Genomic DNA, 72089 nt, shown 5'->3' with positions numbered 1-72089 from the left:
ATGCAAACAAAAAAATGACGATGGCGCGGCAAGGATGGCGGAGGGTAGGGTTTTGAACCTGCAACCCCACTTTGCAGCCTCTGATTATCGGAAAATCTGAGCCAAAACTTCGTTTTTTTCGAGAAATCCACTCGTTCTTTTGATTTTTGTTTGTTTGGGTTTTTATTTTTTTGAGGCGTCGATGATGATAGCAATCTATCTGAGACACCTACCGAGTAGCGATTTGTTGGGTGCGTTCGTTTTGTGTAAAAAACTTTTTTAACGTAAACCGTAAAAAAAAGTTTTTGTAAAATTTCTGGGTGCGTTCGTTTTTGCGTAAGAAAGTTTTTGTAAAAAAAAGTTAAACCGTAAATTTTTTAACGTAAGCCGTTAATTTTTTAACGTAAAACGTAAAACATAAAAAGTTTTACGTAAAACGTAAAAAGTTTTGCGATTTTCTGGGATCGTTGGTTTTTACGTAAAAAAGTTTTTGTAAAATTTCTGGGTGCGTTCGTTTTTGCGTAAGAAAGTTTTTGTAAAAAAAAAAAGTTAAACCGTAAATTTTTTAAAGTAAGCCGTTAATTTTTTAACGTAAAACGTAAAACATAAAAAGTTTTACGTAAAACGTAAAAAGTTTTGCGATTTTCTGGGTGCGTTGGTTTTTACGTAAAAAAGTTTTTGTAAAAAAAAAAAGGTTAAACCGTAAACTTTTAACGTAAACCGTAAACTTTTTAACGTAAAAAGTTTCACGTAAAACGTAAAACGTAAAAAGTTTTTCGTAAAACGTAAAAAGTTTTACGTAAAACGTTAAACGTAAAAAGTTTAACGTAAAACGTAAAAATTTTAACGTAAAACGTAATACGTAAAAAGTTTTACGTAAAACGTAAAACGTAAAACGTAAAATGTAAGAATTGTAACGTAAAACGTAAAAAGTTTAACGTAAAACTTAAAACGTAAAAAGTTTACAAAAAGGGCGCGTTAAAAAAAGTGAAAAAAAACGGCGCGTTAAAACGGCGTCTAAAAAGCGTGTAAAAAATCGGCGCGTTTAAAAAAACGACGCTTGAAAAAACGGCGCGTAAAAACGCGTAAAAAACGGCGCGTTAAAAAACTTCGGAAAAACGGCGCGTAAAAAACGTGTAAAAACGGCGCGTTAAAAAAACGCCGATTGAGGAAAACGACGCCTTAAAAGAACGGCGCTTTAAAAAACGGCGTGTAAAAACGGCGCGTAAAAAACGGCGCGTTAAAAAACGGCGTTAAAAACGGCGCGTCAAAAAAAACGTAAAACGTAAAAAGTTTTAACGTAAAACTTAAATTGTAAAAAGTATAAAAATCTTTTAAAAAAATCTGAATTTAAAAATGTTTTTAATAAAGAAATTATGTTTAAAAAATAAAAGTAATAAAAAGTAATTAATGAATAGGACAAAAAGGCAATTAAATATAACATATATAAAAAGACAAAAAAAGTAATTTTACTTAAATACCTTTTTCAATTAAAATATTAAAGACATAATAAGACAAAAAATACTTAATATTATTTTTAAATACTTTTAATCTCATCCATCCATCATCTTGATCTAATGGCTAGAAAGTGGTTCGCGCAGTTCTTACAACTGGAGGTGGTTTTCATTTTAGCGGTCCCCTATATATATATATATATATATAGGAATAATGGATTTTAATACTCCAAACTTTTAGTCATTGGCCGGAAACGGTCCCAAGTAAAAAAATAACCGGTGGTAGTCTCATATTTTCGTATATTGTAAAACAATGGACTTTTACTAAAAAAAACCTTAATTTCTTTTTGTCTCCTTATCCTTTTCGGCAACTTTTCGTATAATGTAAACCAATGGACCTTTACTAAATCGAAAAAGATAAAGAGACAAAAAGAAATTAAGGTTTTTTTTAGTAAAAGTCCATTTGTTCACAATATTTGAAAAGTTGGGACCACCAGCAGTTATTTTTTAAGTTGGGACCGTTGCTGGCCAACAACTAAAAGTTTGGATTATTAAAATCCATTATTCCATATATATATATATATATATATATAGGGGACCGCTAGAATGAGAACCACCTCGAGTTGTAAGAACCGCGAGAACCACACCGCACGGGGCGAGGTGGACCAATTTTTTTTTCAAAAACGTAGATGCATGTATTATAAACACATGCGTAAAAAAATTTAAAAAAAATGCCGTGCGTGTAGTTTTTTACACCACAAGTTTGTGGTTTACGAGTTCCGTAAATTTACGGAACTCGTAAACCACAAACTTGTGGTGTAAAAAACTACTCGCACGACATTTTTTAAAAATATTTTTTTACGAATGTGTTTATAATACATGCATCTACGTTTTTGAAAAAAAAAATTGGTCCACCTCGACCCGGATCAAGTAGTTCTCGCGGTTCTTACAACTCGAGGTGGTTCTCATTCTAGCAGCCCCCTATATCTATATCTATATATATATATATATATATATATATATATATATATAGAAAGTATAATGTACTTCAGGGCTTAACCTACATTAACATACATGACAAAAAATATAACGTGCGTTATTATCATAGAACGTGCGTGATTATAGTCCCATGCGTGATTATGTGGTCCCATGCGTGATTATGTGGTCCCATGCGTGATTATACCCCTGATCCAACGGTTACCATTGTCTCCTATGTGATGTATGATAAGGCTTTTTGTATGTTAACCTTACTCTAAATATATATATATATATATATAGGGTAGGGCTAGATAGAAAACCCTATATATATAAAAAACCCGAGAAAACCCAAGCTCCCGACATTTTTTTTTTTTGAAAAAAATAACACATGTAATATACATGTTTTTAAGACTTTTGGGCCAAAAAAATCAAAAAAGCGCCGAAGGGATATTTTAAAAAAAAAAACAAGTTTCAGCAATTTTCAGCGAAATTATGTCTTTTTTGCTTAACACGTGTTAGGAGCTGAAATTTGTTTATTTTTTTTAAAAAAATCCCTTCGGCGCTTTTTTATTTTTTTTGGCCCAAAACACTCTAAAACATGTATATTACATGTGTAATTTTTTTCAAAAAAAAAAATGTCGGGAGGTTGGGTAAAAATGGCTTCCCATTTGGGTTTCCAGAGTTTTCTAAGAATTTTAGGGTTTTTTATCTAGCATTATCCTATATATATATATATATATATATATATATATATATATATATATATATATATATAGGGGGCTGCTAGAATGAGAACCACCCCGAGTTGTAAGAACCGCGAGAACTACACCCCACGGAGCGCCGTTCGCCGCGATTTTTTTTTACAAGTAGATGTGTGCATTATAAACACGGCCGTAAAAAATCACGGCGAACGGCGCTCCGTGGGGTGTACTTTTTTACACCTCAAGTTTGGTGTTTTTTAATTTTTTTTTCTTTTTTCTTTTTTTTTTTCACCAAACTTGAGGTGTAAAAAAGTACACCCCACGGAGCGCCGTTCGCCGTGCTTTTTTACGGCCGTGTTTATAATGCACACATCTACTTGTAAAAAAAAATCGCGGCGAACGGCGCTCCGTGGGGTGTAGTTCTCGCGGTTCTTACAACTCGAGGTGGTTCTCATTCTAGCGGCTCCCTATATATATATATAGGGGGAGGATCATTTGAGAAGAAAATTTTATTGAGAAGAAAAAGAATAAAAGGGTATAATTGTAAAACATTAAATAGTTTTTTTCTCATCTCATTTATTATTATGTTTGACTAATTAATTAGTCATTAAGACTATAATCCTCCACACTAAACATTTTTGCCTACACACATCAAAAGTTATCCTACACATTTCGAAATTTATTCTACACATATTGAAATTTATCCTACACAACTCGTAATTTATCCTACACGCCTCGTATTTATCCTACACTATAAATGAAATTTTATTTTTATTTTTTGTGAAAAATATATATCTTAAAAATAAGTTACAAATTTAATATAGTTAATTATTAAAGATGAAACTACCAATTAATGATGTATGTAAGTTTACTAATATACCCTTATAGTTACATTAAGTACAAATATTAAATGAAGTCTAATGAAGCATTTCTATCGGTTGAAATTTCTTCTTTTTTCTTCTTACAAAGAATTTCTTCTCATTTGAACCCTCCACTATATATATATATATATATATATATATATATATATATATATATATATATATATATATATATATATATATGGGTAAAGGGTACTATACAAATTCCCTTATCGTACATTACATACGCTATAATCTCAGCCATCAGATCATCTTCCAGCAATGAAAATCGTATGTTGTTTTTTTTTGTAATAATTTCGCATGTGATAATTTTGATAAAATAGCAGGTTTTTTTTTTGTAACAATTTCGCATGTGGTAATTCAATTTCGCATGTGATAATTTTGATGAAATAGCAGGTTGTTTTTTTGTAACAATTTCGCATGTGATAATTCAATTTTGCATGTGATAATTTTGATGAAATAGCATGTTGTTTTTTGTAACAATTTCGCATGTGGTAATTTTGATGAAATCGCATGTTAAAAAACCAACATGCGAAATTGTTACAAAAAAACAACATGCGATTTTCAATGCGGGAAGATGATCTGACGGCTGAGATTGTAGCGTACGTAATGTACGATAAGCGCATTTGTACGATAACCAGCCCCTATATATATAGGGGAAGGATAAATAAAAAACCCACTCCAGTTAACTAAACCCTGAAAACCCAATAACAACCATTGATCATACTTGATGGATGGCTATGATTCACTTTTGCCCATAAGTTGCTTTTGTGTACTTTTGTCTCAATTTTATAATATATTTCATGTCGTGAAGGGTAATCTTGGAATATTAATTCAATTTCTCTTACAAAAGTCTGCATGTTGAAAGACTACTTTTCTTCTCTTACAAGAGTCTGCAAGTTGTAAGACTACTTTTCAATCTATTTTTGTACGTATATTTTTATAATATATTTTTGGACGTATATTTTTTTTTGGTTTTGTTACATGTGTATATGACAATCTATTTTTGTAATATATTTTTTTTTTTGGTTTTGTTACATGTGTTACATAGAAACGTAACATATAACCTGGAAAAAATGTAACAACACACTTTATTTTTACAGTAATTTAAAAAAAGTGTAACAATGCACTTTATTTTCTTTAACGTGCATTATTTCTGTAACACAAAAAATGTAACAGGCATTTTTTCTTTGACTGTTACATTTTTTATGTAACAAAAAAAAATGTAACAGACATTTTTGATTTGATTGTTACAAAAAATGTAGCGGGCATTATTTATGTAATACGAAAAAAACGTAATTGGCATTATTTATGTAACACAAAAAATGTAAGATGTTTTTTTTCTTCGATTGTTACATTTCTAACACCCGGTTACACAGTGTTACATAAAAAAATGCCTAGATCTTGGAGTTTCATAACTAAGACGCATAAAATTGTTATGAGAATTGTTACATCAAAAATATAACATGCATATAAAAACATAACTTTATTAACAAGAATCCAACAACAACAGATTTTTTAGATTAAATCATCATAACAATAAACAAGAAAGTAACTTAGATTTTAATCCAATACATAAGAACTTAAATCAAATTGTTTCCATTTGTTCAGATATGAAAAAAAAAAATCAAATTGTTTATATAAGAACAAATTTTACACAAAAAAAATTGAAAAAATCAGTAATAAAAAACAACATATCCAGAAAACAAGAACTAAAAAACATTCATCTTCTTGAACAAAAAAATGAAAAAAGTTGCAGATCTACAAATCACAAAAAATGAAGATCTATAAAACACAAAAAAATGCAAATCTGAAAAAAAAAACCCCCTGAAAACAAACATACTTATGGATCTGGATGATCTTTTAGATCTGGAACATCATGTTCAACATCGAACATCTTTTGGGTCATCTTCAACATCGAATCGTTATATGGAATATCATCTTCAACATCGAACATCTTCAACCGGATCTGGAGCATCTTTTGGATCTGGTAACATCTTGGAACTGGAACGTCTTTTTGGATTTCGGATATGAACCAGATCTGAGTCTGATGTTGTATGGAACACCGGTTCGATCTTCTGATCTTTCTCCGATCTTCACTGCCTCTCTCACCGATCCTTATTGTCTCTCTCTCTCCGATCTTCTCTCTCTGACCATCTATCTCTCTAGATTTTTGGGAAGTAAAATATGTTCTTCATTTGAGAAATGCTTCATAAGACACAAAAAGACTCTGTTTGGGAGAAATGAGATGTGAGAGATTTGATTTTTGATCTTGTTTCATCTATATTGGAACAAGAGAGAGAGGATGATTTATGTAAGGATTCTTTCTTTCACTCTTCTCTCTGGTTCGATTAAATGATGTGAGATGATGAGGGATATGTATTAATGAGAGAAAAGGAAGGTTGTGAGAGGAAGATGTGAGAGAAAAGGCAAACTTTCTTTAGTTCCACAAGTACAACTTTAATTAATTAAATGGTGACAAGAAGAAGCAAGTATGAGAAGTCTGCATGTGTAGACACATCACCAACCCATCACCATAATGTCAAAAATGTAAGATAGAAAAAGACGATCATGCCCTTACTCCTTTCAATCTAAATTTAAACGTGGATCAATCCTAGCCACATGTTAGAGTTTTCAGGGTTTAGTCAACTGGAGTGAGTTTTCTCATTATAATTAGCCTATATATATATATAGGTAGAGGATCCTGTAAAAAAAAGGCCTAAAGTGTGAGAAGGGTAAGAAAGAATCTCAGCCATTTGATCTTTTGATCTAATGGTTGAGATCAATAGGGACCAAATTGTAAAATATTTTCATTAATTTGAACTGATTTGAAATATCTAGGGGCAATATAGTCTTTTAAACCCACTAGAAATTAGGTAATGCACATGTAACTTCCCACCGTCTTTTTTAAACGTCAATAACTTTTTATACGTAACTTTAAAAGAAATTACACCATAATAACGAGCGTTTTTTATCTTTAATATGAGTACCATATTGCTATACTTATATAGAGAAAAAAATATGTTTCGATCAGATGTTTAGTCAACGAATGGTGTTATATACTTCCTGAATGGTGTTATATACTTGCTGAATGATGAATGGTGTTATATACTTGCTGAATGGTGTTATATTCTTACTTAATGGTGTTATATACTTGCTGAATGATGTTATATACTTTCTATAATTAAGGTGGTGATTATGTGAAGTTTTTAATTAATTGAATTAATGATAAAATTACTTGTTTACCCTTTTCAATTAATTTGGATCTAATGGCTGAGATTCTTTCTTACCTTTCTCACACTTTTGGTCTTTTTTACAATAACCTTACTATATATATATATATATATATATATATATATATATATATATATATATATATATATATATATATATATATATATATTTGTCAGAATATATATTTATGTCCATACTTGTCCATAAATTGTCCAAGTCCAAAATTTGTTAAGGAATATATTTATATAAATATATTTTCTTGTATTTGTCCATATACCCTTTCATGGGTTATTTTGTATGAGTATTCTTGGGTATTTGTTATGCATTTTTATGTGCATTTTGTTGGTGATACTCCTTGGGAGTATTTAGTGTATTTTCATAATCCTAATACACTACTACATATAATACACATAATATACATTTAGCACAAAAATTGGTGATCACTAAATATATATATTTTCGTAAAAATATACGTACTTAATATTGATTTTAACTTGAAGAAATCCTTATTTCTTAGCTTGTAATTTTTGTACAAAAATTAGGAAACCTTGATAAATATTTTTAGGTGAATTTTTTGGGAGTAAGTTTCACCAAAACTTATATTTTTCTAAGTGTCAAAATTTTATAAAAATCTTGACATAGTTTCCCCTAAAAATAGAGGTTTCCCATGTTTTCAAAACATGTGTTTATTTTCTTTTTATCACCAAAAACAATTTCCAACAATTTTCACAAGTAACATACACTAATTACATCATGTAAAACCTTATGGTGAACTTGATTTTTGTTAAAAATGTGTAGTCTCTTAGATCTACAATTTACTTACAAGAATCTTTTGAAATCAAGTGTTCTTGTAAATTTTAAACAAACTTTTTATGAAACTTTTAAGTTACAAACTAAACCATTCATGAGTTTTAGGGTTTCAAAGTCTTGAAAAAACATGTTCTAAAACTATTCTATGCTCATTTAAAAGATCTTTATGTTTAAAATCATGTTTCATCATGGATCTTTCAAGATCAATGCTTTACATGCTTGAATCTTTCATAAATCAACTTCTTGACGAACCTCTTATAAACTTTTCATAGAGTTTAGTTTCAAAAGTTAACTTTACATAAACTTAGTTACTTCAAGAACACAAGATCATGCTTTAAAAATCATTTTTCAAGTTAACATAATGGTCTTTCAAGTTCATCTTCAAGTTTAACCATGGATCTTTCAAGATCCATGCTTAAACTTGTTAGATCTAAGCTTCTAACAAGCTTTAACAGGATAGATCTAAACATAAACACAAGATTTAACAACAACAACTTCATCACAAAAACCAAACATCACTTAAAACCACTTGTTTTTCTTTAGATTATGTTAGATCTTCACATCTTCATCTTTTAAAGTTTAGTTTCTTAGATGGTGTAACTTGTACATGACACTAATATGAAGTAAAATGGAGTTTAGCAAGCTTACTACTAGCTCTAATGGCTAGGGAAGTGGCTCAACAAAGAAGATGATGAAGAATGATGAAAGTGAGAGGTTAAAATCTCCACAAGGTGGTCCTTTCACTTCTTGTGCTCCAAACCTTCTTAGATCATCCTTGTTGTAACACCCCGTGTTACGAAAGTCAAAGTCAAGATTGAAGTCAAAGGAAGAAAAGATTGCTATTTACGATCTGTCATTCCTTGCTTTATTATTGATTTGACTTCTTTGACTTGTAATTAACCTTTTTTATTTAATCGCTCTAGTTGTATTATGTGGAGTATCTATTAATAATCAAGGTTTAATCGAGGTTTTGTCGCATGTTTTATCGCTTTATCGCTAATCGCATCGCAATCGCATTCGCGCCTTGATTGATAGATTCTGAATATTGTTTTACGTGTGTGTGTTACCTATGTGTTACTTGTGCATGTTTACTTTATGTATGTGGTGATTAATCGAAACGCAATCGTAACTCTATCGCAACACAACTTAATCGCAAACGCTAAACGCAAGTTATTTATAGTGATTGTATGTTAGATATAGTAGTTAGGTTATTTGTGTAACTAATGGGAAATTCTATCGTATCGCTCGCTCGAAACGCATCGCAACGCTCAACACGCGAATCGATATGACAAAACTCAACACGCCGGACACTTGGATCGAATGGCCAAACGATCGAGTGGCCATCCGATTGGATTGCCATCTGATCGAGGCACCATCCGATCGGTGGCCAATCCGACCCTTGTGCACTTTCCTCTTTTGGAAACCCTATAAATACCCTCCTGTCACATCATTTGTGATGTGACAGCTCCTCCACTCGACCAGCCGCACTCAAGCCTTTTTTCTCTCGATTTCTCGCGATTCTTGTAAGTTTTCAACCTAAATCTTGTACTTTTATGATCTACACGCACTTCTTCATCATTTTCTCTTTTGAATCTTAACTTTTAACCGTGAAATCAGCGGATTTGAGGTGTTCTAGGATGATGTCATCATGGAGTTCTTATGAACTTCAAGCTTTGGCCTCATTCCACCAAGAACAACTCAGATCTGAAGGATTTCCACATGATTAAACAATGTTTTCGCATAGATCTACACATTTCCATGGTTAAAAGGAATGAAAGATGGTTTTCTAACTTTCTTTCAACTCTTTTACACTCAATGCACTCAAAACCGATAGAATCGGAACTCGTTCTGATCTTCTACTCCTTCTTAGTGATGTGTTGGTTCAAGATCTGGGTTCTATCAAAGAGACTACCGATTTTGAGTTAAACATGAACAACCGTCTTGAACAGTTAACTGATCGGACTAGGGTGATTCCTGTTCGATCGGATCACCTCATGATGGGGTTTTTGTTGTTTAGCACGTTATCACACCGTCTCGATCAAAACTGCAAAACTTTTCAAAATAATCAAGTACCAAGACGATCAGGTCGTTGGGACGGATTGTCGTCCGATCGGATTGCCCTCCGATCGGATTGCCATCCGATCGAACAACTATCCGATCAGAAGGTACTTAAGGTTCAACGCTTAAACTTTTATTCAACTTTTCAGAGGTTTGAACGTCAAACGGATTGTCGTCCGATCGGATAACCATCCGATAGAACGACCACCCGACCATGTGACATTTGGAACTTCGACACTTAATCATTTTTCATAAATTTTAAAGATCATCAGTAGATAACGGATTGCCAATCGATCGGATTGCTATCCGATCGAGTGACCATCCTGATGTGAACTTGTTCTCACTAAGTGTCCTGCCAATCGGATCGCTATCCGATTGAACGAGCGTTCGATCGATCGACCTAAAGGGTAGAGATACTTCTCTGTTTTAGAAATGCTACAACAAAAACTTTAAAGCCATCATACACAAACACATCCTTGCCAAACAAATGTCAATCCAGTCGAATGGCCATCCGATCGGATGACCATCCGATCGGGTTGCCACTTGACACTTAACCACTTTGCACCGTTTAACGTGCTACTGATCGCTTATGCTATTGTTAACTGTTCAGGCTAATCTCTCAGCGCTCTCTTCAATCCAAGACAGTGTTTACTTGTTAAACGCTATCTGTGAGTATACTCGAACCCTTTTTGCTTTACAAACTTTTGGGTGTTACATACGTTACCTATTCAAATCACAATCGACACACAACGCAAACACTATTTATACGCTGACCGTTATTGCATGCTACGTGTTATTCGATGAATGCTTGTATGTTATGTTAACACAGTGATTGTTGCCTGACACCTTAGCAACGATAGTACTATAGTTTGGACTCCGCACCTGTCGTGGACAGGGGTTGTTAAGGGCTTTACTTCACGTGTCCCAGTAGGGATATGTGTTGCGTATTCTGATGTGTGCGAGGTGTTATATATATTACATATATATTTTAAGCCCTTTTTACACTTTTAGCCAAGTTTTAAATTAATAAAACACGATATTTACTAACACTAAACACACATATGGGCAAGTGCACCCATCGTGGACGTAGTATAGTGTTGGTAAGATACCGAGGTCGTCCAAGGACACAAGAGCTTTTAGTACCGGTTTATCCTCAACGTCTAATCAAGTCAAAATGTTAGAAAAGATTTTTAAACTAAGAAAGTAAAACTATCTAAAATGGTGAAAAAAAAATAAAATAAAACCAGATAAACAAAATGAATCACTTGGATCCGACTCATGTGTTAGTGTAACCTTTGATTATTTTCGCACTTTTGCACTTATTTAAGAGATTATCTTAGTTATTGTAGTAGGCCCCTCTTTTGAAGGCGACGTTACCCTCAACCTAGTAGTTTGAGTCAGCAAGGATACAATCCTAAAGGGTCGGATTGTCACGGCCCTCGACCCTGGTTTGACCTGGTTCAAGAGCCGCGAGGCAGGAATCCCGTGGTATTTATTTTAGGTGACAGCGGAAGTCTTTTAATATAGGATCTTTTAATATTAAAAATGCCCGTTTAATATATTACATAAAGTTTTAGGGATAAAATCCCATAATTTACAATAAGATGATTTCACAAGGAAATCTTTATTTCTCCAAAACATGTTTCTTTATTTATTCACATTGAGCCACTTCTCTGAGCTTGTAGTGCTTCACGGCACTTTTCTTGGATCACAACAGATCACCTGAAACATGTTTGAAAAAGGTTTTGTCAGCGGGGAAATACTGAGTGAATCATTCATTTTACAGAAAATCATACGGTTGTTATAATTTACAGTATTAAGAGCGATTACAATGTTTCAGATATCAAACCAACTACCCATGGTATTTGTCACTCGGCCACCTATTGGCTATCTCATTGTCCAATAGGGTCTGTGACTATGGTCATATCACCCCTTGGCTATCTCGTAGTCCAATGGTGATGGATTAACAAGTAATGTATACAAAACCCCACATACCAGCTGTAATTTGGTGATTACAAAGACTTAATCCCTGTAATTATAACTTTGAAAATAATTTGGAGTTTTGTAAAACAGTTGATGAAAAGAGAATGACTCACATTGCATATTTAACGAGCAAAGTATAAGCCTACTGATTAGCCTCGATTAACCTAATTTAACATAATGCACACACAAACGGGTTAGTAACTAATACAGCAGTTACGACAATTCACGAGATTAAACCCTCACAACGATTAATACGGTGCAATACTCAATAATTCAACGGATTCACGACGAATAACAGAGCATAGTCCGAATTCGAATAGCACTCAAATATTCAAGTCGAAATCACGACGAATAATCAAAGTACAAGCTCAATTTGAGCAGCACACAAACAATCGTTGGATAGTTATAATCGATCGAACGTTGAATCGTAATAGCGATCGAGTTATTACCCTAATTGCGGCAGCACTTTGTGAATCGTGTGTGTTTTGGAACCGATTTTGCTATAACTCGACGTTCACAGTGAATTTCTACGTCGTTTCAACTTCCAGTTTCAAGTCCCAAGGTCGGCTATTTATAGTAATTTTTGGGACATGCTTACGGACCGTAAGCCACTTCCCTTACGGTCCGTAAGGGAAGCAGTCTATTTATAGGCTAGCCAGGTTCGGGACTAGCTATGCTGAATTGACAGTTTTCATTTTCCAAAATTTGACAACGAGATTTTGTTGATAATTATTACTAGGGTTTAACCCCCCTGAGTTTTAGGGGCCCTGGTCCTGATTCCAATTGTTCTGGAAATTTTAGGGTTTATGCAGAATCACTTGGGTGTCTCAATTAGGGTTTCCTTTTTGATTAATTATCAACCTAAGTATTACTTTTAGTGAGAGTTGTTACATCCTCCCCACCTTAAGAAAAATCTCGTCCTCGAGATTTACTGGAATAAATGAGGATATTTGCGCTTCATTTCTGACTCTAGCTCCCAAGTGTATTCTGGTCCTCTCTTTGAATTCCATTTGACTTTGACCAGCACTAGTCGTTTGTGCTTGAGAAACTTGACTTTTCTATCTTCGATCTGTAGTGGTTTTTCTATGAATTTTAGTTTTTCGTTTACCTCTACATCTTGAAGAGGTACTACCAGGGATTCGTCTGATAAACATTTCTTGAGATTGGATACATGAAATACATCGTGTACTCCAGCTAGTTCTTCTGGTAGTTGTAAGCGATAAGCAACTGGTCCTATTCGTTGTATCACTGGGAATGGTCCGACATACCTTGGACTCAGTTTTCCTTTCTTACCAAATCGTACTACTCCTTTCCAAGGGGAAACTTTCAATAGTACTTTGTCTCCTACTTGAAACTCTAATGGTTTACGACGGTTGTCTGCATAGCTTTTTTGACGATCTCGAGCCGTTTTCAGTCTTTCCTTGATCTGAGTTATCTTGTCAGTAGTTTCTTGTACGATTTCTGGACCTGATAGTTGATTTTCTCCTATTTCTGCCCAACATACTGGAGTTCTGCACTTGCGTCCATACAGTGCCTCGAATGGAGCAGTTTCAATGCTTGAATGATAACTATTGTTATAGGAGAATTCAATTAAAGGTAAGTGGTTATCCCAATTACCACCAAAATCTATTACACATGCTCGGAGCATGTCTTCCAAAGTTTGTATCGTCCTTTCACTTTGTCCGTCTGTTTGTGGATGATATGCAGTACTTAGATTTAGTCGGGTTCCCATTGCTTTCTGGAAACTAGTCCAGAAATGGGAAGTGAAACGACTATCCCTATCTGATACAATGGAGAGCGGAACTCCATGTAAAGATACTACTTCGTCTACATACAACTTTGCTAACCTTTCCATGCTAAAGGTTTCTTTCATTGGTAGAAAGTGAGCTGATTTGGTTAATCGATCCACAATTACCCAAATCGCATCATTACCTTTTCTGGTTCTGGGTAACTTAGTAACAAAATCCATTGTTATGAGTTCCCATTTCCATACAGGCATTTCCAATTGTTGTAGTAGTCCTGAAGGTTTCTGATGTTCGGCTTTAACTTGGGAACAGGTCAAACACTTAGATACGTATTCGGCTATATCCTTTTTCATACCTATCCACCAGAAATTCTTCCTTAAATCTTGGTACATCTTATTATTTCCTGGATGTACAGTATACCTAGATTTATGAGATTCTTCTAAAATTTTATTTCTTAATTCTCCCTGTTTAGGTACCCAAATTCGTTTCTTGTGGAATTTCCAAATTCCATCATTTCCTTGTTCCAATTCTTTTATGTAACCTTTCATTCCTTCAGCATCATCCTTGATTGCTGTTTTCTGAATTTCCTTCAATTGCTCCATTAAATCCACTTGTAGATTTAATCTAAGAGCACGGACTTGCTTTTGCTTCTCGTGATACTTACGACTTAAGGCATCTGCGACTACGTTTGCCTTTCCTTTGTGATATTGAATATCACAGTCGTAATCACTTAGGATTTCCATCCATCTTCTTTGTCTCATATTTAACTCTTTTTGCCCAAATATGTACCTTAAGCTTTTATGATCTGTATAAACAGTAAACTTACTTCCATACAGATAATGTCTCCAGATCTTAAGGGCAAAAATTATGGCTCCTAATTCTAAGTCATGAGTCGTATAATTCTCTTCATGCTTTTTCAATTGTCTTGAGACATATGCAATTACCTTCTTGCGTTGCATTAACACACATCCAAATCCTAACTTTGAGGCATCACAATATACTTCAAAATCTTCTGTTCCTTCGGGTAAAGCTAAAATTGGAGCATTCGTCAATCGGTGCTTTAAAATCTTAAAAGCTTCTTCTTGTCTAGGTCCCCATTCAAACTTAACGGCTTTACAGGTCAACTTAGTCAAGGGTACAGCTATCTTAGAGAAATCCTTAATAAATCTTCGGTAGTATCCAGCTAAGCCTAGAAAATTTCTAATTTCCATAGCTGTTTGTGGGACCTTCCATTTAGTGATTGCTTCTATTTTAGCAGGATCTACATGAATTCCTTCGTGATTTACCACATGACCTAAGAATTGCACTTCTTGCAGCCAAAATTCACACTTCGAGAATTTGGCATAGAGCTTTTCTTTTCTTAACAAGGTTAAGAGTACATGTAGGTGCTTGCAATGTTCCTTCTGGCTTTTGGAGTAAATAAGTATATCGTCAATGAAAACGATCACAAATTTATCCAAGTATGGTTTACAGATCCTATTCATCATGTCCATGAATGCTGCGGGTGCATTTGTTAATCCAAAGGGCATGACTGTAAACTCATAATGACCATACCTAGTTCTGAAAGCAGTTTTAGGTATGTCCTCCTCTTGTACTTTCAGTTGGTGATATCCAGATCTTAAGTCTATTTTGGAAAAATATCTAGCGCCTTGAAGTTGATCAAAAAGATCATCAATCCTAGGTAATGGGTATCGATTCTTAATTGTAACCTTATTTAATTCTCTATAATCGATACACATTCTCATCGATCCATCCTTCTTTTTCACAAACAACACTGGTGCTCCCCAAGGGGATGAACTAGGTTGTATAAATCCTTTGCTTAGTAATTCATCTAATTGCTTTTTCAATTCTAGCATTTCGGTGGGTGCTAAGCGATAAGGTGCCTTGGCTATTGGTGTAGTACCCGGAATTAAATGAATTCTAAACTCTACCTCTCTATCGGGTGGTAACCCAGGTAATTCTTCTGGAAAAACATCTGGGTACTCTGAAACTACAGGGATATCCTGGAGTTCCTTACTTTTAGTGTTAATGATTACAGAAATCATATACACCATTTCTTGTTTTCTCGAATAGCTAGCCAATTTCATTACTGAGATGAATTTCAGTGGCTTTCGAGGTCTATCTCCTGTAATAAAAATCACCTCTCCTGTGGGGGTACGAATTTCTACAGAATTCTTATCACAGAGGATTCGAGCATGGTTGGCTACTAACCAATCCATTCCTAATACCACATCGAATCCGGCTAATTTCATAGGTAACAGATTTGCGGAAAATTTATGGCCTAATAGTTCTATCTTTCCTTCTTGCAAAACTTTATCTATGTTAACAGAATTCCCTTCTGCGGTTTCAACTGTAAAGATCTGCCTAAGGGTAGTTAATGGTAAATTAAGAGCTTGGCAGAATGAAGTATTAATAAAACTTTGGTTTGCACCAGAGTCAAATAATACTTTTGCAAATACGTCGTGAACTAAGAACGTACCGGCTATCACATCTGGGATGAGTTCGGCTTCTTGAGTGGTCAGCTGGAATGCTCGTGCATTCTTCTTAGTAGTTCCATCGGTCGTTTTAGCTCTGTTGTCTGTTGATTTAACCAGCTTAGGACATTCTGGTCTAAAATGTCCGGTTTCTCCGCAGTTATAGCAGATTCTGGTCTTTTTCCTACAATCTTCTTCTCGATGTCCCACCATTTTGCAAAACTTACAAGTCATACCGCATCTTCCATAATGATTCTTTTTGCAATTTCTGCAAAAAGGCGGATTTGCGGATTGCCTTATTCCTCTCTTTTTGAATTTATTATTATTATTACCCACACGAAATCCTTGGGTAATCTTTTGAGCTAATTCCTTCTTTCGATCTTCTTCTTTTGTGCGCACTAGTTCATCTGTTAGAGTATTAGCTAACTCTACCGCATCGTCAATAGTGCGAGGTCTCGCAGCTTTAACAATGTTACGGATTTCACTAATTAGTCCCCAAATGTAACGGGAAATGAGTACCGGTTCCGGTGAAGCCAGGGTAGGTACCACTCTCGCATATTCGAAGAATGTCGAAGTATATCCCCGACAATCTACGCCTATCATACGATGATTCAGGAACTTGTTTGCCATTTGTTCCTTTTCGTATTCGGGACAGAATTTTCTTTCTACAAGACTCTTAAATTCTTCCCAGTTCATTGCATAGGCCACCCTTCTTCCTTTTGCTTGCAATACAGTGTTCCACCACTCCAACGCCCCTTCTTTAAACAAATTCGACGCATACATAACTTGATCTTCTTCGGCACATTTACTTATTGCAATTACTGCTTCGGTTTTCTCTAACCAACGCAGTACTGCAGTTGCTCCTTCGTTGCCTGCAAATTCAGCAGGTTTGCAAGCAAGAAATTCCTTGTAAGTGCAACCAGGCGTTGCAGCTTTCATTTTCTTAGGAGGTGGAGCCTGTCGTGGATTATTATTGTCATGATTACCGCCTCCATTTACACTATGACTAAAATTGTCTTCCTGAGTACGTTTACTAGGAATGATTTGTTGCGATTCAACAGGTTTCTGAGCAGCAGCCATGATTGCTAGAATAGCATTGGCTATCCCCTGAGTAATGATATTTTCAATATCTTGTCTAGTTATATACTGGTTTTCCTAATTTTGCTCAGATTGATTCTCTTCATTAACTGGTTCATTACTAGCGTTTTCCATCTGATAATTAGTATAAGTGTAAATTTTAGTGTCAAATAATTGCTAGTTAGATATAACAAAGTAGTTACACATAAACACATAAAACCTTACAACACATATGTATAACCAAAATTGTCGATGTCTCGACTTCTACTTTGTTTGATAGATTATATAGGCGTCAATACACACTATCTTTCTTACAATGTTTTATTTCCCATTTTACAGAGTTAGATTTCACTATTACTATTATTATACAAACAGACTTTCCAACCCCACTATTTTTTTTTATCAACTTGGCAGTTCAGTAGTGACGCTCCCTCTCGTCATACTTCCAAGAGATTTGTTCCCCTATTTCCCGGATCCTATTCCCTGTACCTATCAGTTCTTCACCAAACTGATGAAGTTCGGCCAGGTTTTCATAGCTCATTGGCGGGTTGGGGATAGGTTCTGGATCAAATTGAGGAAGTAAAGTATAGGGACTATTGATCATATTTTGGAATTGCCAGTCATTTGTCCACCATTCTTCCATTTGGCCTAGAGGTCGTGTGTGGATGAGTGGGTCTGGAATAGCTGGTTCTAGGTTTATTGGGAATTGGGCTGTGGCAGGGTAAGAGTAGAGATTATTGTTAATAGGTTCTATGACATCACAATTCGCCAGTAGACGGTCTATTTCGTCTTGGAATGTGATCTCCTCAGGTTGCTTAGAGCTCTCTCCGATTTCTATTCCCTTTTGCTTAATATCTTCCCTTATTTCTATTTCTGCTTGTTTGGAACTCTCCCCAGTTTCTATTTCTTTTCCTTTGCTCACAGGATTTTCTATTTTAGGAAGTCTCCTAGTGGCTGGCTTCCTCCTGCGTACTTTTCTCCATCCTACATATCTTCTTCTCTTTTTTAGGTTTGGCTTTTTCCAGCGGTGGAGCTTGGAATTCCAGGGGTTCCTCTATGTCAGCAATGTAACCAGTAAAGTCATGGGAGACTTCAATTGGTACTGGGTAGAGGTTGAGATTCTGGAATGCTTCCGATATCTCATTCATGCTGGATAGCATATATGCAAAATGCACAAAAATGTTAAGTTAAAACTTTGGAACAAAGTTTAACAAATAAACATTGAAGTTTTATTGCATACTAATTTGTACAAAGACAACAGGAAAGAGAACACACTAGGATTGATTTATTTATTTACGGGGTAGCAGTTTTCTACTAGTTCAGGTTTATTGGTAATTTTAAAGGTTTGCGTTTTCTGCTACGGTAGCTAACATGTAAAGATTTGCCCATTTTTCATCTAATTCGTCCTCCCAAGGTGGACTAGTAACAGATTCCTGGATTTCTGGATTAAACCTCACTTTCTTGGTTTGGAGTTTCTTTATTTTCTCCTGACCCTTCCTAAGAATTGAATTTCTTTTCTCTGGGGTAAGAGGATTTTCATAATTTGCTTTACGAACAAAAATTCCTTCTTTTAGATCTGCTGGGGGTTTGGAGAAAGAGGTTCCTTTTTCTGTGGGTGTAGTGTCTAATTTGTGGTAGATAGCAGAAAGCTTTTGTTTACCCATACTGTAGCTAACAAATAAATCAGTTAATAAAACACATAATTACAGATTGGCAATTAGTAAAATCAAGTATTTTGTTAAATACTTAATTTATAGGCTTAAATCAGTGGCTCGATCAGTGGCTCTGATACCACCTTTTCCTGTCACGACCCTCGACCCTGGTTTGACCTGGTTCAAGAGCCGCGAGGCAGGAATCCCGTGGTATTTATTTTAGGTGACAACGGAAGTCTTTTAATATAGGATCTTTTAATATTAAAAATGCCCGTTTAATATATTACATAAAGTTTTAGGGATAAAATCCCATAATTTACAATAAGATGATTTCACAAGGAAATCTTTATTTCTCCAAAACATGTTTCTTTATTTATTCACATTGAGCCACTTCTCTGAGCTTGTAGTGCTTCACCGCACTTTTCTTGGATCACAACAGATCACCTGAAACATGTTTGAAAAAGGTTTTGTCAGCGGGAAAATACTGAGTGAATCATTCATTTTACAGAAAATCATACGGTTGTTATAATTTACAGTATTAAGAGCGATTACAATGTTTCAGATATCAAACCAACTACCCATGGTATTTGTCACTCGACCACCTATTGGCTATCTCATTGTCCAATAGGGTCTGTGACTATGGTCATATCACCCCTTGGCTATCTCGTAGTCCAATGGTGATGGATTAACAAGTAATGTATACAAAACCCCACATACCAGCTGTAATTTGGTGATTACAAAGACTTAATCCCTGTAATTATAACTTTGAAATAATTTGGAGTTTTGTAAAACAGTTGATGAAAAGAGAATGACTCACATTGCAGATTTAACGAGCAAAGTATAAGCCTACTGATTAGCCTCGATTAACCTAATTTAACATAATGCACACACAAACGGGTTAGTAACTAATACAGCAGTTACGACAATTCACGAGATTAAACCCTCACAACGATCAATACGGTGCAATACTCAATAATTCAACGGATTCACGACGAATAACAGAGCATAGTCCGAATTCGAACAACACTCAAATATTCAAGTCGAAATCACGACGAATAATCAAAGTACAAGCTCAATTTGAGCAGCACACAAACAATCGTTGGATAGTTATAATCGATCGGACGTTGAATCGTAATAGCGATCGAGTTATTACCCTGATTGCGGCAGCACTTCGTGAATCGTGTGTGTTTTGGAACCGATTTTGCTATAACTCGACGTTCACAGTGAATTTCTACGTCGTTTCAACTTCCAGTTTCAAGTCCCAAGGTCGGCTATTTATAGTAATTTTTGGGACATGCTTACGGACCGTAAGCCACTTCCCTTACGGTCCGTAAGGGAAGCAGTCTATTTATAGGCTAGCCAGGTTCGGGACTAGCTATGCTGAATTGACAGTTTTCATTTTCCAAAATTTGACAACGAGATTTTGTTGATAATTATCACTAGGGTTTAACCCCCCTGAGTTTTAGGGGCCCTGGTCCTGATTCCAATTGCTCTGGAAATTTTAGGGTTTATGCAGAATCACTTGGGTGTCTCAATTAGGGTTTCCTTTTTGATTAATTATCAACCTAAGTATTACTTTTAGTGAGAGTTGTTACACGGATTATTGAAAGATAATTAATTAAGTTATTAAGGCATAATGTGGTAGGCCCCTCTTTTGATGGCGACGTTACCCTCAGCTAAGTAGTCTGAGTCAGCAGGGATACAGTCCTAAGTAGCTGGGTTAAAGTTTTAATAGTAGTTTAACTTATGAGGGGGTCAAAGAGTTTGGACCCCCGCCATCCAATACCTTTGGGTATTGAAGGAGGTCCTGCTAAATTTGACCCTGGTCCTTTGCAGGATCTATACACTGAACAATGGCAAGACTCTTACCAAACCGTTCCCTTAACCCTCGACCAGGTAGCCAACATACCTCCATATAGACCGTGGAGATATGAATGGTGAAAATCTTTTATTTTATATAGACATTAAAATAATGCCAAGACACCACGGGCAAACGATAAGGAAGAATCACCTTCAACATAAGAAACTAGTAATTAAAGTCATTAATACAAAACCAATTAAAAAGTGCAAAAGATTAAAAATAAAAAGTATTACACTAAACACCTGTCTTCACCAAGTGATGTAAGAGACTTAGGCAAACATGGCCTTTGGTTGTCAAGAACTCTTATGATCAATCTTGGATCCCGAGACGACTCACACACTCTATGATGGACAATGGATGATGGTGGTGGATGATGGTGTTATGGTGGTGGTGGTGGGTGGTGGGTGAAGTGTGAGAGAGGTGGTGTGCCAAGGGATGAGTTGCAAGAGCTCCAAACACTCCTATTTATAGGCTGAACAGAAGCTCGGGCACGGCCCCGTGTCCATTCGAATCTCTCTCTTCATTAATTGCAATTCGCAATTACAATAAATGCGCCTGCAGGAAGCTGACCACGCCCTCGTGTCCGCTGAGCACGGCCCCGTGGTGGGCAGTAGAAGCTTCTACATGTTTGTCTTTTGTGCCAGGGCTGACCATCCTGGACACGGCCCCGTGCTCGCTGAGCACGGCCCGTGTTGAGCTGGACACGCCCCGTGTTGAGCTGGATACGCCCCGTGCTGAGCTGGGCACAGCCCCGTGCTCAGCTGGGCACAACCCCATGCTCAGCTTTCTTCTTGTTTTTGCTTTGGGAAGATGTTGTCGAGGGGTCAGGCATGCCACGTTTATTCCCTTTCTTTGTATTTATGTTAGATTTGGTTGTATATTTGTTCCTTTTGTTCAATTAAGCTCATTTGATCCTGAAAATACAAAAGGAAGACAAAAGAACACTTTTTCTAACATTAGTACTAAAAAAGGGTTAGTTTTATGCCTCATTTGATGTAATTTATATGTTGCATTTTACACACATCATATTCTACAACTCGCATTCACGTCTGTGCATATTTCTCTGTCGATAACCTACTTGCCTTCACTTTGTACATGTTACATGCTGGTTATGCGTAAACAATTTCGAACTCTATTACTATTATCAAACTTGTATGCTTACCTTTACACTATGTGTATTGACCTCTATTTTAACGTATGTGACAGGTGCCTAGGATGCTGTGCTTTACCTGCTTTTGTGGAATCAAGTAGGATGGATTTTAGAAACAAACAAAAACAATTTATCTATTTGAATCTGAGTTGTCGGAACGTTTGATCCCGTCTTTGAGAAAACAATGTCTGTAATAACTGCTTTTATTTGATATATTATGGTATGGGACATAATGATAAATATCCGGTAATTTTAGTTGTTATGGATTTCTCCTGGACAATCTGTTTCGCTCAGTGTCGCGCCCTGATGTTTCCGTCCTCGGTTGGGGTGTGACACTTGTGCACCTTTGTATACCCTTAGATTGCTTGGTTTAGAAGTGAAAATGAAGATATATATGTGTGTGTGTGTGTGTTAATGGCCGGGAGTTAGAGGGAGTGGGAGGAAGAAGATGGTGAAAATTTTGAAATGGTAATGACTTGTTTCATCTTCTAATGGGTACTTATAACATCCATCCAACATGAGTTTATCCAAGGGTCTTCTTGTCCCATATCTAGTGCACATTGGTAATTTTTTTAATGAAAAAGAAGTGGGGCCATGTTTCGGGCCGGTTATGGATGGGGGGGGGTTTAATGTATGTTTTTGGAAGTTGGAGTTTAATAATGTAAGTTAGAAGGTTATTTGTAATATTAAGTGTGTTTATGTGTTTTTATGATTTTTAAGGTGTTTTATCATAAAAACAATGCTTCTAGTCTAATTTTGATGTTTTGGGTAGTGCCCGTTATTCGTTCGGTTAACGGCTCGTAAAAGTGCTAAATTGCGCAGTTTTACTAGGTATGAAGCACCTTTTATGACAGTTTTAATTTCTGACACTTTACTAGTTATTCTGGACACTAAAACATCAATTATGCATATTATTTTAGTGTTAAATTGCTGAATTATTGCTGAATTCTGTAGAATTAAGCATATAAAGTGAGTTTCGGGGGTCTTTTAGTGCTTATTTAGCTTCTGGAAAGTGTATATGTTAACCCTTGTATCCAAACTTGGGTTTTAATGTGTTTTTGATGCTGTACCTACTTCTAGGCCCTAAATCTATTGTCTGATTGCGTTTTGCAGAAATGCTGACACAGCTTGTCTTACCGGTGAGTTTACTATCTTTCCGACGCAACGCTTAATGTAATTGCACAATGCAATATTTGAAGTATAAAACATGCATGAATTCATATGTAAAGCAAGCAAACACATAATGTTGACGCTTAAGCACATAATTGCAAATAATAATTGATTAATAAAGTAGTATGAAAATTACCGGTTTTGTGTCAGTTGTCACAAAAAGCAGGTTGGACCCATTCTTTTCAACTAATCAAATTTTTTTCTCTTTATCTCTTTTATATTTTGTTTAATAGGAGCTTCAAACTATTGCATAAAGTTAAAGGGAGAGACTTTAAAGCCCCCTATGTGACATGGCGCTGATGTGGATCTGACGTGGCGTAATAAAGCCCATATAGGCTTTAAACCACACCCCCTAGCCTGAGTCAAGAGACGTAATTTTGTATGTGAGTCATGTGACGATTGACGAGTCTTTCTTTATATTATATTATATTATATTACATATACGTTTAGATTTATTCGTTGGGAGAGTAGTGCCAGGCAACTTGCCTGACACTTCGCTATTGGTCTAACCAATTTATGATTTTATTACCTTTCTAAAATTACGGTTTCACCTTCAATTTAAAATTACGTTTTCCTGCAATGAAAAATCTAATGGGCTGGTGGAGAGGGTGGGGTGTAGGGAAAACCAAACTGCAAAGATGGGCTACCTCATCCTCGAGCTCGTGGACTCGTCGAATCAAGAAACTCACCTGCTGCTCAAGTGTAAGGACTCGGGCAACATAACCATCAATAGGGGTAGGAACAGGTAGTGGTGGTGATTCTGGTGGTAGTGGGGATGCTGCTGGTGGTGAAGATAGTGGTGGTGGTATGACGGGTGGTGGAAAGTCTGGTGGAGAAGGTCGTCTAGCATCGGCCTCATTCTCTAGCTCATAGACCCTGCGATAGAGGATCTCAACCTGAAGCTGGAGTGATAGGAGAAGATCATCTCTGGTGTATCCGGAGTGATGAGAAGGATGATACGGATCAGACAATGTCATAGTATATGGAGGGAAAGATCGAGATGCTGAAAGCATAGACTCAACTCGGGTGGTGGTATATGTGGGTGACCTGAGGGCTCTCCATCATGAATAGGAGTTGTCATTGATAACACGATTGGGGGTATGAGGAGGTGTATCGGTAGGTGTGGGAACATGAGTAGGAGTAGCAGGTGCAGCCGATATAGCATCATCATCGTCTGTAGGGCAGACATCTAGACCTGCAGCTCGAAGTGCAGAAGAGGTCACTGACTCGAAGGAGTCAGCGTCAGAATCGAGGTCAGAATCAAAAGAATGTCAATGCCAGAAACCACAGGGGATGCTACGTCTAGGATAGCGATGTCGAACACCTCGCCATCGCCAATATCGTCGTCAGGGTGGTCAACCTCGAATACAGGAACATCAACATCATCATCATCTAGGTTAACAATGAAAGGCCAATCCTCAGCAGGGATGGGAGCAAGGGGAATAACATGAATAGGGATAGGCTCGACAACATGCTCACCATCGGGATGCCCAATGATGAGCTGGTCGTGGATCGGTAAGGGTAAAGCGAGAACATCATCAACAAAAGGAACATCACCAAAATCTGGTAGGGTGAAGGGCTGAAAGTCATTGAGATCCTCGTCTCCAGACATAAGCTCGGGATCGGACTCAGAGTCAGAAGTGAAGATCTCGGGAATAGGTGCTACCTCATCATCAGAGACGATCGCCATCGGATTGTGCTCATCGGACAGACCGCTACTCTCAGAATATGACATGAGTATCTGTTACATAAAAGTCATGGCATATGTACATATATTAATTATTATTACTTAATATATATAGTTACATACAATGTTGCAAGTAACACGTATATTTATTTTATGCTATCCTATTTGTTCACGTATTAATCTTAGGGCACCCTCCAGAGGTCTCCTAGTCTACTCTTGTGTGTGATCTAATGTCTCGTAATCGTCCTCGCTTTGTTTTCGAAAAATAAGTTTAGGTAGTAGATGTCGCGGAAAATTTTATGCAATGAAAACTTTTGTAAAAATTGTTTTTGTGAGAGGATCCTAAGGATTGTAGACTAGACTCAAGAAGGAATCCTGGTTCACTACAATCGCAACTCTGATACCAATCTGTCACACCCCTTTCTAAGGTGGAAGCACGAGGTGTGATCCTGAAAGGTTCTCTTTGCATACGAATGGTAAACATTCTATATGATTAAAAATTAACTCCACTTGCCATTCATAGTTTAACATCCCAAAACATAAGTTAAGTTAAAAGTTTACAACACACATAAGATAATTGTTTGAAAAGTTTACAACTTTATTTCAAAAACAAATATCAAGGTTTTGTTCATTATATTTCCGCAAAGGGGCGGGATATAACAAACAAATCCTACAAAAGAGGCAACATAGCATCGACACAAAATAACTTGAAACATAAACAACCATCTTGAGCATGGGGACCGCGCATACATCCACTTTAGTTACCTGAAATACATGTAAGTTTTGGAAAATCGTCAACATAAGTTGGTGTGAATTCATGCAGTTTTCGTATAGAATGTTTGTATACTTTTATGAAAATAGGGTATGTAATTTGTAAAACGTATCTGTAAACTGTGCTCTGTAAATGTAAGGAATACGAGATCGCTAATGTTTCGCGAGGACATTAACATATGTCACGGCATAGGAAGCATCCAACCATAGGCATTTTTCTGTCGATTTGCGACTCGAGACACAAAAGCACTCTAGGTAGAACGTGGCCCGGAGTGTGTGTAACACCTCGAATTTTTGTGTCCAATAATGTGTTAACACGTGTCATTTGATTACACGTGGCATTAATATTAAATAAAGGACTAATATTGACAAACCTTGAAAGTATATAAATTCGAGGGTTATAAATGTCAACCAAGGGTAATTATACTGTATGGTAACCCCAAATGGTGCTTGTACCTTCAAACGAATGAATCATGGATCGTACGGAAGCGAAACGTGGAAGAAAGTGAGAGATTTCAAACCACAGGGGTTAACTGTGTCAACATGTTTAAATTATACCTCTGAGTGACCCTTTAACGTTCCCAAGGTTTTGTAACAGTATTATACACTCACTAAAATGTAATATATAAATTCCGCGAAGTTCCGTTATAAAACGAGAAAGTTACGATCGAATTCGTGTGAGAAGGGTTAAAAGCGTCAATAATATAAATTAAAGCCTTCTGAATAATAAATAAATTAACCAGGGGCTTATCGATACGGGTAAATAACGCGAGGTCCTTAATTGTAATTAATCGAGGACCATATCGCAAAGTTACCCCTTCAAACCCGAAAGGTCAGGTTATTAATTACCAAAGATTCGTTATTAATTACAGAGATTTAGTAATCATTTGAAAAAGATTTAATTTTAACCCCTTACGGACCGTAAGGAGGGGGAATGATTGCTGAGATCCGCCTATGGCTTACGGACCGCAAGGCCGAAGCCATACGGTCCGTAAGCGATGCCCAGCGACAGAATTATGGCTGTTGGCTCTTTTAAGCGGCAAGGCAATAATGTATGGGTTCTCCAGAGTCATGGGCGCCCCCTACACGACCCATAACACTTAGGGACACCTGCCCATCATCCATGAGCACTTGTAGACCATTGTGTGATGATCTTAGACCATGTCTTTGGCTATAAATAGCAAGCTTGGGTTCATAAGCTCATCACAACTCAAACACACTTCTCTGGTCATTCTAAAGGCTCTCAAGCATCATTCTCTGTTCTACAATCAAGTCTCAACTTCTGTAAGTTGCTTAGTTCCTTTGTAGTTCAAATTATGCTTAGTAAATCACTAAAAACCAAACCGTCGTAAATACGGTTTGACTATCGAATAAATCCGTGATGGTATATATGTGGGTAATAAACCTCTAAAAGGGTTCCCTCTGATCACCACTCTAACTATGTCAAATGTCGAGTCAAACGTGCGGTTAAAAAGTCAACAGAAAGCTATTTTTGCGATTTATGCATAACCTGTAATGTATATGCTATGAAACCTGTTTAGACGCTCATAAAACATGATAATAAGTATATAAACTTGTTTGCGCTCGTTTGAATCGACCATTTGCTATATTGAACCGGTTCGGAGCCGAATGTCGCAAAAGTTTGACTTTTGCTTTGACTTCAGTTCTGACCCGTTTTAGTGAGGTATAGATATGCCTTAGGACTCTCTTAGGACCAGGTTACATGATGGTATAAACCTCTGTGATCGGTTCATGATTTGTCCGAGTCTTTTACGCATTTCCGTTAATCGCCTAAAAGTTGACCGTAACGGCCTTTTAAAAAATAAAACGAGTATTTCGGACACGTGAACGGACCATAACCTTGCTTATTAAATTATAAGCATGTCCTTAAAGTTTCACGTCAATCCGAGGTCTAGAATGAGAGTTATGCTAAATAGCGCATTTAAAGTAAACTTTTGTAATTAACGGCGCAATTAGCATAACGCCTATCTAAACCAAGATTTCGTCACCAAAACTTTTGCCCACTGTTATAAAATGATATTTTGGGAATTTTAAAGATTTTTAATAATTTTTACCTTGCTCATAACCTGCGGTTATGGCTACGGTTCGGTAAATACCGAATATGCCCTTTTCGGCCAAAACTTGAGTTCTACAAGGTCTTTTGACCTGATTCCAGTTACCACTGATTTTAAATAATAAATAAAGTATTTTAGACTTTACAAACTGTTCGGGAAACTCAGATTTCCTGTAGAACTCGAAAAGCCCTTTAAAAGTCTTTAAAATGACCGAAAAGCCCCTACGGGGCATAATATTAACTTAAACTCGTTACGGGCATCACGGAAGGTATCCTACTGATACCACAACCTCTTTAAGGCATATTGACTTAGGAAATAAGCATAAGACTCTCATGGTTAACCGTTTCGCCTATTGCGCACACGGTTCGGCTTATGAAACTAGTTTTCGTAAATTAGCCGATACGGGTCAAATTATATTATTTGGACCCCAAAATCCAGAGTGTGAACCTTGAACCCATATAAAACAAGTCTCTGAACTTGTTTGGGGCAGAATCACATTCCATTCTCGGTTTTCGCCTTTTCGCGCGATTAAACCATATTTATATTCCGGAACCAACCGGTCTAGGCTACGGCCAATATAAAGACCCGTTAGGATTCTAAGAGGTTAATTAAAACCTTCGTTCCAGATTAGGAGCCCAGTAAAAGCTATCGGTGATTTAATCAAATTAAGGAATAATACTTTCAAAGGTAAATACTTTAACTTATTTCCCCTATACGGGCTTGGGTTACGGTATGTTAATACCGCTTGATTGAGCATTATATCTTTCCATCGCTTAGGTGGTTAATTAAATAATATGATCGGCTCATTTAAACAGTTTTGTTTCTTAAAAGTCTTTGGGGGGTTTAATGACTGTTGTCCCGGATATCCTTGGCATCATTTTACGAAATGGCCACGACCATCGACATCCCGGTGTAGGCGTACACCCGGTATACATTGTCGACATTAAATTAAAAGACGTAGCCATTGGTTTTTATACTACGGTTTTACGCAATGTGGTGTGTCTATAAATCTTTAAACCGGCACGACCCGGGCTACTGAACGCATAAAAGAACATGTAATACGTTCACAAGATTTTAATAATTTTCCCAAGTTATAAAAGAGTTTGTGCCTTGTGCATTCAAATCAATTTTTAATAAACATTTTCAAATGTGTCAGTTGAATGTATTTACCAGTGTAAACTGACGTATTTTCCCCAAAAAGATTAAGTGCAGGTACTATACGAAATTGGCTGGTATTAGCTTCCTAAGCATCACGAATAGTCTCGCAAACTCGATGTCGTATCTGAATGAACAATATATTATTATTTTGATCCGCTGTGGATACATTCGACTTCTGTAATACTTTTGATATTACAACCAGAGGTTGAAGTATATAATTATCTTTAAAGCTTCCGCTGTGCATTTATATAATTGTGTGGTTTGACTATATTGTTGCCAACATCGTCACGGTAATCCCCCACCGGGCCCACCGGTGATACACGTGGAAATCGGGGTGTGACAGTGTGGCTGCCTGAAACCCATTAGATCTAACATTTTGTTCCGCGGTCTAGGTATATAGTTGATTAATGGTGCTTATGTTACCCTATTCGCCACATTGTCTATGTGTCATTCCTTAGTTTTGTGTTCTACATACCATAGTACATGTATTTTCCCCAAGTTTAGAAAACAAGTAAAAAGTTTAAAAGTGGGGACATGAACTCACAGTTTTGCGTATCTTGCGTTGTAAACTTCACCGGGTTTGTCTCGTAAGCGTCGTGACCTATATGTGTTCTATGTACGTTAGTCACTAGACTTGTGACACACGAAGTACAAGTCACCATCTTAAGTTAAGTATTTGTTTTGTGTATGATCATTGTTTGTGAGGGTCGTGCCCTTGTTTGTCGGGTCTCGCGAGTTCGTCGTGTTCTTTGTATTTTGAATTTGTATTGTTCTTTTGTAAATATATATATATATTACTTCCAAAAAATATATATTTGTTTATGTGACATGTGAAGGTCATTAAGTGTTAAAAATAACTATATTTTTAACTTACCCAAAATATTTTACTTATATTATTTTTCAAAAATAAACATAAGTATTTTGTTAAATAGTATTTCCAATATTATTTTGTGCAAGTATACTTAGGAAAGTATATCTGTATTTTTATGTAAATAGTCGTGTATTTTACATTAATTGCCAAAATCAAGACTTTGATTATTAATACTTTTCAGATTTATATTTCTCAACAATAATATATTTATAAGACTTGTGTGAAATATATATATTTTGTTATTTTCCGATTTTTGCATAATTTCCATTACTTGGTAATAATTATATATATTTGTCCAAATATATATTTAAGTCCAAAATTGTCCATTATTTGTCCAAGTCCAAAATTTGTTAAGGCATATATTTATATAAATACATTTTCTTGTATTTGTCCATATACCCTTTCATGGGTTATTTTGTATGAATATTCTTAGGCATTTGTTATGTATTTTTATGTGTATTTTGTTGGTGATACTCCTTGGGAGTATTTAGTGTATTTTCATGTTCCTAATACACTACTACATATAATACACATAATATACACTTAGTTCAAAATTTGGTGATCACTAAATATATTCTTCCCTAAAAATATACATACTTAATAATGAATTTTAACTTAAAGAAATCCTTATTTCTAAGCTTGTAATTTTGTACAAAAAATAGGAAACCTTGATAAACATTTTTAGGTGAATTTTTTGACATAGTTTCCCCTAAAAATGGAGGTTTCCCATGTTTTCAAAACATGTGTTTATTTTCCTTTCATCATAAAAATCAAATTCCAATCAAGATCACAAGTTACATACACTAATTTCATCATGTAAAACCTTATGATGAACTTGATTCTTGTTAAAAATGCGTTGTCTTTTAGATTTACACTTTAGATACTCCATTCTTCCAAAAACAAGTGTCTTGAAGACTTTTTCATGAACTTTATATGAAGTTTAGTTTCATAAGTTGATTATCCATAAACTTTATCACTTCAAGATTACAATAATCATACTTTAAAACTATTTTTCAAGTTCACATAAAGACTTTTTAAGTTCATCTTCAAGTTTAACCATGGATCTTTCAAGATCCATGCTTAAACTTGTTAGATCTAAGCTTCTAACAAGCTTTAACATGATGGATCTAAACATAAACACAAGATTAACAACAACAACTTCATAACATACATCAAACATCACTAAAAATACTTGTTTTTCTTTAGGTTATGTTAGATCTTCATATCTTCATCCTTTAAAGTTTAGTTTCTTAGATGGTGTAACTTGTACATAACACTAACATGAAGTGAAATAGATTTTAGCATGCTTACTACTGGCTCTAGTGGCTAGGGAAGTGGCATAAACAAGATGAAGATGGAGATAGAAGAAAATGAGAGGTTAAAAGCTCCTCCAAGTGGTCCCTGAGCTTCCTTTGCTTCAAGCCTTCTTAGATCACCTTTTTACACCTTGATATAACCTTGGATTGCTTGTAAGATGATTGAAAATGGTGGATGTGTGGGTGGCTATGTATGGCCGAGAGGAAGAAGAAGAGAGGATGAAAAGATGGTGTTTGAAAGTTGAGAAGATGATAATGTTTCTTAACACCTTAGGTCATGTTCTTATATCAAAAACACTTGGTTACCCATAGGTTCTAATGTTTAATATCTCCCAACATTAGAAATATTATATTCAAAAGGTTGTGGGGCCCTTGGGGCCGGTTATACATGGAGGGGAGGGGGTAAATTGTAAGGTTTAGGAACTTGAAGGTTATAAGTGTAAGTTAGAAGGTTTATGTTTAAATTAAATGTGTTTATGTGTTTTTATGATTTTTAAGGTGTTTTATCACCAATACTAGCTTTATATCTTAAAACCATCCTTCTACTCTAGTTTTGATGTTTTGGGTAGTGTCTGATTATTCGGTCGGTTACCGGTTCGTTAAAATGCTAAATTGTGCAGTTTTACTAGGTATGAAGCACCTTTTGCGACAGTTTTCATTCCCAATAATTTAGAAGTTATCCTGGACACTAAAATATAAATTATGCATGTTATTTCATGGTTTAAATGTTGTTTTTGTTGTTTTCTGCAGACCTCTGCATTTATAGTGCGTTACGGGTACTTTTTAGTGTCTGTTTTAGTTTCCGGAAAGTGTTTATGTTAACACTTGTTCCTAGACTTGGGTTTTAATGTGTTTTTGATGTTGGACCTACATCTAGGCCCTAAATCTATTGTCTGATTATGTTCCGTGGTCATGCTGACGCAGCTTGTCATACCGGTGAGTTTACTAGTCTTTCTGACGCAACGCTTAATGTAATGCACAATGCGATATTTGAAGTATAAAACATGCATGAATTCATATGTAAAGCAAGTAAGCACATAATGTTGATGTCTAAGCACATAATTGCAGGAAAATATTTAATTATTAAATTAGTACAGAAATTGCCGATTTTGTGCCAGTTGTCACACCATGGCTAAAGTGAAATTGTGCATTGATATTTCTTCCTAGCTATGCAATATGATATATATATATATATATATATATATATATATATATATTATTTGAATTTATAAACATGATATAGTACATGTCTAGTGAGGAGACATTCGAATGGTAAAGAATATATGCCGATACCCTAAAGGTAAGAATGATATGTGCCTAGATTTTACTAACCCATGAAAACTAGTTTTGTTAGTCTTGTAGATGTAAAGAATGTAAAACAACATAGTCGTGGCTTATGGTATTTGTTTGCAAGAGGAAGCACTAGAAGTCTCACAATAAGATTTTACAACATTATTCAACATAAAGGATTGCACTTTTCATTTTTAAGTTATTAAGATCACTAAACGTGTACAACTTATTGCAAAGAGACAAGTCATTCTACAAAAGTTTTGAGCAAATTTCAAGAAAGATGGATAAACGTCACTTAAAGGATGCATATTATAATGAGGGGGGGGGGATTTATTCAAGTTGCACTCTTTTTCCCTCACTAAGTTTTGTCTCATTTTAGTTTTCTTAGTAAGGTTTTTAATGAGGCAACATATCGGATTCAAAAGTATCAGGAGAAGAAAATATGCGCTGCACTCTTTTCCCTTAGTTGAGGTTTTGTCCCACTGGGTTTTCCAAAGCAAGGTTTCTAACGAGGCAATATCTCAAGGCGTATTAAAGTTGATAATCAAGGGAGAGTGTTATAAATATAATAATGTGGTTATCAACTCCTTAAATAGATTGGCTTGTTTACCAAGACTTCATCTCCTATATATATTCATTGTATTCCTTTCTAAAAGACATCCAATCAATAATATCAATCTCTTTCTCTAAAAAAAGAGTGCAACTTGAATAAATCTCCCCCTCATTATAATATGCATCCTTTAAGTGATGTGTGTCCATCTTCCTTGAAAGTTGCTCAAAACTTTTGTAGATTTTCCCTCACTAAGTTTTGTCCCATTTTGGTTTTCTTAGTAAGGTTTTTAATGAGGCACCATATCTGATTCAAAAGTATCAGGAGAAGAAAATATGCGCTGCACTCTTTTTCCCTTAGCCGAGGTTTTGTCCCACTGGGTTTTCCAAAGCAAGGTTTATAATGAGGCAACATCTCAAAGTGTATTAAAGTTGATAACCAAGGGAGAGTGTTATTGAAACACCCTAACACGTTTTAACCAAAAGAGACGCAACGGAAAATACCGACTCAAAAATTCTTTCTTTCTTATCTATATTATATACTTGGAGGCTCATTTCTAAAATGTCAAACACTATCTTGAAAAGATTTACAACCTTCATTGTTAATTAACGCATCAAATGTAATATATAAATACAAGTCATGTGACTGCTCTTCCCGTACAATCCTTGCTCTTTGACTCGATCTTCAACCTCTTAGACTTCATAATAATGTTAAGTCCATGCAACCTGCAATCACCACATACACGCGCATCATTAATATTTGGTGATGTCATTCATTATCTAAACATACATAATTAAATGACCATGCCACATTCTTTCTACTCTTGCTAATCCTTTCGATTATCATTCCAAGTACAATCTTGCATCCCAATCATTAAATCTTCACAAGGACAACAATAGTATACCTGCATTTCATTTCATTCTCAAAGCATTTGATTAGTAACGTTAATACTCAAAAGTATTGTAGCCATGCATACATGTATACAAGCGCTATTCTTTCGTGTATAATCAATCCAATTTCGTGCGTACACACACATACGTATATTTATACGCACACACAACATACAAGCTCATACATACCACTTACATTCCCATATAATTTTTACTAACATATCCTAGTCACAATCATCCATATAAATAAGTCTCATACGAACAAACTTACGTGCATGTTCATTTCTCCTCATGCTTACCTATGGATTCTGCCACTAACATGTAGGTAGATCTATACACATACATATCTCCAAACTTATTTCTTTCCCACACATACCTTGAGTGAACGTTCCACTATTGAGTGAACATTCTTGCTGACGAGTGAACGTTCCAACTGTTGAGTGAACATTCTTGCTGACGAGTGAACGTTCCAACTGTTGAGTGAACATTCTTGCTAATGAGTGAACATTCTTGCTGACGAGTGAACGTTCCAACTGTTGAGTGAACATTCTTGCTGACGAGTGAACGTTCCAACTGTTGAGTGAACATTCTTGCTGCCGAGTGAACGTTCCAACTGTTGAGTGGACATTCTTGCTGACGTTCTGTTGAGTGAACATTCTTGCTGACGAGTGAACGTTCAACTCTTGAGTGAACATGTCGTAGATTACTACAGCTTGCTGCTGTTTCCCCTTGTCTACTTGGTCGTAAGCTACGGCGGACCTGCCGTAGCTTACGACGGGTTCTTTCACTCTAACCCTTCTTCCTTTTTGAATTTTCACAAGACAACCGTTAGATATCCGAACCTCCTTCTTCCACATTTTTCATGCTTCCAAGACGTAACGTGACCGTAATTCAAGCCCCCATATCCTTTTACTACTTAACCCCAAGATCAAACCATCTACCGCATCACGCTATGTTTCTTTCTACATTTTGACCCGTTCACTTATACTGTGTAATTCCAAACATAGATAACCACCAACGACTTACCATCTTAACTTCATTTAATAATAAGAAGTGATTTCGGAAATCGCTTACCTTATGCGTCCATGTTCGTATCCGCTTCCTTTCCTCATCTTGGCCTGTTAGCCTTTCGTGCTTGATTCCATCTCGACATGATCCCTATACTTTCATGTGATCGCAATCACATTCTTGTTAGTATACATGATTGTATATATTAATGATTATATCAAATTCATATTCAACATTTGACCATCATTAGTTAACTAGATTATAAGCCCGTGTATTACACAGATCTAAAGATAGAAATCATGTCACTTTACAAAATTTATACAAATATACACAAGTGAATTACTTTTATACATACACCAATTTACATAACCTAGTTGTTCTTTTTCTTTGTCGGGAAGCAATGAAAGTAGGTCATCATTTACTTTCTGTACTACTTCGTTCATAGCAATTATGACTCTGTTATGAAATTATTTAGATTTTTTGAAATATTGAAGAATAATAGCAGTAGTATGATATTTTATGGTATGTTAATAGAAAAGTAAACCGCTATGCTATGCTTTGGTAAAGTTAAAATTGTTATTAGCGGTGATGTTTATAGATTGCCATTTAGATCAACACGGATAGCTTGAGATTAACATTTTTTTTTTAAATTATGAAATCCTGATATGCATTTTGATAAGAGATCTGAAAATTAGAGTCATAAATGCAAAAGTGGAGATGTTCTCCGATTGGATTGATCGAACCCGTGAATGACCAAAATTAAGGACATGAGAACCTAATTATCTTTACATCATTTAAATGATAGAAATCATGTCACTTTACAATATCTGCAAAATATACACAAGCAAATTATTTTTATACATACACCAATTGACATAACTTAGTTATTCTTTTTCTTTGTCGGGAAGCAATGAAAGTAGGTGATCATTTACTTTCTGTACAGCTTCGTTCGTAGCAAGTATGACTCTGTTATGAAATTATTTAGATTTTTTGAAATATTGAAGAATAATAGCAGTGGTATGATATTTTATGGTATGTTAATATAAAAGGTAAACCGCTATGCTTTGGTATTAAAATTGTTATTAGCGGTGATGTTTATAGATTGCCATTTAGATCAACACGGATAGCTTGAGATTAACATTTTTTTAAATTATGAAATCCTGATATGCACTTTGATAAGAGATCTGAAAATTAGAGTCATTAATGCAAAAGCAGAGATGTTCTCCGATTGAATTGATCGAACCCGTGAGTGACTAAAATTAAGGACTTGTGAACCTAATTATCTTTACATCATTTAAATATTGAATTTGTTTACAATACAATACAACACATAATAATATATTAATGATAATAATGTTAGATATTAATATAATAAATAATATATTAATAATAATATTATTAAATTAATATAATTCATAACACATCTTAAAAAATATACTATGGTTATTAATTATAATATCGGATACCCATTAGAATTATTATAGAAGTAATTACTATATTAATTATATTTAACTAATATTATTATTAAATTAAAGGAGAGAATGTTATTCGCATAAATATTAGAAGAAAGAAAAACTATATAATTAATATTTATAATGTTTAAATATATTCCATTTAGAATTGCAATAATATAATTTATATTAACTATTTTTATCGCTAATACTAATTTATAATATTTTGTTATTCATTCATTGCGAAAATCTAAAATATTTTGAGTATCCAAAAACAAGTAATCAATAATATATATGTTCATATAGCATAATGAAGAGATTTATATTTAATATTAATATTAGAAGAAGAGATTGACGATATTTTTTAAAATATTTATTATTTCAGTGATTAAGTTAATGTTATGTGATATATATTATTATATTAAATTAAAAAATATAAATAAAAATTGTGATATTGAAGGAACAAATGCCATGTGGCATTATTATAATTAAATAAGTGAGAAGAATGCCATGTGGCATTAAAAGGATTTCTTTATTAGTATTAGATTCTAACAAACATAAGGCATATTCCCACAATCATATGTTTTCAACTCATATAATTCATCACGGCATCACATATAACACATATTGATATAACGCGTACCATATGACTTCCTATAATCTTACAATTGTGACAACAAGTCTAACCATGCTTCTTATGCGCAGTTGACTTTCAGAAGTCAACAGTTTATCATATGAACTTTCGACTTAACCTCATACATCCATGTAATCATAGTCTCATTATATACATTTCCTACTCATGATGAAATATGCATTCAACCACATGATCGCCTAGTTATATACACACACCAAACATATTCAACTTCGTCTATACTAGTAATTCTCATAATCCTGCAACTATCCCCATGACCCATGCTTTGAAACCCAACATCATTCCAATTTACTCTTTTCTAGGATTCTCAAACACTCCCCATCTACTCCTTAAATCGCAATTAAGACGATCGAACAATCCACACGTGTACATTACATCATACAAGCATGTAGTGCAAGCTCTTAAATCATACTTCTACTAAATCTCACATTGACTACATTCTCACATGGATTTCATCAAGAACATATGACACATGATATTTTACTATCAAATACATGATTTCCACATTCCACACATATTCATCTTTTACTTACATACAATTTCATCTATTAAGCTCACCTAGACATTTCATCAACACTTGGTGTGCGTACCACAAATAAAGCACAATGCACAAGTATTTTATGCATAATCTTACTAGTTCATATCAAGATCATCAAATTCCACTAATCTCACATAACTTTCATTCTAAATCAAATTCATTTAGCCCTAATCTACAATATCCACTTTCATATAAATCAAAACTATACTGGATTTAGCACATGCAACATCATCATCTTCATAACATTACTTCCATAAGTGGGTTTTCATTAAAACATCAAAATAATCAGAAATTCTAGCATGATTCATGTTTCATGAGATGATTCTAATTCATCATCATACTAATTTCACATAAACTCACGGATTAAACACAACCTATTTCATCAATGATCATTAAATTATAATTTCCAATTACCACAAGTTTATTAAGGCTAGATGGTGAAGAATCTTCATTCATGCAAGAGATTAGCTTCCAATTCCACCAACAATTTCTTCAATTATAGGGTTTTTGGGGAAGTACCCCTTTTTTTCTTCATATGTGTGTGTATATGTCGACACATATACATACATCCATATAAATATGCAGATTTTTATTAAGTTTCTAACCTTTCACTTTTGGTCCTTCTACTTTTGAACCCTTGGTTGTTTACAACCAACATCATCATCTCATTTATACTAAATCCTTATTTATTTAACTAAGTTAAATAACTTAGTTAGTACATTTCACACCCCAAATAAGAAAGCATCCTATCAAATTATAAATTTGAGTTTTTGGGGTGTTACAGTTCTAAATATAATAATGTGGTTATCAACTCCTTAAATAGATTGGCTTGTTTACCAAGACTTCATCTCCTATATATATTCATTGTATTCCTTTGTAAAAGACATTCAATCAATAATATCAATCTATTTCTCTCTATTATTCTCTCATGTTCTTTTACTATTAGGCTAGTTTCACAACAAAAGATATATTATTAGCAGGTATTTGGAAGTATTTTAAAAGATATAAGAATTAAAATCCCTAATAAACTGTTGAACACAAATAAACATAAACAAATGTGTTACCGAACATTCACGAACTTAAATGAATGAACCAAACCTTTGTTGATGTTTGTTCCTTTATTAAACGAACGAACACAAACGAACTTTACGTAGAACAGTTCACAAACTGTTCATTGAACGTTGGGTTTACTTGCAATCCTAGGTTGTTTCAAGCGTGGGGAGACGAATGTAACCATGTAGATCCCAATATCAATACGGATCACAGTGGTTGATTGTTTTAGTCCAAAACACCTATTGATTAGGTGTTTGAATATGTAAAAGTCAAGAAAAATCAAAAGATGAAGATGAAGATCTTGGTTTGATGATTAACAACAAGTGTTGTATGAATTCCCAACTGATATAAACGTTAATGAGCTCCTGGAAATCGGATTAAGCACAAGAAATAACAAGAAGATCACAACACTAGAGTTTTCACCAAAGAAACTGGCCAAAACCTTGGCTAGGGCAGCATTACATGAGTTTATATAGGATCTGACTTGCGGGCATAATTATAATTATGCTGGCATCTTAATTACACCAAGTCAGATTTGCAACTATCAAAACATTACAATTTTATCCCCTAGACTTTCTAAAGCCTAATAAACTTAAATCGAACAATCCAGAACCATCTAAAACAAGTACCAACGGTCTCAAATGACCTAACAATATTCCCCCTAGACCGTTGCGTACTTGATCGTTCTTCATTCTTGTTTAGCGTTTTAGACCCTAAGCGACTCAAGTACCGACGGTCTCAAAATGGTCTAACAATATTCCCCCCTAGACCGTTGCGTACTTGAGCGTCTTCATTCTTTGACTCTGGTTTCAGAATTTGCTGCGTCTTTTCCCATGTTGTGATGTGATGGAGTTTACTTGTTATCAGCTTCACTTGCGTCCTCCATTGTGACATTGTATGTGGATGATGTTGGAGATTGAATCTCTCAAACCTCCGATTCAGATGAAAGATCCTTGTCTTTTGGAGCAGGTGAATGACGATCAGCTGGTTTTTCAGCTTCTTTCTTCTTTCTAGCCTCGTCACGCTCCTTTTGTACTTCAATTTTGAATAAGATCTCCATTATCTCAGTCTATCTTTCTCTCACTTTTTCACAGCTCACAAGTATCCTTACGCAGGTAAAGTTTACATCTCAAGATCAGCTTGTAGTACCGAATCACCCCACATTTTCTTTTGCTTGTCTCTGCTTTTTGTAACCTGTTGGGGATCTTCTTCAATATCATGTTCTTTGTTTCAGTGTGAGAGACTTCAAAGAGATCATATGCAGAAGAGTTGTTGGATCAAATCCAGTTAAGTCTTCAAAGGATGATTGATATTCTTAAAATACCACCGCCAACTTCCGCTCACGAACCACCATCACCCGCTTCTGCAATAACAACACCACCAGTTACCGCTCTCGTGCCACCACCGGTTTCTGCCGCAATACCACATGCCTCACCACCAAAAGTACCACAACAACCACCCGTTTCTGCCACTAAAACTCTGGTTCCGACCACCATTACCACCACCATAGCATCACCATCGACACCATCACTCAACCCACCACCATCCCCAGTGCCGATAAGACGAAGAGCCACAATCAAGGTTGCTACTCCGGTCACAGTTGCAACCATGTTTAAGACAGTTGTGATTTCAACGATGACAAAAATGAAAATGACACCATTCATAGGTGCAGTCGGGAGGCATGAGTGGCGCCCACCGTGGTATTCCGTTTCGACATCTCTGAATGTTGTTGGACGCGTCGAATGGCGGCCTCCATGGCGCAACAAGTTCCATCCAGGTTCATCCTTGAGGACAAGGATGTTTCGAGGGGGAGAGATTGTTATGTAGCCGGCATGTGCATGGAATGGAACGTGATGCATGGTCATTCTAGTTAATTAATTGGTCATGTGTGGTTTAGTTTATTACTTTCAGTTGAGTCTTTCACTTCCAACTCCTACACGTTTTGTAGTAGTGGGTAGTTTAGGTCATGTCCTCTCTGTTTTGCTATATATGTAGATGGTTAGTTTACTAGAAGAGTTAGGAATGAAATATGAATTAAGTCTTGGTTTCTTTCTAATTTTCTTTCAAGTTTCGATCTATTTTCTTTAGATCAATTGGTTAACAATTAGGTTCGTAACAACTCACCTCCTTCACTCGATATCTATAGATCATCTTTTCGGATAAATAAGTTTTGGTTGTTTTACATTGGTCACACAATACTCATATTGTAAGTTCATATATATTATTTTCAGATTTCAAATTAGATTAACGTGTCCACTCGAGATGAATATATGATAGACTTGTAGACCACGCGTAGCTTACATTCATATAACCACTATGTTTAAAAGCTAAATAACTTTACATTATGATAAAAAAAAAATTAATGAGCTAATTGCCATTTTAGTTCATGTGGTTTGATTATTTTGGCAGTTTAGCCCAAATATTTGAAATGTTGCCATTTTAGTCCAGATAATTTCAAACGTTGTCATTTTAGTCAACTAGGTTAACTTTATCCGTTTTTCTGTTAAAGAGTAGGGCAATTTGGTCATTTTATATGTCCGAATTGCCCTTTCAGTTAACAGAATTACATATAAAATGACTGAATTGCCCTCATCATTAACAGAAAAATGAATGAAGTTAACTCAGTGGACTTTAATGGCAATGTTTGAAACTATTTGGACTAAAATAATAATGTTTAAACCTTTAGACTAAACTGGCAAAATAACCCAAACTAAACTACATGGACTAAAATGAAATTTAACTAAAAAATTAATTCATCAAAAACATTACACTTTCTACCCTCATACTTTTGACAAACAAACGCAAATAAAATAAAAACAAAATGACACTGACTCAACGGCCGACCGGTGCTGATTGCTGATGTTCAGATCTCTCTCTTTCTCTGTTCTCTCTGATCTGGTAGATCTTTATATACATACACATACATATACGTATATATAAATTTCTTTTAATTATGATAATTATCAATTGCGTTTCTAATTTCCCCCCAATTTTGTACACTCAGAAGAAGAAGCAGCAGCTCTCCTAGGGTTTCTTATCGCACAATTTGATTAATAATTGTTAGATATGGCTGCTCCACCTGCTAGGGCTCGAGCGGATTATGATTACCTCATCAAGCTCCTGTTAATCGGTGACAGTGGTATGTTGTAATAATGTTTTTATTATTGTGTGTATATATATGAATAACTCTGTTTGTGCGGTTTGATTTAGAGAGATCTGTCAAGTTTTGATTGTGATTTGGTGCTGTTTTTTGTGATTAGGGTTAATTTAGGGATTAATATATCTAATTCTGTTAATATCATATTATTTTAAAGCAAAGATGGAAGGAAGTCTGTAAATTTTGATGGTGGTCAAGGAATTTTTATATGTGTCTAGGTATGATTGGTTTACGCCCCGGTTGAGGTGCGCGCATATAATGTATATATGTGTGGGCCCTCGGGGGCAAAAGTGAAATTGCACTAATTTTAACGTTATTTTAGTATTTTCGTGAAAATAATGTTAAAAGTGGTGGACGGTTCATCATGCATCTTGTGGTGGCGTTGATAGCCGAAAGACAAGGGGTTACATACACTAATCGGCCTTTGTCTTATGTTCAAGGCTTGATGCAAGACTACTATCGAGCTCGGGTCTCACTCGAAGGCTCGAAGCAGCCTCTCTGTTCCTACGGGTAGAGGTAAGACTGTCTACATATTACCCTCCTCAGACCCTACCTTAGCTTTGCTATTGGTGGGATTTACTGAGTATGATGATGATGAAGGTATGATTGGTTTACACTGTTTTGGGACTGGACGCACTGGACCGGTCCGGTTGAGCCCATTTGAACCGACTCTATTTGAACTGGTCGGTTATCGGTCGGACTGGTTGAACCGGTATAAGACGGGTTGGGGAGACTAGATTTCAAAATTTTTAACTTTTTTTTTTTTTCCAAAATCTTATTTATGGATTCAATTACTACTTCGGAGTTCGGTCTATGTATTTCGTTTATTCCAACAGAGCAAATCTACACAAAAAAGACATTTAGTTCCATATCTTGTCTTGAATTAGCTATGTATGTATACGTTTAACTTTTAAATTATTTATGACATTATCCGGTTTTGAAACCGGTCTAACCAGTGGATGTGTAAGGTGGCCGCTTCGATGACTGGTTCGATTATGAAAACATTCCTGGTTTCAAGTAATGTTGTTTAGAATTGCATTCATGGGACTCTCTCCATATATCTTCTTACAGTTAAAGTGGCTTAATGTGATAAGTGATAACCGAATGCTTTCGGCCCAGAACTTAAAATGGAGACAGTTTTTTTCGTTGCGTAGTGCTGCTAATGTAGATGATCAGATCTTATATTCTTCTGTTTACCCTTTAGATTACAGTATTCTGGTCACTCAGACGTTTATGATTGCAGGTGTTGGTAAGAGTTGTCTTCTTTTACGTTTCTCAGATGGTTCCTTCACCACTAGTTTCATTACAACCATAGGGTTCGTATGTTTACACTTTCAGTTATCTTCCTTATCGTACATAACCTTGTCTATAATTTGTCTCCGGATGATTAATACTTTGGTCTTCACGTATGTAGAATTGACTTTAAGATAAGGACCATTGAGCTTGACGGAAAACGAATCAAACTGCAAATCTGGGACACTGCTGGTCAAGAGCGATTCAGGACAATCACCACTGGTATATTATCTATGTGGAATTATGATTCGTATGATCGTATCCATTTGAATCACCTGTTTTATTACCAATCTTGATGTTGTGCAGCATATTATCGTGGCGCCATGGGTATTCTGCTGGTGTATGATGTAACCGATGAATCATCCTTCAACAGTAATTGCTTATACCTCTGTAGTTGATTATTTTTCATAATCGTTTCTCCGTTATCGGCTAAAAGAAATATTACATCTATTTTTAGAACGCTACTTTCCTTTCGGGTCAATCATTGATTTTTAGTTTATATTCTTTACCATTTTTTCGACTGATCTTGATATTATGATCTATATTGTTAGACATAAGGAATTGGATTCGTAACATAGAACAACATGCGTCTGATAATGTAAACAAGATTCTGGTCGGGAACAAGGCTGACATGGACGAGAGCAAACGGGTCTGCATTTTCTCTGTTTTTTAATAGGAGTAAAATGTCATTTTCGTCCCTGAGGTTTGGCTACTTTTGCGACTTTCGTCCAAATGTTTGTTTTTTCGCATATGGATCCATAATGTTTGAAATCTTGCCATTTTCATCCAACTCGTTAACTCCATCCATTTCCCTCCGTTAAATGAGGGGCATTTCCGTCTTTTTAGACATTTTTTGTGATGTTAAAGGGTTTGGGAGGTGATTAAATCAACAAAAGTGGATATCTCCGTTAAATGAGGGGCATTTCCGTCTTTCTAGACATTTTTTGTGATGTTAAAGGGTTTGGGAGGTGATTAAATCAACAAAAGTGGATCTTTATTTCTTATAGTGTTTTTATTTTAATAAAAAATATCTAAAAATACGGAAATGCCCCTCATTTAACTGAGGAAAATGGATGGAGTTAACGAGTCGGATGAAAATGGCAAGATTTCAAACATTTTGGATCTAGATGCCAAAAAACAAACCTTTGTACGAAAATCGCAAAAGTGACCAAACCTCAGGGACGAAAATGGCATTTTACTCATTTTTTAATATGATACGTTTATGCACCCCTGCTGACTTGGCAAAATCTAAATCGTGTAGGCCGTTCCTACGTCAAAGGGTCAGGCACTTGCTGATGAATATGGAATCAAATTCTTTGAAACTGTAAGTCAAACTTCTATCACTAGTCAAACATTGTCATTACATGCGTATATTGCTACTTACCTTAACATTCAAACAGAGTGCGAAAACAAATATGAATGTGGAAGAGGTCTTCTTCTCGATAGGTCGGGATATAAAACAAAGACTTTCTGAAACTGACACAAAGGCTGCTGAGGTATGTTCATATGCCATTTTCTTTGTATTATTATCAATCACTGAAAAAATATGATCTATATGTAAACCTGATAATTAGCTACACAGGGAGCCGGTCGAATTGGTCAAACGGGTTGAAAACAGCCATACGTCATTTATTGCATGCAACCTTCTAAATCGTTTAATTCAGATGATTTAGATTATTAAATAATAGTAATAATGGAGTAAAATGTCATTTTCATCCCAGAGGTTTGGCCCGTTTTGCGACTTTCGTCAAAAGGTTTGTTTTTCCGCACATGGATCCAAAAGGTTTAAAATCTTGTCATTTTCATCCTGCTCGTTAACTCCATCCATTTTTCTCCGTTAAGTCATGGGTATTTTCGTCTTTTTTGTTAACTTAAAGGGCAATTCGGTCCTTTTCAGGGATATTCGGTCTTTTTACATAAAGTGAAAAAGACCGAATTGCCCTTTAAGTTAACAAAAGGACGGAAACACCCCTGACTTAAAGGAGAAAAATGGATGGAGTTAACGAACCAGATGAAAATGGCAAGAATTCAAACCTTTTGGATCCAGATGCGGAAAAACAAACATTTGGACGAAAGTCGCAAAACTGGCCAAACCTGAGGAACGAAAATGGAATTTTACTCTATTGTTTTTCTAACCATAATTAACATAATACTCGGTATATTTCAACCCTCATACAAAATGGACTGATTCAACCTGGATTAATTTTGAATCGTTATGCACCCGCCCAACCTAGGATCTTGCCACCTTTAGCTCGGGGTTATTTCGAAACCTGGTTCTGTTTTAACCATTTTAATATTTCATATTTGCAGCCTCAGACTATTAAGATTAACCAACCAGACCAGTCAGCTGGAGGTTCACAAGCTGGTGAGAAATCTGCATGCTGTGGATAGATAATGAGTTGCGCTGAGAGGCATCCACAGGGTAGTTTTGACTCCGTTAAGATTTTCTTGTACTTTTCTCATTATTTTAAATTTGGTTTACAAAGTTCTGATTTTAAAGTTGCTCCCATTATGAGAAATGTTTTAATGTATCTTTCTTGTTTTGGCGTTTCTAATGACCGTGTTAACTAGGGGTGTGAATTTCTGACACGACCGAAAACACCACGAACTTAACACGAAATTCGTGGGTTTAGGTTTAGTCTAAGCGGGTTCGGGCCAGTTTCAGGTTGAACCCGTGAACCCATTTAGCTAAACGGGTCGGATTTGGGTCAACCCAGTCGGGTTCGCCTGTTTATATTATATTATATTTTTTTCACAGTACGTTTTTGTCGTAAATTAAAGTGTGTATTTTATGCCATATTTATAACTTAAAAGAGAAATTGGCATAAGATTTTATAATTTAAATGTAATTGTATTAAACTAGTATTGGTGTTCTTGCTTCGCGGCGGCGTCGTAGGAGGGTGTTGGCGAGAATGTATTTGTTACATGATATATCATATATCGATGATATATATAGACCATGCAGACTTTAATGTAAACGACAATAAAAATAAGCAATTAACACGGTTAAGTAAACATATATCGAGAATTAAAAGATAACTTTAACTACGATAAGGTAAATAAAAATTTATTAAAACGGTTACATGGTATATTAAAGGTTAGTATACTATAAACTATGTAGGCTTTAATCTAAACGATGGTAAAAATAAGCAAGCAACACAACTAAGTAAACATGTATAGAGTTAAAAGTTAACTTTAATTATAATAAGTTAAACATATAATAATTAAAATGAAAAAAAAATTAAGTTATAAAAAAAAATAAAAAAACAAATATTTTTTGAAAATAAGAAAAATTAACCTTAATAAACTTCAAGTGTTGTATGATAACTTTACTAAAGTTTGAGTGTCGAAATGTAAATCGCTTATAGGAAAAGAATTATTATTAAATTTCCGTATACAAATCTCTACGTTTATAAAAAAAATTATTAGTGTTTAAGTCATTAAAATATAAATTAACTAAAAACAATAACATTTCTAACCTTTTAAATTGAAGTGAAAGGAGCAATCAAGAAGTAAAAAAACAATATTATTGAAACCTTGAAGTGAATGGACCAATAAAAAAATTTGTACTGTTAACATTTCAAATTGTTATTACATAGAATACATTTGTGTTTTTTTTAGTAGATTTTAAATTTAATATATTAATTTGCAAAAAAATAAAAATAAAAAAAAATCGGATTGAACGGGTCGTGTTCGGGTCAACCCGTGAATATTTGAGTCGTGTTCAGGTTCATATGACACGATTTTTGGGTTCGTGTCGTGTTCGGTTTCGGGTCAGGTTGAACCCGCCAACCCGCGAACATAACCCGTTTAGCATCCCTAGTGTTAACGTATGGGCTTGTATAGAAACTGCATTTTGACCGATTTATCTCTTAGAAAAGAATAAAAACTATGAAAAGATCAAGAGACTAATAACTTTGAAATAAATGTAGAAAAGCATTAAGTTTGTAATCGTGTTTTGAGGTTGAATGTAAAAAAGCATTTGTAATCGTGTTTTGAGGTTGAGAAAATGGCTGCCATTTTTTGGTTTTTTCATTTGAACTGCTTCAACCGAAATACTTGCTTGACTAAAGCTTTTGTTTTTGTCCCCTAAACTTATTTTGTTATGATTAACTATAGTTACATTAATAATATTATTTAGAAAGAGTTGCACTGATTGAGAAATTGCCGTTTTGGTTCTTGCTTCCTGAGTTTGAGAAATTGCCTCTTTGATTTTCGTTGTTCACTCTAAGGCTATGTGTTATACACATCTGTTAACCCTTACTGTCACTTCAACGTCACATCACCATGTCGTCTCATACCTTTAATCCACCACTTAAGTTATGTTATATTCATCCCTTATCACAAACTGCCACCTCAACATCACATCAGATTCACAAACCTCCATAAAAAACCCTTATTGTTCCAGTAATATACATACCTCTACATCAACGTCAATCGTCCTTTTCCTCCTCCTTGCCACCGCGGTTGTTGTCACTGTCGCATGTACGGGTTGATCAAAGTGAAGACAGAGGGGTGGGGGAGACTTGGAGGGTTGGATACTTGAAGGGGGCCATGTTTGTGTTGGGGAAATTTCAGAAACCGGACGATCAGAGAGGCGTATAATCACTCTCAGATCAAATTATTTCGGTGGTTCACCTGAATAATTCAATCGGATACAACTCTGATTTTTGAAAAAATTGAACCAGGGTATGTTTTTGCGTGAATTGTATGAACCAGAAGAGAATGATCAAACCTCAGCCAGGGGCTCTGCCACTTGGACCCCGCCAGGGGTTGCCGCCCCTTGGACCCTGCTCCCAGGGGCGCTGCCCCCTTGGAACCCCCGTAGAGTACGGGCTCCGCCCGTACACTTCGAATTATAATAACTCAAACAAGCGTGCCCTCCCGCATCTCCTAACTTGCTTCATGTGTAATATAATTCGCTTTGATCACCAAGTCAATCCCCGATTACATTAAAATATCTAACAGTTCGCTTGAAGTCCGTGGTTGCCAGGGTGGAATGGAAGTGATTTTCATGACATTTTTGGTGCTCTAAGATTGGATCAAAATACGGTATACCCGGGTTCTTGAAACATCGAAATACGCATATTCCGGGGCGACACACTGTTTCCCGTGACCCCGATTGTCTACATTAGCACCCCGCTAGCCAATACTATATCTATAACACAGTTAAATGCAACATATTTGGATTTGCTTCTTGACACTCTAAGTATTAACATTTTTTTATGAAGTTACTAATATACCTATTTTTAAGTTTAGGTTAGATACAATACCATAATTAAATCAATAATTATTTAATGAATTAGATTTATCAAATTAGGTTGGGAGTGAGAAAAAAATAAATTTACAAAAACATCACTTTAATAAATACTTTTTTAACAACATTATTTTGGTAAATACTTTTTTCACCAACATCGTTATAGAAAAAACTCCATTTTATCTTTAAATATACTTACACTATTCTACTAGGTTTGAATAAAGGTTTAAACAAGTAATAATTTTCCAGTTTAATAATTTTTATTGTTATCAATAAAAAAGAAAGCTTATATATTTTACGCAGTAACAAATATTACACGAATGGTTTTCTTGATAAGACCATATTGCGCTTCTGATCTTGTGGTTAGATTTCTCATGACATACAACAGAAAACTTTAAAACTCAAATACTTCATAATTTAACTTTTACAATTTTTGCAACTTAGAATAATCTATATCACATTATTCACACTGTCCCATGATGTCATCTTCTATTGTCGTATGAACTAAATCCCATAATTTTGCTCGTCTATCTGTTATCCTTACATAATTTGTCTTGGTGATTGGAATGCAACAATTATATTACAGGAAAAAAAAATGAAACACGTACTAAAATAGGTCACCTTTCGTTGTTGATTCTATAACTTATAAAACAAACTTTTGTTTATGAGAACCACATTTCATCTTTCAAAACACTTTAGGCCATCCGTAGTCATAAAGCCCCTTGTGGGGCGTTATGTGACACGTGTCGTGCCACGTCACACGGGGGCTTTATGGGGCGTTATATCACTAGAGCCCGTAGTCATAAAGCCCCTACCCATCATTACCTAAATATTAATTTTCAATTTTATTAATTAATTATAAAAACCTTAACTGAATTTGATTGGTCCATTTTTGAAAAGAAGCATCCATAGCGCTGCATCCTTTTTTTTCTCCCATAACGCCCCCCGTCGTGGTGTTCGGGGCGTTATGAAGGAAAAGGGCGCCATATACAACCCCATTACACATACTCTTATAAAATGTTTAGTTTGGATGACCTGACCCACAATGCATCTCCACCCAAAATCTTACTAGTCTATATCTGATAATAGAGAAACCAAATGAACAGTGAATGTGATGTTGTTGTGATCTGATTGGACTATTTAGAGGTGTTGGCCTCATCATCGTTCCCAAACACGTGTCACTCATACTTTTTTTCTTTCTTCTAAACCTAATCCACAAACACATATTGACATATTGTTTTCTCAGAGACAGAGAGAGAGGTTGAGATTGACGACAGTGGTGGTATCCGGCCGATGACAGAGGCTTCTAGGGTTTCGAGGAGTGTCAGACGCTTCAGAGGAGATGGATTAACGTTGGAGGAACAAAGATGGCGGACCTACCGGCGGCGACGAAGACGGCAGCGGTATGGACTTTTCGATGCTCGATACAAACCGTAATGCAAAATGCGAAGTAAATTTCAAAATGTTCGTAAAGATCATCGGGTAGTATTGAACCGAATGCTCGTAACTGTGGAAATTCTGATAGAATATACGAGACGGCAAGTATCGTTAAGAAATGCTAACCTTGATGCTCGGCTTGTTGGCCATGTTCATTTGAACAAGACCTTGTAGAAAAGATACGCATGGCATAATTAACAATAGTAACCATGGAAATGATGCTTAGTCTTCGTGATAAGTACAGATAAGTAAGTTTGAGAAGGGTGATTTTGGTTGTAATAATAAGTCTTTGAATGAATATAGTATGCGTATGATAATATATCGACCCCTCCTAAGAGCTTAAAGGTAATCAGAAGTAATGATAGTAATGGAATGTTTAGGATGGCTCATAGTGAACAAAATGAAAGATAGCATATGATGTATGAGTAGTATAAAGTAAATCGATTTATTTCGATTAGCAAGTATATGAATGTAATATGCTTATATAGGAAGTTAGAAACAAGCCGCAGACTTAGGTTTGCACGATTAATAATGGTATACAATTGGAATAAATTCGACGAATGAAATGCTAGTGATGATATGTGCTAAGAGCTAGTATTATAAAGTAAAAGACACTAATAAGAGCTCTGGAGCATAATCTAACATAAGTATTGTGGATGAACAACTTGAAAGGGCTAAGAGTAGAATTGGTTTGGTTTGAATGAGAAAGGTTTCGGGGACGAAACCTCATTTAAGGGGGGTAGACTTGTAACACCCCAAAATCGAATTATTAATTTGCTAGTTTGTTATCATGTTTAACAAAATGAGGTATAATAACTAGGTTAGTAAACCTAGTTAAATGTCTAGCAAATTAAGTAAAGGAATGAAACTTGTGACAACTATGATGGGTGATAAACTTGAGGGACTAGGATTGCCAAATTTGAAAATGAATTTATTTAAAACAAAAATCTCACACACACAAGGTGTGTGTGTGCGTGAGAACGATCAGGAGCAAGGGGAAACCCTTCTCCTTCAACTACTTACAAGAAATCAAGAATTGAACCTGATTTTGGGGAGAAATCGGATGGATGAGCTTATATTCTTAATCATCTAGACAAGATGAACATGTGGTAAGTTGAAATTTGTGAATTGTTGATCTTACATGAAGTGGGTTATTGATTAATCCACGAATTGGTATGAAATTAAGCGTGATTATGTGTTAGAATTGCTATATAAAACGTGTATTATGTATGATTTCGGTTAATTTGATGATTTAAGAAGAAACCCACAATTTTGAATGAAGGTAGCGACATGGGTGTTCTACACATGTCCAATCCTTGTTTGATGTATTCGTTACTAGCTTGAAATGGGTTTGGTGATGTTAGTTTAGGGTTAATTGTATGAATGGAATGTGATTTTGAGCACTCTCTTGGTGATTGGGAATTTGGAAGTTAATGACTATGCTTGAACTAGTTGTAAACTATGCATAGTAGGTTGTATGCACACCAAGTGCTTGATAAAATGACTAGGTGAAGCTAGAAAGTGAAATTGTATGCAAGTTGTGAGTTTACATGTATAGAAAGCGATTGTGATAAAAGTAGTAGTTTACTAACTTGGAAAAATATGTTTTAGATGGTACTCGTATATGAATTCGGGTTGAAAGCATATGTCGGTCAAACTTATGCATTAGGAGCTTGTACATTGTGTTTGAACGGGTGAGGTTACTATGCGGTCTACTAATCCTTTAATTACGGTTAAAAGTGAACATACACTAAATGTATATAGTGTATGACTTCACTAACAAAGGATGGTATTAGGATTATGCTAAGTTGATTCTTATAAGATATGGTTGTCGAATGTAGAGTTATGAAAGTATAAGTAAGTGAGCATTGATTATATGTTATGTGTGATAGTGAATTTGGATTTCGAATATATTAAATATTATGGTTGACAAATCATGTCGTATGCATGTTAGTAAAAGTTGATGTTGATAAGAATAGGTAAATATGTGTTAATTTGAATGGGCATGAATACTAACATGATTATGGCATGGCGACATGAAAGAATTGGAATCACACGAGCATGGGCCAAGCATGGAAGGCTAACGGGTCAAGATGAGGCAAGGAAGCGGTTACGGGCAAGGATGCACAAGGTAAGTAATTTCCGTAATTACTTCTTAGTTGTTTATGTAAAGTTATATGCGACTTAACTAAGTATGATAATTGAGGTCATATAGGAATGAATGGTATGATATCGATGAAGTGTTAAACGGATCTTAGCTTTGATCCGAGCAAGGTATGTGTGATTAAGAATTGTAGCTAAGCGATAGGATTGATTACTTATGCAAGATAGTACTTTGTTGTTAAAGATGGGGCAAGGTTGACAAAAACGCCCTTGATGGGTATTTGGGGCAAACGACCTTAAAAGTCGTTTGGTAACGAGCTATTCGATTAGAGTAATGTCTTTGTCAAGTATGAAAGCGAAGTATAGGGTTTTGTATGTCGTAGACCATTTTATGCACAAATACCCATAACGGGTCAAAAAGGAGCTTTTGGGCGAAAATGGGTAAGAGGATGCAAAGCATCCGAGAGTTTTAATCTCTTTTGATAGTCGTTAATAAAATGATTAAGTTCATATGAAATTGAGGTCATAAAAACAGATTATGTGGATTTGCATGACGGGTCGAATAATTCGTAAATGATTATTAAGCCGATAGCGTGTAAGTTAAGAATTCCCTTAACCCGGATATGGGATTTTAAGTTCATATGATAGAATGTGAATTTACAAGCATGTAGGAAGAAACGTGAGGTTAAACGGACAATTGGGTTAAAAGTTATGCGAGTTTTAGTGGGCGTTTTATATCTGCACCCGGAGTATGGAACGCCGGGTTTGGGAGTATGGAACGCCGGGCAGAAACCCAAACGCCCATGCTTCACTGTCAAACGCTGGTTCCATGTTAAAGTGAACGTCGGGGTGTTCCAAACAAGCCTAGATCACTTTCCTTGAGTTCCTTTGATGTGTGTAAAGCTCCATGTGATAGGTTTATGATCCGGAATCACCACGTAACCTTCCACCACTATCCTACATGTAAAAATGCATCAAAGTAACATGTCTCGATACAAATTCGATGCTAAAACATGTAAATATTAACCACTTAGGCGTACCAAAAGCATATGCATCAGATATGTACGTATGTATGTATGTATAAACATGATTGTATGTAGATATGTAGGTGCGTATGATCAGACGTATGAATATATGAATGCACGAAGTAGGATTTATCATCTATGAAAAGAATGGGACAGGTATGCATGTATACATGGTTTCAATACGTTTGAGTATGGACGTTACTAATGATGTGCTTGAGATTGAAATGTAATGCAGGAATGAGAACGTCAGACTCTTGTAGAATTGAAGCCGAACCTTGAAGCCGAACTCGGAACAAAGGAATCCGAGAGGATAGTCGAATGAATCAAAGTTTATGTTGTCGAATGTTATATGATTTTTAATTTGTATCAGATTATTGTCGTATGACGTGGTCAATGACTAATGGTTAAGTTGTATGTGGTGTCCACAGGTACTACACGGATTTCTTCTACCACTATCGAAGATAAGCGGGCATAGATCGAGTCGAATAACAAGGGTTGTACGGAAAGAACGGTTACGTGGTCTTAATTTTGTAACGCATAAATTTTCAAACTAAAAAGGGAAGTGAATTTTGTAAGCTTCTTCTTGAATGTGTGTATTGTTATAAGACCGTAAAGAAAATTTTAAAGCTATTTTTCCGCTGCGTTATCTTTAAGTTCTTACACGACGATCTTACAGGGAATTGTTCTTATTACGAACGGGTCATGCCCGATTTTTTCTTAAATAATAGTATGGTAATATTACTTTTCGGACTAAGAAATATGGGCGTTACAATTGTTACGCCCAAAATTTCATCTTCCTAAATGTGATATTATCATACTATAATTTAACAAAAATCGGGCATGACCCGTCCATAAAACGAGCATACCCCTGTTTTAAACATAAACAAACTAGATACAATTCTACAATTCGTTCAACAAGATACTACTAAAAACCAATACAACAAATTTTGGATCAAAAACATTTGAACAAGCTAGCGGAAGCGTTTGGTATGACATAACATGAACACGCGCTCGCTCCGATTCTCCAAGTCGCCTGAATTGAGGATTTACCTACATTCAACAACAAAGCTTTAAAAAGTTAGTCATTTACTTATTTACTTATAAAATCGTCACTTTAGTTCCATTCGTGCATGTACTTTCATTTCTCTCATGCATTCGATTACCCAATTAAATGGGTATGACATATATTTTCAAACAACTAACCCGTTGGTAGATGATGACGACCAAACATAAAATGTTGTATAAACTAAAACGTCCATAGCATATTCTAACCGCATAAGTTACTTTAATCCGATTATCCTTTCAACATTCAACCGTTTCGTTATTATATCAACACTTCGAAAGTCCGACATTCATAACCTGCACTTTCAAACATACTCAATAATAACTTGGTTAGCCAAACCCGTAATCTCAACATATTCATTTACTACATCTTCATAAAAAGGACGTCAACCATTTAAATGCATCCAATTAACTTATATTCCAAACCCAATGGCATTATTAGTAACGCTAATTCTCAAATGCATCCAAATCATGCATTCGCACATACTTGCACACATACAAACTTACAATCATACACATCTACATACCTAATATACATTTAATCATACCTACAATCATGTATTCATATCTACGTGTTCCGTACGTATTTTTGTATACATTTACATGTAATACATGTCCAACTTCATTACATACATCTATCACACTCTTATATAAATTACATGAGGCTTAGACTTGGGTTTACAACTTATAATCGTCAAGGAAACACTCGAAATCATGTTTGGGAGGCCCGTCGTAGTTCACGGATAATATACCGAAGCCTACGGCGCATAAATCACATAAATAATATTTTTGACAGAACCTTCACCCGGCCGTGTCAGTTCACCACCCGCCCGTGTCAACTCTGCATTTTTCCTAACCATTAATCCTTACCGAAACGGACATAACTCTCTCATTTTTCATCCGTTTTGCGTCACGTTTCTTCCTATATGATTGTAATTTAATATTCTATCATGTGATCTTGAAGTCCAACATCCGAGTTAAGGAATTTCTTAACTTATACGTATTCGGCTTGTTATTCATCTATGAATTATTCGACCCATTCGTGCATTTATCAAAATAATCTATTGATTTGACCTCAACTTCATATGAACTTAATAATTAAAACATTATATTACTTAAACAACTAAAGAAGTGATTATAGAAATCACTTACCTTGAGTACTCCAATAAGTGTATTTGTCACCTTGCCTTATCTTGACCCGTTATCCTCCTATGCTTGAGCTCTCCTTGACACATTCCTATTATCTCATTCCATTACATCCATTCAATAGTTAGTATACGTAATCATACGCATCACTAATCACACTTCTATTCACGTGTCAATCGCTTAACGAGTTCAACATGTATCACAATACTACAATGCTAATCAATCTAACAATTTATCATTCCATCATCACAAAAGTCATACATGAGCTTCTAGCATGCATAATTATGTATTTATATCATGTTCATTATTCTTTCAACTTTCCATACTTAGAATGATAACATTTTCTAAGTTAGGCAACTTGTTTCATACATTAAACATTTCATACCATTTCTTAACACCTTGGTTTTTACACATCCATTCTACTATTTTCTATCAACAACCCGTTTCGACCCGTTGGTGCAATCATATGCATAGACTAGTTGGTAAGTGTTTTAGACACTTAAAACAATCAAATAACTTACTAATAATTTATTAAAATCAGTAGTTCATGATTCATACAAGTGTGCATAACAATACAACTATTTTTACTTAATATTTATACTAAAAATGTGCAGCAACTTTCTGCGCAGCAGCTATTCACGACACATTTTAACCCATTTATCTTCTGATTCAGTTCTTCATGTTCAAATATGAAATGATCTACACTCAGAGATCTTTCTAAGCATATAAACATCGTAACAATCGGACATTCCTATGATTTTATATGATTTTTACAAAATCAGCACAGAAGCTGAAATGCTTCCAAACAGCTTGCTGTCAAAACGAATTTACTAACTTTTCATGCTGTTTTGACCCACTAAATCTCATAACCAGCCTCTTATGACCAAATATGAAATGTAATATGCGAAACAACCTTTTCAACGATATAAGGCTCGTTGTCTAACTCCTAATAACGAATGAGATACGGCCTTTACAAGATGACTATCTAAGGCTGTCGAAAGTAACTATTTTACACAAACTTTGTAGGCATTTTATCAAACACTTGGCGGGTTTCGCATTTAAAGCATAATGTACAAATATTTCATGCTTAATCTTCAAAGTTCTTACTTCCAAACATCAACACAACCAAAACATTAAACTAGCTTCATACCATATTCCGCCTAACTTGCAAGAGTTCATCTTATACAACATAATCAATCAAATTTACACATGATTTGAACATGGGTGATTCACCCATGTTACTACCTTCACTATCAATGGTGGTTTCAACTTTAATCATCAAAATTACTTAAAATCCTTCAGAATTCAAGTCCTATTTGATGCTTCTAACACATATTCATGAGTAATTTCACACAATTTCGTGGATTAAACATAAACCCACTTTATACAAGATCATAAAATCTAAAATTACAACTTACCACATGTTTCATATAGCTTTTTGATGTAGAATCTCTACACATGCAAGAGAATTAAGGCTGGATTTTGCTTCAATTCTTCAACATTTCATCATCATGAGAAACCCTTCTTGGCCCTTGGCTTGCATCGACACCAACATCAGACTTATGTCTGATGTTTGTGATCTTCCACTACTTAACCAAACTTTAATTAAAATGTACAAGTTCAACCCTTGTAGTTTTGATAATTTATTTATTTTCTTCTTGTAACTAACATAGAAAAACAAACTAGGTTAACTAATCCTAGTTAAGTTATTTCACACATAATTCTAGTAAATGCCTTATTTATCAACTATTAGATTTTGGGGCATTACAGTTATTTATCCTCACTTGTTTTATTGAGTTTTCATTTTTGGGGCGTTACAAGTCTACCCCCCTTAAAAGAGGTTTCGTCCCCGAAACCTTTCTCATTCCAACTGGACCAGTTCTATTCCTACTTTTTCATCTTTTCATTCACAATGCATACTACCATAGGGATGCATTCGAGATCTTGGCAAGAGTTTTATTCATTCATAAACGTCTTTGTACGCATTGTCCCTCCGTTCTCAAATCAAGTAAATTACTTTCATAATCGCATTAAAGTCAGAATCTGATCCAGAGCTCTTATTAGTGTCGTCTTCACTTTATAATGCTAGCTCCTAGCACATACCATTACTAGCGCTTCATTCATCGAACTTATTCCAAGTGTATACAGTTATTAATCATACAAACTAAGTCTATGGCTTGTTTCTAACATCCTATTTAAGCATATTACATTCATATATTTACTAACCAAAATAAATCGGTTTAATTTCATACTGCTCATACATCCTATGCTATCTTTCATGTCGTTCACCACGAGCCATCCAAACATTCCATTTCTATCATTACTTTTGATTACCTTTAAACTCATAGGGGGGGGGGGTCAATACATTATCATATGCATACTATAATCATTCAAAGACTTATTATTTAAATCAAAGTCACCCTTCTTCAACTTACTTATCCGTACTTAATTCGAAGACTAAGTATTATTTCCAAGGTTACTGTTGTTATACATGCCATACGTATCTTTTCTACAATATTTTGTTCAAATGAACATGGCCAACAAGCCGAGCATCAAAGTTAGCAATTCTTAACGATACTTGCCGTCTCTTATATTCTATCAGAATTTCCACAGTAATGTGCATTCAGGTTCAATACCACCCGACGATCATTACGAACATTTAGAAGTTCACTTCACATTTTTCATTACGGTTTGTATATACATATTCTACTCTGACGCATCCCTCTCTAGTCGAGTCATAACCTCATACTACACTTACAACCCTTTTTATACGTACCTGACGGAAGTGAATTCCATTGATTCGTTATCCATACCTTACGGTAATCGTTCCTTTCCGATTAGTGACATTGCGCGTCTATTCATCAAGCTTACCTATGAGTATAAAACTTAACAATCAAAACATTAGCTACTGAGTTCAAATGGCAATCGCCATCTGACCCGTATGACCCATTTGTCCTATCGACTATTCTTGTACGAAACGCATTTGCATAATATATTCATATATATATATAGAAGTGGTCGTGAATGCAATAACGAATGTATGAAGTTAAATCCGTTATACGGATAGAACGAAAGATTTATGTTGAAAGCAATTAACCCGATGTGACCGGGTCGTAAGCGGTATGCTTGAATCTCATTATGAGAGTATATGCCATTACCCCTTTAATTGGGTAATCGAATGTGTAAAGGAAATGAAAGTATATGAGCAAATGGAACTAAAATGTTAGTATTGTAAGCGAAATAAGTATTATGACTAACTTTCAAAATGGGAAGGGCAAGTGTTTGCAAGAAAACACTGGAACAGTGAAGCGATGAGATCGTAAGCATGTCTGAATTGAAAAGGAGTACAAACATGTACCTCGATACGTATGTATATATAAATAATAAGAATGATATATTAAGAAATGGCCATGTATTGACTCGTTATGAATAGGTCTAACACACTAATGTCTTAAGAAGAATTGAGAAAGTATTGATATATAAATGAGGTGATGTGATAAACAACATGTCTGAATGAGATCGAATGAAATGTGTAAATCACAAATTTTATAATGAGATTGGCAGTAATCATGATGCAATAAAGCTACCTAGGACGGTGAAAGAATGCTCATGAATGGAAGCTCATGTTACCAGATGGACAAGATTAACCCTGTTAAGATACGGGTTCGTGAAGGAGCAAGTCAACTCGGGTTGTTACACGTTGGCTCGTGCCAAATTAGCGAGGTTAGTAAATGGTTTAACTTGTGGATGTTAAATAGAAAGTTACATATTGAATAATACTTCTATGCGAACTGGTGGTACTGAATTGAGTGATCGTAACTGTGGAAATTCTGATAGAATATAAGAAACGACAAGTATCGATAAGAAATGCTAACCTTGATGCTCGGCTTGTTGGCCATGTTCATTTGAACAAGGCATTGTAGAAAAGATATGCATGACATAGATAACAATAGTAACCATGGAAATAATGCTTAGTCTTCATGTTAAGTACGGATAAGTAGGTGTAAAAAGGGTGATTTCGGTTGTAATAATAAGTCTTTGAATGATTGCAGTAGGCGTATGATAATATATCGACCCTTCCTATGAGCTTAAAGCTAATCAGAGGTAATGATAGTAATGGAATGTTTAGGATAGCTCATAGTGAACAAAATAAAAGATAGCATATGATGTATGAGTAGTATGAAATAAATCGATTTATTTTGATTAGTAAATGTATGAATGTAATATGGTTAAATAGGAAGCTAGAAACAAGTTGTGACCTTAGGTCTTTACGAGTAATAATTGTATACATTTGGAATAAGTTCAATAAATGAAATGCTAGTGATAGTATGTACTAGAAACTAGCAATATAAAGTGAAAGACACTAATAAGAGCTCTGGATCAGACCCTGACCTCGTGTGATTATGAAAGTAAATTACTAATTTAAGAAGATAAGGACAATGCGTACGATCATAATTATGCATGATTAAGACTTTTGCAAAGACCCCGAATGACTTATGTTGTAATGTGCCCATTGAATGAGTACAATAGAAAGGTAAGAGTAAGAACGAGAAAGGTTTCGGGGACGAAACCTTCTTTAAGGGGGGTAGACTTGTAACACCCCAAAATTCGAATTATTAAATTCGTTAGCATGTTGCCATGTTTAATAAAATGAGATACAATAACTAAGTTAATAAACCTAGTTAAATGCCTATTAGATAAGCTAAATGATGAAACTTGTGGCATTTATGATAGTAAGTTAAACTTGAGGGACTTAGAGTGCCAAACTTGGAAGTTTAATTTATTAAAACAAAAATCACACACACATCCACACAACGTGTGCGTGTGATCGAGCAGGAGAAAAGGGGAAGGGGTGTAAACCCTAACCCACATGAAATCATCAAATTGGAAAAGGATTTGAGGGTTAATTGGATGCATGAACCAAGATTTATGATCACTCAAGCATTCTTGACACCAAGTAAGTCGAATTTTGCATATTGGTGATGTTTGATTTAGTGGGTTTAGTGTAATTCGTGAATGTAATGCTAAATCTAGTATGAATGATGGTTGCTATGGCTGTGTAGACATCAAGATATGTTAAATTTTGAATATGAACATGGATTAGGCAAAACCCACTTGCATGTCAAGGAATGGCTAGAAATTTTGAGGTTTCTACATGTTAATTTGGTTGTTGTTGATGATCTTGTTATGGATAATTGATGTCACAACCATATGTTCATAGTTAGGATGAAATATTGTTATGAACTTGATTGATTGTTAATAAGCTATGTGAAGAATTAGTAGGAATCACACTTTAAAAGCTTGTACATAATGTGTTACAAATGCGAAACCCGCCAAGTGTTCGATGAAATGCCTAAGAGACCAAATTGTGAAATTATATGAAAGTTGTGGGTAAGTATGTATAGAAAGTGTTTGTAGTCGTTAGCAAAATAATATGTTAAGTGTGCTTACGGTGGAGTTCATATGAGAATTCGGATTGAATGTATGGTGTGGTAAAATTATGCATTAGGAACTTGTACCTTATGCTTCAATGGTGTGATGCTCGCCATGTATTTGATGCGCTAGATTTATGGTAATTAAAAGTGAATGCGTATGAGTGTGAAATGAATAGCTTATTGGTAAACGATAATGTTGGAGTTATGTCGTGAACGTATGTAAGATAATAACTTTGATTAAGTGAATGTTGAACAATGTGGTTGTTAGTTCATGTTTATCTATGATAAAGTTCGACTATTAAGAGTCTATGTAGTTAAAAGTTGGAAATGGATGTGATATGAATGAACATGCGGACTAACTATGATATGGGCATAATGACTTGAAAGGATAGGAATCCCAAATTGACATGGACTCAAGTATGGAAAGCTAACGGGTCAAGCGGAGGTGAGGAAGCAAGCATGAACACTAACGCTTAAGGTAAGTGATTCCGTAATCACTTCTTAGTTGTTTATGTAATGTTATATGCAATTTAATTATATGTGATAATTGAGGTCGAATAGGAATGAATTGTATGATGTCAATGGAGTATTAAACGGATTTTAGTTTTGATCCGAGCAAGGTAGGTGTGATTAAGAAATAGTAGCTAAGTAGTGGAATTGGTTACTTATGTAAGGAATTCCTTTGTTATTAAGGATAGAGCATAGTTGACTAAAATGCCCTTGATAGGTATATCGGGCAAACGACCTTAGAAGTCGTTTGGAAACGAGCTATTCGATTAGAGTAATGTCTTGGACAAGTATGAAAGCGAAGTATAGGGTTTGGTATGTCATAGTCCACTTAATGCGCAAATACCCATAACGGGTCAAAAATAAGCCTTTGAGCGAAAATGGGTTAAGAGGATGCAAGAAGTCCGAGAATTTAATCTTTTATGATAGGTGCCAATGAAATTATTAAAGTTCATATGAGATTGAGGTCAAATAAACAGATTATGTTGATAAATGCACGAACGGGTCAATTAGTTAGAAAATGATAATATGTCGAATGCACGTAAGTTAAGAATTTCCTTAATCCGGAGGTAGGATTTCAAGTTAATATGATAGAATGTGAATTTACAAGCATGTAGGAAGAAACGGGAGGTTAAACGGGTAAACGGTTTAAAAGTTATGCAAGTTTTAGTGGGTGTTTTGTATCTGCACCCGGAGTATGGAACGCCGGGTTTGGGAGTATGGAACGCCGGGCAGAAACCCAAACGCCCATGCTTCACTGTCAAACGCTGGTTCCATGTTAAAGTGAACGTCGGGGTGTTCCAAACAAGCCTAGATCACTTTCCTTGAGTTCCTTTGATGTGTGTAAAGCTCCATGTGATAGGTTTATGATCCGGAATCATCACGTAACCTTCCACCACTACCCTACATGTAAAAATGCATCAAAGTAACATGTCTCGATACAAATTTGATGCTAAAACATGTAAATATTAACCACTTAGGCGTACCAAAAGCATATGCATCAGATATGTACGTATGTATGTAGGTATAAATATGATTGTATGTAGATATGTAGGTGCGTATGATCAGACGTATAGATATATGAATGCACGAAGTAGGATTTATCGTCTATGAAAAGAATGGGACAGGTATGCATGTATACATGGTTTCAATACGTTTGAGTATGGACATTACTAATGATGTGCTTGAGATTGAAATGTAATGCAGGAATGAGAACGTCAGACTCTTGTAGAATTGAAGCCGAACCTTGAAGCCGAACTCGGAACAAAGGAATCCGAGAGGATAGTCGAATGAATCAAAGTTTATGTTGTCGAATGTTATATGATTTTTTTTAATTTGTATCAGATTATTGTTGTATGACGTTGTCAATGACTAATGGTTAAGTTGTATGTGGCGTCCACAGGTACTACACGGATTTCTTCTGCTGCTAAGGAAGTGAAGCGGACGTAGATCGAGTCAAGAGCAAGGATTGTACGGATAGATCGGTCACATAGTTGAAGTATATAATGTCTAGAAATCTAAATTTTAGTATGAATGTTGTGAATTCTTTTATAGAACGTTTAACATTTTTAGAATTTGGAACCTTCGTGAAAGTAATGTCGTTAATAAGGAAAGAAATTTTAAAGCTCTTTTTTCCGCTGCGCCATTTTTAAGGTTAAACGTGTTAGGGTGTAACAAGATAATAGAGAAACCAAATGATCAGTGAATGTGATGTTGTTGTGATCTGATTGGACTATTTAGAGGTGTTGGCCTCATCATCGTTCCCAAACACGTGTCACTCATACTTTTTTTCTTTCTTCTAAACCTAATCCACAAACACATATTGACATATTGTTTTCTCAGAGACAGAGAGAGAGGTTGAGATTGACGACCGTGGTGGTATCCGGCCGATGACAGAGGCTTCTAGGGTTTCGAGGAGTGTCAGACGCTTCAGAGGAGATGGATTAACGTTGGAGGAACAAAGATGGCGGACCTACCGGCGGCGACGAAGATGGCAGCGGTATGGACTTTTCGATGCTCGGCGAGAAGCTTATCTGTTCAGTCTGTTCCGCAAGATCTCTCGGTTTTCTTCCGTCGAATTCTGATCGTCCTGAGGTAACTTAATCATATTGTTATGTTAATTGAGTCTGTTTCGATCTAACTAGCTCAGTGTAATAACAGTCCATGATGATTATCAGTGAAAATGTACGCATGTTTAACTGTTAGGCTTAATATGTAACTTAACTATATGATTTTTGTTAGTGAGTTGTTTGATTAAAGTTATACACGCTCTGATATGCAACTGGGTGACTCAGATAGATTGTGTAAAGCTTCATCATTGTGTAATTAGGTTTTGTCGGTATTTAATTGGAATTTTGGGGGTAAGGCCGTGGGGTATGGTGGGGCGGGGGTTGGGACTTGGGTTGGGCATTTGGTGACACGTGTCCGCGGAGCCAGCCCACTGCCGGGTTACGTGTCCGCGGGATATGGCGGGGCGTGGGTTGGGCTTGGGTTGGGTGAACCACGTGGCATAAATGGTTTTTTAAAACAATTTAAAACAAACACCCGCCTGACGTGGCGAGGTGAGCAAATCAGAGTCCGCCAGCTCGCTTGGCCAAACCGCCCCACGCCCGGCTTGAAACCCAAGCCCCAAGGGCCACGCCCCAAACCCAAGCCCACCCGGGGTGGTGACTTGGGCGTTTTACCCCAACCCACGCCAAAAGTCCCGCGCTGTACCCCACGGCCTAAGGGGATTGGGCATTGGTAGCTTCTAACAGGAACTGTGTATGTTGTGGTTTTAACTTTTAACAATCTCTTCTTTAAGCGAAGCTCCACAAAGGAGAAATATTACCGAGTGCTCAAAGGCTATATAAACACGGTTTTGATTTGTATTTAAAATTAATAACAATTGTAGTTGATCAAATGTATTTACTCAAGCAAAGATCATGCAGATTATCACTAAAATATGTGTTATAATTATGTTACAGGTCCCGGAGCGGTCTGCAGCTGCAACAACTATAAGTCGTGCGCCTGCTTCAGTCCCTCCGCATCGAAGGCATAATATAATCTCTTCGAGCGATGAAGAGCTTAGTTCTATATATGGAAGTGAGCCTTCTAATTAATCACTGGAAGAACTTGAGGAAGAATCCTGTCGTTCCGTTGTGATTGTATCGGCGGCAAGTTCTTAGGACATGTGTTCAGCTATAATCTTAGAACTGGGGATACGTATGAAACGATTGCACAAGAGAGGTATGCTAAATTGACAACTGAAGACTGGATTCAGAGGTTTAATAGTTATGATTCTCATAGATTACTTGATACGGCTAATGTTAATGTGACGGTTAATTGTTCGTGTGGAAATCGTAAGATTTCAAAGGATTATGGTTTGTTTTTGACTCATCCTCTTCGTCCGGGGGAGAATCTGGAGTCGATTTCATATGCAGCGAATCTTAGTTCAGACTTAATTCGGAGTTATAATCCAGGTATCAATTTTAGCCAAGGAAGTGGTTTGATATTGAAGAAACACTGATCTAATTAGGGACTTAATTGAGATTGGTTTATGTTTCTATCATAGTGGTTAATCTTCTTATGGATATTTGAGCTCCGACTTGGTAATCGATCCTGCAAAACAGAACACCGTTACTCGTTAAGAGGGGAATGTGGGGGTTTCCCTCTTAACCAGGCTCCGGCGTGAGAATAAGCGACTGCTTTGAGAGTAATTAAGTGCTAAGAGTGAGAGTAGAGGGAATAGACTGTTTAACCTGTGGGATGAGGTCTCTATTTATAGCCGGAGAGGTGTAAGGGGTTATGGGCTGATGGGCCTTGGGCCGGAAACGGACAACATAACGGATATGCTCTTTGTCTCACTGGCGTCGACCGCTTAGTGGCTTCTAGACGTCCCTCGGTGCTGGCGCACCTTGATTGGAGCCACGTGTCACTGCTGTCGGCCTTGTTGTCCTTCTGTCGTCAGCAGACAAGTGGAGATCGTGGGACAGTTGTCTCCGTCCTCTGATTGGTGCCACGTAGGCGTCCTTGTGTACTTCTCATCAGACGATCGTGGCGCACGATTGACCAGAGCCTGCTGGACGCTCATTGGCTCCTTTTACTGCCACTTGTACCTTATGTACCACTGTAGGTAGCCGTGCGCTTCCCTACTGTGTGGTTCTTGTTGGACAGAAAACTAACCCGCGCGGGGTTAGTATGCTCATTGGTTCCATTGTTTTATGCTAAGTGCTGATATCTGAGCCTCTTGTGGGCCCTGCCTCGAGCGGGATAGACTACAACGTGGTGTAGGTCGCGCGTGGATATTATTAATAAGTTTTCTGAAATAAGGAGTATGGTCTCACGCGCAACCTGGGCGGAGGTTTGCGCGACTTTTTGGGACCATACCCCTTCAGATATATATTCTGGGGCGAGGTGAATATTTAGCTTGAGTTTATGATAAAGTGGAATAGAATAAAATCATAGATGAATGTGCATTGAATGGTAGGGTTGTCATCTTAGTTTAAAAAGCGCGCCTAGGCTCAACACCTCAGCGCCGTATGCAACATGAGGTGAAGTTTTATAGAAAGCGCAGAGGCGCGGTTTTTTTTTTTTTTTTGTGAAAAATCGGCTTTGAGGTGTGTGCCTCATGTACATGCCATATTTTTGTGCAGCGGATTGTGGTACATCATGCTTTTTTTTAGGTTGGGAATAGATAATGGAAAAATATATAATCTCCTTGTGCCTCGTATACGAAAAGCTTGCCACTTTTTCGCCTTGCCCCTCGGTTTTAGACTTTGTCGCTTTGTGCACTTCACACGGTTTAAAACCAAGGATGTCATAAAAAAAATTCCCAAAAATTTTCATGATGAAGCACCATGGATATGAATTTACATGCAAATTGATAATAATGTGATGTTTGATATACATCCCATGGCAAGGTTAGTAGTCTGAAGTTTGAACTGGACTTTAAGCACACCCGGTTCAGCTGTTTTTGAAGAAAAATTCAGGACGAATTGCTTACTACAGTTTTGGACCGGCTGGTTTTCATGTTTCGATTATGACGGTTTTGTATTAATAATAAAAGTAGACAAAAGATCAAATACAAATAATCTTAACATACTAAACATACAAATTGAAGGAAAACCCAAAAAGACAAGGTGGCATTTTTGTAATTACCACCAACTATCAAAGTTACAACCAAAAATACCTAAAAAAACACAATTTTTTTTAACATTTTTTTATTAAAAAATCGCTACATTTCGTTAGCAAAAAAAAAAGGTAGCGATTTTTAGCATTTTAGCTTGGGTGGGGGGGGGGGGGGGTTAGGTTTTTTTTAGGTTTTTGGGGGTGGGGGGTAGGTTTTTTTTAGGTTTTTGGGGGTGGGGCGTGGGGGGGGGGGGGTTAGGTTTTTTTAGGTTTTTGGGGGTGGGGGGGGGGGTTAGGTTTTTTTAGGTTTTTGGGGGGTGGGGGGTTTAGGTTTTTTTTTGGGGGTGGGGGGAGTGGTTAGGTTTTTTTAGGTATATTTGTAGAGTAACTTTGATAGTTATTGATAATTACAAAAATGTCACCTTGTCTTTTTGAGTTTTCCTTCAATTTGTATGTTTAGTATGTTAAGATTATTTGTACAAGAACTTTACCCAATAAAAGTAACTATACATTATTTTTTTAGAAGTTTAAGTAAATACAACAATACTTTAAAGGTAACCAACTTCCCTCATAGTTTTTTGAACAACAATAACTTTTTTATACGTTAATATTTAAAAAACAATACACTTTAAAAACGAGCATTTTATTCTCTTTAATTTGAGTATGGTACTTTTGGTTAACAGTTCGGTTCGGTTTATAAACCGGGTTGGGACAAAAACCGGCTACAAACCGCCGGGTCGAATCGGATTGAAACTGATTTTCCAAAAACTGGTTTTTTTTATAACCTGGTTCGGTTTTTGTTTTTGTCAAATCGATTTTTTTTGCCCACCTCTTGCTATATATATATATTTTTAATTTAACAAAAAATAACATGTTACGTGCTTGACATAACTTTAAATTTCTAAAGTAAGAAAATAAAATTATATAATTGTTAAGCTCTCAGTACAATTTACAAAACTTAAATCGTTAACCTCGGATTGTATATATTTTTCAGTTTGGTCAGTTTGTATTGTCATCAAAGTGGATGTGTTGTAATGCTTTGTTTTTATTGGCATTTTGCAGATGAAAATGGAAATTATCCACCCTTTAAAACCAGGTATATTCTTTCACTTGAATGCCATGTTATTTTCTGTGCTTCTTTTGTTTTCTTTAGTTTTTTTTAATAAATGGTTGATTTTTATGCGACAATATTTTAAAGAAAACACAGATGTGAATAGTCTTACTTATCAAACCAAAAATGGGATTTATGCAGAGGGATTTTGACTGGCAAGTGTAATTATTTCAGGGGTCATGACTACATGTATTTGGTGAGAATAATGAATATGGTAAGAAGAGGACTTAAACTCTGATTTTGGGTTTTATCTACTTGCTGAATAAGGCATACCACACACGACAATCTTTTTGGTTTAGATTAGATCTATGATGTATATTTTTCTTCACATTTAACTACAACTAAGTAACAAACCATGGTTGTCGCTAAAATGGAATCATAGCGCTTTTTGCACTTTGTTCCCACTCACTTGATGTTACAAAAGTTGGTGTTTTTTAGCATTTTTATTACTCTTTTTAAAAATTTATAGTGTTTATTTATGACAGGATATAAAGAAATGGTAGTTGATCTTATGAAAAAATGTCAACAGCGAACATATATGTGCAGAAAGAAAATGTTATAAGAATTAAACTTATGTGTGATTACATGGTTATGCAGAAACGATGACATGTATGATGGCGAGTACTTTGTAGACAAAATGCATTGGGTGAAACTGAAACGGGTCAAACTGGTTGAAGGTTGTCAGTATGTCATTAATTTGTTGTACCCAACCCGAACCTACCCATTACTTGACCCGTCTACTGTGCCACCACTACTTCTTCGTAGAAAATGCCAGTTGATCTGTGATTTTTGTTCTGCAACAGGTCCAACATTTTAAAACTAAAGGTGGCATTGCATTGAACAACAACTTTGAGAGAATGAGGTTACATGTATGCTTTCTAACTATCCATCCATCATCAGACCTTCAAATCGCTCCACCGATCTTTGTTTTAGTCTGACATGATGGTTTTTGTTGCTGTATTTGAATTAACCATGTGGTCGACTTGATTCGCCACATGGTAAAGTTTTGAAGCTGTTATAGCACGATGGGTATATATAATCAAAGGGAGGTGAGAGGTTCTCACTTCTCTTCGTTGCTTTGTTATTTTCTCTCAAACGTCTTCTTTGAATCTTCAAACTTGTTCTTCATATCTTCAAGATTTCTTCAAATCTTCCAAGTTTTTTCCAGAATTTCTTCCGATATGAGTGAAGAACATCAAGAAGTTGCTGTTACTGAGGAAGGACCAGTTCCTGTCCTCAGATGGGACCTAGGGCTCTTCGAACAAATCGTTCGGAGCTTCCGATTCCCACCAGAGTGGGATGCCCGGTATCCGGCTCAGGGCCAGACCGCGGCTGATGCCCCACCTGGATACATTACCCTATATGAAGATTTCTTTCTTCAGGGTAATTTCAGATTGCCGGCTACAAACTTCATGGGCCACATTCTTCATCATTACAACTTTCATCTATCGCAGATGAGCCCACCTGGGATGGTTAGGGTTCGTCACTTCGAGTTCTTGTGCCATTCTCATGGCATTGAGCCATCTGTGGATAAGTTTCGGGCCTTCTACTAGTTGCAGAGGACGATGGGTTTCTTCTCCTTTGCAAGCCGTGGTGCGGCGAAGAAGATTCTGCTAAACCCCCCGAAGAGTTTCCATGACTGGAAACCTAAGTTCTTCTTCATCCGTGAAGAGGTTTTGCCGATTGCCATGCCCTTTAGGGATTGGACTGAGGCAATACCGAAGGAAGACCTTCCAATTCCGAAAACTGCCCGGTGGTATCAGCAATTGAACCCAACCCCAAATCGGGTGTTTGGGGAAAACGTTTTAGTAGCGGCTAAGATGAGTGACCAGTGGTCACCCAACAGCAGGGAGGTTCCGGTGTTGAAGATCGGCGATCAAGGTCAGTTATCTCCATTTTTTTTTGTAGTTCTTTGCTTCAATTGTTACTTACTTACATTCATGTTTAGAGGCGCAACTCTATCAAGCTGCCTTTTCCACATTTGGTGGTTCCATGGGCGTGCGCCCAATGCGCGATGACGAGGAGAGCTGGTATGACCAGATCAAGGCCAACTTCATGTATCCGGTTGATGGTGCCTTTGCTTCGCCGCCAACCACGACTGAAGGTGCGCAATTTCCTAAACCTCGTCCTTTGCGCTCTGTGACTTCTGCTGGGAAAGAGATTCTCTATCTTTCCAGCGAGGAGTCAGTAGGGTCTTCCAGCGGCAAGCTAAGTTCGTGGTCTAACATCTTTGCAGGTGTGTTGCGCGACCTGGGGATTGACCCAGAAGAGAAGAAGAAGAAACCCTCGAAGAAGAAGAAGACGAAGGTAAATGCTGAAGTGACCAGCAAGGGGACTGGCCCTAGTCGTGCAACCGCTGCTGCTGATAAAGATACTCTTCGCCTCCGACAAAGTGACTTAGACGATTTTGTTATAGTCAGTGACTCACTTGAAGGCTTACCGCGCACAGCTAAAACAAAAACTGGAGCGGGCGGCTCAAAAAGCTCTGGGAGCGCGGGTTCTCGTAACCCTGATGCTGGCGCGACCCCATCTATGCCTGAAGACGATGAGGCTGAAGAAGAAGATGCTGCTGCCCAGTTGATTGGCAGGAAAAGGGGTAGAAGCGAGGCCACGACTTCCGCGGCTACTGCTGTTGTGATTCCCGTGGTTGGGAAAACGAGCAACCTGCGCTCGTTGTATAGGTTTTCTCCTGGTATGTTTCTTGCTTCTCATTAATTTTTACCTTCCTTGCTTAATGTACTTGCATTATTTTCACAGAGATCAAGAAGAAGACCCCTGAGAAGGGTGTCAAGTTCAGTGAGCCAGGGGTGAAAAGGCCGAAGATTACCATCAAGTCTTCTGATACTGCTGCTCAGGACGCTGCGAAGGCTGCCGAGGCGCAGCGAAAGGCAGAGGAGAATCAGAAGAGAGAAGAAGAAAGGAAAAAGAAAGTTGAGGAGGAGAAGAGGAGGAAGGATGGAGAAGAGAGGAAGAAGAAGGCGGAGGAGGAGAAGAGGAGGAAGGATGAAGAAGAGAGGAAGAAGAAGGCGGAGGAGGAGAAGGCAGCCGAAGAGGCGAAGAAAAAGGCCTTGGAGAAGGAGTTGGCACAGAAGAAGGCTATGGATTAGCCTGCCAATGTTCAGGGGCCTGAGGTCGCCCAACCTACCCACTCCGCGCATGTCGAGACCCATGATCGATCCAAGATCACTACTTCTAAGGGGTCGGGTCGGTTTACTTCTAGCGGCGCGAGCTCTGGTGGAGCTGGGGGTTATAACCCAAACGTGATTGGGGCGAAGGACACTGTCGGTGACCTATATTACAAAACTTATACCAAAGAAGAACGCGGTGATGCTCCTCATCAAGCCCCCTGGAGCTTAAAACAGAAAGAAACCTTCCATGAGTTCGGCCCTTGCCGCGAGTGGTTCTTGAACTCGTTTACTCCTGCAGAGGTCAATCGGCAAAGGGCGAAGCCCCATGAATTGTTATATCACACCTTTATACTTGGAGAGGCCAACGCTCGTGCTGCCAATCACCAGATAGTTCGCGAATGGCGAACAATGGTTAGAGAGCGCGCCGACTGGGAGGGTTATCGTGAGCGCACGTTAAAACGCATTGCTGAGTTTGAAAAGTCCAAGGCTGCTTTTGATGAGGAGAGAGCCAAATTTGAAGCCGATAAGAAGGCCGAAGAATGGGGCCGCGAGGGCCTGCAAAAGAAACTCCACAATGTTGAGGAGCAACTGGCCAAGGAGAAGGCCGAGTTCAAACGTATCTGCGCCCAGGACAACGAGCGCGCCTACGCGGCTCGACAAAAGATTGTTGATCTTGAGGCCAAAGTTGCTGATTTGACATCGAAGGTAGAGGAGGCGCATGGTGAGAAGGCTGCCAAGCAGCAGATGGAGGTTAGTTTATTTGTTTTTATTTATTCTTGCTATGTTGTTAACAAACTGGCCTAAGTTGTTTTGTCGATTTCCAGGTTGAGTTATTTGAGGCCAAGGTGCAGCTGTCCAGCAAGGACAGAGATCTCCACGCCAAGGACGCTGAGATTGCGGAGCTCAAACGTCGCTTGAACGAGCAAATCAACAGATGTGAGTCGTTGGAGATCGACCTGGAGGCCGAGAAGGTTAAGGCTGCTACAGCTGAGGAAGCGCGTGCTGTTAGCACTCTCGCGCTTAACGTGGCTCAGACCAACTACTCCGAGGCCCAAGGCATCGTTGATACGCTTGTATCGGAGGCTGAATGGATGCGCACTCGTGGAGTAGTGCTGGTAAGTTTGTACTTCTGTCTTTTATGTTTCCATCTTGCTAAGGGTTGTCCTTAATGCTCTTCTTTTGTTGAAGGTTGCCAACTCCATCTTAAATGCTGGCGAGCTAGATCGCGCCGTTGCTGCTCTCACGGATGCGGCGCGTGCGGTCGGTCATCGAGGAGGTTACTTGGAATGTGCCAGTCACGTTGAGCAGATGCTAGGGCAAGAATTTGATGTAAGCCATTGCTCGGTGACTGAACATGCTGATGCTGCGCTTGCACATGCTGAAAACTTGTATGACAACCTTACTTTGCCTGTTATGGATCTGGTTGTGGAATCTTTGAAGAAAGACGACTGGTGTCAGCGTCTTAAAGCAGTTCTTGATCCACCAGTTACCGTCGAATTGTCTGATGAAGAGCCGGATGGTGATGACGGTGGCGATGGTGATGATGATGGCAACGATGACGATGGTGAGTGATGTGCGTGAAGTGTGTTATATTTTTAGATATATTTTTAAGCCCTTTTTACACTTTTAGCCAAGTTTTAAATTTATAAAACACGATATTTACTAACACTAAACACACATATGGGCAAGTGCACCCATCGTGGACGTAGTATAGTGTTGGTAAGATACCGAGGTCGTCCAAGGACACAAGAGCTTTTAATACCGGTTTATCCTCAACGTCTAATCAAATCAAAAAAAGTTAG

The 72089-nt window shown here is 36.4% G+C and overlaps 2 protein-coding genes and 3 long non-coding RNA genes across 8 annotated transcripts; 4 read left to right on the top strand and 1 right to left on the bottom strand.

Annotated features, from left to right (window-relative positions):
• The first annotated feature begins 41296 nt into the window (after positions 1-41296).
• On the top strand, positions 41297-45522 carry LOC110904411 (ras-related protein RABE1c). 2 transcript variants are annotated; one of them, XM_022150263.2, is made up of 9 exons: positions 41297-41415; positions 41522-41656; positions 42918-42990; positions 43089-43189; positions 43274-43339; positions 43519-43616; positions 44229-44291; positions 44368-44463; positions 45278-45522. In XM_022150263.2, the coding sequence occupies exons 2-9, from the start codon at positions 41584-41586 to the stop codon at positions 45356-45358; spliced, it is 651 nt and encodes a 216-aa protein (XP_022005955.1). In that variant the 5' UTR covers positions 41297-41415; positions 41522-41583; the 3' UTR covers positions 45359-45522. The 2 variants fall into 2 exon arrangements, with proteins under 2 accessions (XP_022005955.1, XP_022005956.1); XM_022150264.2 differs by having other exon boundaries at positions 41316-41415; positions 41525-41656.
• Positions 45523-50618: 5096 nt separating this feature from the next.
• LOC110904413 lies at positions 50619-53442 on the top strand. The gene is made up of 2 exons (XR_002572516.2): positions 50619-50770; positions 51705-53442. It is a non-coding gene; the product is annotated as an uncharacterized LOC110904413 (long non-coding RNA).
• A 122-nt stretch (positions 53443-53564) lies between these two features.
• LOC110904412 lies at positions 53565-56637 on the bottom strand. Of its 2 annotated transcripts, none has more exons than XR_002572515.2 (4): positions 56416-56637; positions 55004-55088; positions 53993-54153; positions 53565-53839 (listed from the first exon to the last, which is right to left on the bottom strand). It is a non-coding gene; the product is annotated as an uncharacterized LOC110904412 (long non-coding RNA). The 2 variants fall into 2 exon arrangements; XR_002572514.2 differs by having other exon boundaries at positions 53993-54148; positions 56416-56636.
• A 1434-nt stretch (positions 56638-58071) lies between these two features.
• Positions 58072-68145, top strand: LOC110904410. Of its 2 annotated transcripts, XR_002572511.2 has the most exons (8): positions 58072-59954; positions 60820-62437; positions 62782-63033; positions 63906-64400; positions 67111-67144; positions 67301-67373; positions 67757-67836; positions 67963-68144. It is a non-coding gene; the product is annotated as an uncharacterized LOC110904410 (long non-coding RNA). The 2 variants fall into 2 exon arrangements; XR_002572510.2 differs by having other exon boundaries at positions 58073-59954; positions 67757-68145.
• A 579-nt stretch (positions 68146-68724) lies between these two features.
• Positions 68725-70266, top strand: LOC110907607 (eukaryotic translation initiation factor 4 gamma-like). Its single transcript, XM_022152563.1, has 4 exons — positions 68725-69040; positions 69108-69263; positions 69594-69851; positions 69917-70266. The coding sequence occupies exons 1-4, from the start codon at positions 68725-68727 to the stop codon at positions 70264-70266; spliced, it is 1080 nt and encodes a 359-aa protein (XP_022008255.1).
• Positions 70267-72089: the final 1823 nt, after the last annotated feature.

This window comes from Helianthus annuus, chromosome 2 (genome assembly GCF_002127325.2).
Source record: "Helianthus annuus cultivar XRQ/B chromosome 2, HanXRQr2.0-SUNRISE, whole genome shotgun sequence".
Lineage (NCBI taxonomy): Eukaryota > Viridiplantae > Streptophyta > Magnoliopsida > Asterales > Asteraceae > Helianthus > Helianthus annuus.
The sequence above is the reverse complement of the archived record's forward strand: the minus strand, read 5'-3'. Positions and strand labels throughout refer to the sequence as shown.

What these genes read in the sequence shown, in the direction of transcription:
- LOC110904411 (XM_022150263.2), top strand. Translation starts at nt 41,584, where the DNA reads ATGGCTGCTCCACCTGCTAGGGCTCGAGCGGATTATGATTACCTCATC. An exon ending in CGATGAATCATCCTTCAACA is followed by an intron (nt 43,340 to 43,518) that starts GTAATTGCTTAT and finishes CTATATTGTTAG; the next exon opens with ACATAAGGAATTGGATTCGT. An exon ending in GAATCAAATTCTTTGAAACT is followed by an intron (nt 44,292 to 44,367) that starts GTAAGTCAAACT and finishes ACATTCAAACAG; the next exon opens with AGTGCGAAAACAAATATGAA.
- LOC110907607 (XM_022152563.1), top strand. Translation starts at nt 68,725, where the DNA reads ATGGGTTTCTTCTCCTTTGCAAGCCGTGGTGCGGCGAAGAAGATTCTG. An exon ending in GTTGAAGATCGGCGATCAAG is followed by an intron (nt 69,041 to 69,107) that starts GTCAGTTATCTC and finishes ATTCATGTTTAG; the next exon opens with AGGCGCAACTCTATCAAGCT. An exon ending in GCCGCCAACCACGACTGAAG is followed by an intron (nt 69,264 to 69,593) that starts GTGCGCAATTTC and finishes ACTCACTTGAAG; the next exon opens with GCTTACCGCGCACAGCTAAA.